Raw genomic sequence first — 72,089 nt, forward strand, 5'->3', positions numbered from 1 at the left:
TCTGCAATATGGCTCGGACGAAGGCCGAGTCGTTGGATCCTCTGTAGAAGTCCTCAATCACGGCCGCCTCTGTGACCTTGGGGATACGATTTCTCATGGTCTGGAACCTTTTGAGGTACGACTGGAGAGTTTCGTCCCCCTGGCGCTTGATGGATTTGAGGTCCCATGGTTGCGCTGGTTTGTCGGAGAGGGACTGAAAGTTGGCGGTGAAGCGTCGACTGAAGTCGCTCCAGTCGTCGATGCAGTGTCGGGGTAGATGTCGCAGCCATTGTAGCGCGTCTTGCCCGAGAACAATGGGTAGGTATGCGGTCATCACGTCCTCGGATGCCCCGGCAGCTCGAGCAGCGGTGGTGTAGACGGCCAGCCAGCCTCCTGGATCCTGCTTAGGTTCATATTTGTCGACATTGGATATCTTGAAGTTAGGGGGCCATTGAATGGCCCTAAGGCGTGTAGTAAGGACAGACACTCCACACGTGTCTTCTTGTCGTCGGGGATGATGTTTGTCCTGGGGAGGGGAGTGGTTGTTGTGGTTCTTCGACCGTCCCCGGGTAGTACCGCCAGTCGAGGCCGTTGCCGACTCAGTTCTGGTGGCCTGACTCCGAGCTGGGATGCCATGATCCCTGTCGTACTCCTCCCGGCGGCGGATCTCGTTCTCATGTCGTCGTTCACGCGAAGCATTGATGGAGCTTCGCGCGTCCCGGCGGCTGTTGATGGCGTGTCGTAGGTCGTTCGGCGGGTGAGCGAGAGGTAGAAGATGATTGGCTGCTTGGGTGAACAGTCGTCGATAGCCCTCGGCGTTGGGAGTCCGAGGGAGTCCATCAGCTATCTGAGCTAGTACCCCTCCGACTTCACTCGGCGTGTTCATGGCTCGGGCGAAGTCGGGGTTCAGGTTGCGCCCGAAGAGTGGATTTTCTCGACGTTGCCTTGCCTCCTGCTCGGCTTGTTCCTGAGCTCGTCGGCGATCACACCGTCGGGAGTTCCTTCGTTCTCTGAAGACGCGTTCCTCCAGAGTTTCTCCTATCTCTGAGACCTCGTCTCGCGAGACAGGCTGCTCCGGGTCCCGCTCTCCGGCCTCGTGATGTCGCCGGATATTTCGGCGCTGGTTCCTCCGTCGGCGGGATTCCCGCTGAGGTGGTTCTTCTCCGGGCGCGGTCGGCTCGTCGTCGGAGACGGGGGGCGACTCCACTCTCCCGATGAAGAGGACGTCGGGGTAGAATGGTGCGGCTGTCGTGGCGATCTTCTTTCCGTTCTCCTTTGAGGGCGGAGGCACGGAAAGAACAACTTGCTTCCTCCCGGTTTTATTTGTTTCTTTCTTCCTTGCGATCTGTGTCCATTCTTTCGTCGGGGAAGTAGACAGTGGAGTTTTCCGGGTCAGCGGGCCCTCGGCCCCTGGCTTGCTGAAGGCGATCTTTTTTCGGAGCACTGGAGGTTGCGCTTTTTCCTTCCTTACTCCGATATTTTCGGAGTTTGTTGGAGGAGACTTCTTCCTTGGCGGATCTGCGATGCGATGTAGAGTTCCTTCTTCATCTGCTATGGATGAGATAGTTCCAAAGCAGAACATAGATCCGGGGCGGAGGGTGATCTTGTGGTGGAAGGTGACGGCCATTGAGCTAGCTTAGATCGGCGACACACCCCCTACCTGGCGCGTCAGCTGTCGGTGTTTTGGGTCCGACCGCACACCCGGGGTTGCCCCTCAAGGTGTTTTTAGGAGTCGGACGGTATTGCCGACTGTAGCTAAATGGTTCGTGCCGGATGCACGAGAAACAATGGACAGTGTTTACAGGTTCGGGCCGCTTTGAGATGCGTAACACCCTACGTCCTGGTGAGAATACTTTATGTGGTGGATTACAAGGGAGCTCTCTAAAGCTAGAACGTAGAGAGTTGGGGTGGATGGCTGAGTAGTGAGATCGATCGTTCTGAAGGGGTGCCCCCTAGGCCTTATATATTCGACCGTGAGGCAATACATGCGGATATGATAACAATGTGCACCTAAGAGATAGTGACCTGATTGAGTATATCTTCCTATAGTTCCGCCGACTCATCCTCGCTTGGTTCCGTTGTACGGGGCTCCAGCGCGGGAAAGTCGGGTCTCTGCTGTGGTTACTTGCTCGTCGTTGTAGGGCCGTCTGGGCTCGCACCGACCTGGCCTTGTGTCGATCTGCTTCATTGGTCGTTCTTCTCCAGGCCCACGAAGGGATGACCTTACGAATTATTGGGTCCTCGGGCCTTTCGTGAGGTCTTTTATCCTTCCAGTGGACCTGGGGGATATCTATCCCCCACAGAAGCATCTCACCAATTCAATGAGATTGCAATTGAAGGTATGACATACACTAAGGCCTTCCTTGCAGCAGTAATGACAGAAGAGTGGAACCTACATATTTCTGAAATGGATCAATAACAGAATACAAAATGGATAGTAAATGGACCATTTTTAAAAAAGAGCATACATCCCATATGCACAATTTGGTCCTTTATTTATATCGTTGATCACCTGCATAAACAAAATAAATTATTTTTAAACCACATTTCAAATTACCTCCAAGACATTATTCCACGCTAATATCACAAAAAACATAGTGGTAATTTATCCACTATGCAGAATGCTTAAAAAGAATAAATATATATGCTTGAAAAACCCTCTGTCATATAGACTCAAGAAAAGGGGCATAATTTGACTTCTTCAGTTAAACCTTCTTCAAGTACAATCTTTCATCGCCACTAAGATCATCTAGTTTAGCCATAGGGCCTTGAGCTTTCGTAACCCCATACTTCTAAAACTTTTCGACCAACGCAGCCTCCTTTAATTTGGCCTGAAATAGAAATAGCTCATTTCAATTTATTTTCTCTGACCATAGAAAAAGGACAAAGGGGGGAACACATCATGTCCATTAAATAATACAGTTTCTTACTATGGTCAAATGAATCAACTGAACATTAATACAAATAACTTAAGAATAACAATGTACCAGTAGCAGAGAAAACAACTGATAAGGCAATGTTCTGTAAGACAATTGCTTTTTAGTAGTAAAACCAAAATGGTGTAGATGTTGCATTGTAAATAGGAAGCTCATTTACTATACCACTAAAGTTGACTACACACCAAGTAATATGTGAGAAGAAATGGTTCAACAATCAGCCAAACAAACCAAACAAAGCCATATAACTTGGTGCGCTACCTTCTCAATTTTATATTTGAGCCTAGCTTTGGCTTTGAGGAATTTTTGTTTTATCTTCTTTCCCTTACTGAAAGTCGCCTAGAGGGGGGGTGAATAGGGCGAATCTGAAATTTACAAACTTAATCACAACTACAAGTCGGGTTAGCGTTAGAAATATAATCGAGTCCGAGAGAGAGGGTGCAAAACAAATCGCAAGCGAATAAAGAGTGTGACACGCGGATTTGTTTTACCGAGGTTCGGTTCTTGCAAACCTACTCCCCGTTGAGGTGGTCACAAAGATCGGGTCTCTTTCAACCCTTTCCCTCTCTCAAACGGTCACTTAGACCGAGTGAGCTTCTCTTCTCAATTAACCAGAACACGAAGTTCCCGCAAGGACCACCACACAATTGGTGTCTCTTGCCTTGGTTACAATTGAGTTGATCGCAAGAAAGAATGAGAGAAAGAAGCAATCCAAGCGCAAGAGCTCAAAAGAACACAACAAATCTCTCTCACTAATCACTAAAGCTTTGTGTGGAGTTGGGAGAGGATTTGATCTCTTTGGTGTGTCTTGTATTGAATGCTAGCTCTTGTAATGTAGTTGGAAGGTGGAAAACTTGGATGACTTGAATGTGGGGGTGGTTGGGGTATTTATAGCCCCAACCACCAAACTAGTCGTTTGGTGAAGGCTGCTGTCGCATGGCGCACCGGACAGTCCGGTGCGCCACCGGACACTGTCCGGTGCGCCAGCCACGTCACCTGGCCGTTGGGTTCTGACCGTTGGAGCTCTGTCTTGTGGGCCCGCCTGGCTGTCCGGTGGCGCACCGGACAAATCCTGTAGACTGTCCGGTGTGCCACTCGCGCGTGCTCTGCTCCTCTGCGCGCGCAGGCGTGCATTTAATGTGTTGCAGTCGACCGTTGCGCGCGAAGTAGCCGTTGCTCCGCTGGCTCACCGGACAGTCCGGTGAATTTTAGCGGAGCGGATTCCCGAACCTGGCGAGTTCAGAGTTGCTTTCCCCTAGGGCACCGGACACTGTCCGGTGGTACACCGGACAGTCCGGTGAATTATAGCGAAGCGTCTCTGAGAATTCCCGAAGGTGAAGAGTTTGGCTTGGAGTCCCCTGGTGCACCGGACACTGTCCGGTGGCACACCGGATAGTCCGGTGCGCCAGACCAGGGCACACTTCGGTTGTCCCTTGCTCTCTTTGTTTGAACCCTTTTCTTGGTCTTTTTATTGGCTTATTGTGAACCTTTGGCACCTGTAGAACTTATAGACTAGAGCAAACTAGTTAGTCCAATTATTTGTGTTGGGCAATCCAACCACCAAAATCAATTAAGAAATAGGTGTAAGACTAATTCCCTTTCACTTACGCCTAATACTTTGCTGATCATTTTTATTTGCCTCTTTCCTCTCATTCTTTATACGCTTCCTTTGAAGCTTCAAGCGCTTCTTTGTCAAATATCTTCCCTTTTTGGAGGGCTCCACCACAACAAACTGAGATGTAGGTTTGCCATCATAAGACAAAACAAGATTCACTGATCCATATGTACCCCATCTAACAGCCCATGAAGGCCCAAACAAGTAAAGGGGGCTAAAGCATTTGCTAGGGAAAACAGTACTAGATCTGTACCAAGCACAAGGAAACTAAGTGGAATTAAACCAAACTTACATGGATTAAAACTTTCAACTGTCCACTGATGCAAATGTATATAACAACTTGTTACAAAAACAGAATCTTCATTATAAAAAGAAGCTATTTGAACATTGAGATCCTAACAGGAAAAAAACAAACATACGGTGTTAAATAGAGAGAAATGAATCATCATATCTAAGGAATAATTTCCGTGTACTACTTTCCTGAAGATAAACAGCAACCAAGCTACATGACTATTATTACGCTATATTCATATGAGAACATTCTTTATTTTATATGTTTAAGTAACTTGCATGGATTATCATGTGGTTTATGTTCTTCCAATGGGTTATGAGGCTCATGGCTAACCTTGGAATAATAATGTCCTGGTGGGGACTTCTTGTCATGACACCTCTTTCAGTGAACACATTTACGTTTTATTTCTATTTTCAGAACAGTTAGACAAACCATTATAGTATGGAGATAAATAACTCATGTAACAAACTGTTTAATCCTACAATTGATGTATCCTCTGTCAATGTATATCCCAGCAAAGACTTTCAGAACATTAAATCATTTGGCATAACAGTTTGTCTTCTAAAGAATAGCAGCAACAACAGAGCAACCATATAGAGGCAAGTTTGTGCAAAAACCTGTGAGTGTTGGGCACCAACTCCAGCAGCAGCAACAGAGCAACCATATAGAGGCAAGTTTGTGCAAAAACCTGTGAGTGTTGGGCACCAACTCCAGCAGCAGCACCATTTGGACCCCTCAAGACAATAGGAACAGATATCTGCCCAGCAGACATGTAGTTTGATTTGGCAGCTGAATTAATTATGTGATCAATTGCCTGAATATAGAAAAGGGTATAGTTAAGAAATTTGTTTGCCAGCATATGGATTCGGCAGTATTCATAATCTCAAAGATAGAGAATAACAAGCATTGTTGTTGCAGAAAATTGTAAATACAAATTCTCGTTCAAGTAAATTGTGATCACCAAATGTTAATCCGCAACACCAGATAATAACTCTGATTTATTAATCAAATCAGAATGGATCATAGTGTTCAGTGGATTTGATAGATTTTCACAGATATTCTATCATGTGATAATAAACTGGAGTGAGGGGGTTCATGTCACTTTTTTCAAGAGAAGAATGTCTACAAGCACGCTAATAAAATGAGGTGCTACTTAAAAAATGCATTACAATTGTCGAACGTTAGGAGCCATTTTAGTTTATGTAACAAATGCTTCTAAGGAATAGGAAGCGAAGAGAGAAGAGCAAAAACAGATATGCATTAAGATGCTGCAATAAACAAGATTTTTCAAGGATTGCAAAACATGTAGAGAAAATGAGTAGAGAAATCAAAAGAAATCAACAAGCAGATAATTTTTTCACTGTTTTCTCTAAAAACTATGGACATTCAAAAACTAAATATGTAGCATGTTCCTCAATAGGAAGTAGAACAATTAATAACAGTGATCAAAGTGATTAAAATCAATGGTATAATTTAAAAACAAAAGAGAAACATCATCAGAATTATATGACAAGAACACATAGAAGAAAAAATATCTACAATATGGAAAACCAAATCTATGCTTTACAAAAAGAAAATCTTAAATATCACTAATCAACAAAATATCTGAAATTGCAAAAGAATGTAAATGAGCTCAACAAATTCTAGCAGGTTAAATTTGTGCCCGTAATAGTGAACTCTCACCAGAACTTCATTTTCTGTGACCAAAAGAAATAGTATGTATATATATCAAACGATCACATTACCTGTCTACTCACAACAGTTTAACCCGTCCCTCCACTTCTGTAGCACTGAGTTGTTCCAGAGCAGCAGAATCAACAAGTCGTGTACTTGGCAGGCCGCTCGCCAAGACTCCACCGTCCGAACGCCCTAAGCTTCACAACGACGAATGTGAGGTCCACCCTATCGGTCCCTTACCCTGGGATATGAGCCTCTCGACAGCTATGTCGGGGTCCATTCTACAGTCGCAGAGCGTGGCGTAGATCTCCTTGAAGCTCTGTTGAAAGTCGCCTAGAGGGGGGTGGATATGCAAATCTGAAATTTATAAAGTTTAAGCACAACTACAAGCCGGGGTTAGCGTTAGAAATATAATCGAGTCCGAAAGAGAGGGCGAAAACAAATCACAAGCAAATAAGGCGGATGACACGGTGATTTGTTTTACCGAGGTTCGGTTCTTTGCAAACCTACTCCCCGTTGAGGAGGTCACAAAGACTGGGTCTCTTTCAACCCTTTCCCTCTCTCAAACGGCGACTTAGACCGAGTGAGCTTCTCTTCTCAATCAATCGGGACACTAAGTCCCCGCAAGGACCACCACACAATTGGTGTCTCTTGCTTTGGTTACAAAGAACTTGGAAGCAAGAATAGAGGAAGAAGAAAAGTGATCCAAGCAACAAGAACTCAAATGAACACAATTATCTCTCTCTCACTAGTCACTATTTGATTGGAGTGATTCCGAACTTGGGAGAGGATTTGATCTCTTGTTTGTGTCTTGGAGTGAAGTCTAGAGCTCTTGTATTGAATGCAATGGCTGAAAACTTGGATGTCTTGAAGAGTGGTGGTTGGGGGTATTTATAGCCCCAACCACCAATATGGCTGTTGGGGAAATCTGCTGTCGAAGGGCGCACCGGACAGTCCGATGCGCCACTGGACAGTCCGGTGCGCCAGCCACGTCACCCAGCTGTTAGGGTTCGACCGTTGGAGCTCTGACTTGTGGGGCCACCGGACCGTCCGGTGGTGCACCGGACAGGCACTGTTCACTGTCCGGTGCGCCATCTGCGCCTGCTCTAACTCTGCTCACGCAGTCCGCGCACTGTAGCGTTGTCAGCCGACCGTTGAACTCGACCGTTGCGCTGGCGACCGTTGCTCCGCTTGGCACACCGGACAGTCCGGTGCTACACCGGACAGTCTGGTGAATTATAGCGGAGTGGCTTCCCAAACTCCCGAAGGTGGCAAGTTTGGAGTTGAGCTCCCTGGTGCACCAGACACTGTCCGGTGGCACACCGGACAGTCCGGTGCGCCAGACCAGGGCTGCCTTTCGGTTGTCTTTTGCTCTTTTTATTTGAACCCTTTCTTGGACTTTTTATTGGTTTGTGTTGAACCTTTGGCACCTGTAGAACTTATAATCTAGAGCAAACTAGTTAGTCCAATTATTTGTGTTGGGCAATTCAACCACCAAAATCATTTAGAAAAGGTGTAAGCCTATTTCCCTTTCAATCTCCCCCTTTTTGGTGATTGATGCCAACACAAACCAAAGCAAATATATAAGTGCAGAATTGAACTAGTTTGCATAAGGTAAGTGCTAAGGTTACTTGGAATTAAATCAATATACATTTCATAAGATATGCATGGATGCTTTCTTTATTTTTAACATTTTGGACCACGCTTGCACCACTTGTTTTGTTTTTGCAAACTCTTTTGGAAATTATTTTCAAAATCTTTTTGCAAATGGTCAAAGGTAAATGAATAAGATTTTGAGAAGCATTTTCAAGATTTGAAATTTTCTCCCCCTGTTTCAAATGCTTTTCCTTTGACTAAAACAAAACTCCCCCTTAATAAAATCCTCCTCTTAGTGTTCAAGAAGGTTTTAGATATTAATTTTAAAGAGGTCAAACCAATTTGAAATTGTATTAAAAATAATATACCAATTTGAAACACTTCTTTTAAAAACAAATTGAAAGACTACATTTTTGAAATTGGTGGTGGTGCGGTCCTTTTGCTTTGGGCTAATACTTTCTCCCCCTTTGGCATGAATCGCCAAAAACAGATACTTTGTGAGTGAAATATAAGCCCTTTTTAACTTTCTCCCCCTTTGGTAAATAATGTATGAGTGAAGATTATACCAAATTGGAGAGTGGTGCGGAGTGACGGCGAAGGATGAATAATTCGATGGAGTGGAGTGGAAGCCTTGTCTTCGCCGAGGACTCCATTTCCCTTTCAATCTATGACTTAGCATGAAATACACTTGAAAACCACATTAGTCATAGCACATGAAAGAGAGATGATCAAAGGTATATAAATGAGCTATGTGTGCAAAATATCAATCAAAATTCCTAGAATCAAGAATATTGAGCTCATGCCTAAGTTTGGTAAAAGTTTTCTCATCTAATGGCTTGGTAAAGATATCGGCTAATTGTTCTTTGGTGCTAACATATGCAATCTCGATATCCCCCTTGTTGGTGATCCCTCAAAAAGTGATACCGAATGACTATGTGCTTAGTGCGGTTGTGCTCAACGGGATTATCCGCCATGCGGATTGCACTCTCATTATCACATAGAAGAGGAACTTTGGTTAATTTGTAACCATAGTCCCTAAGGGTTTTCCTCATCCAAAGCAATTGCGCGCAACAATGGCCTGTGGCAATATACTCGGCTTCGGCGGTAGAAAGAGCTACAGAATTTTGCTTCTTTAAAGCCCAAGACACCAGGGATCTTCCCAAGAACTGACAAGTCCCTGATGTGCTCTTTCTATCAATTTTACACCCTGCCCAATCAACATCTGAATAACCAATTAAATCAAATGTGGATCTGAAAGGGAAATGTGCCCTTGGGCCATTTCTAAGTATTTTGGTGATTGAGTGCCAACACAAGTGGTCATGTGTTAATCTATGCCAAATGATGGACAAAGTACAAATCAAGAGTAAAGGTATGTTTCTAAAACTTAGTACATTGTTTTGGAGACTAATGTATTGTGTCTAAGTGCTAGAAATAGGAAAAGACCAATTTGGAAAAGACTTGGCTGAGCAGCCAAGACTCTGCGCAGTCTGGGTGCACCGGACAGTGTCCGGTGGTGCACCGGACAGTGTCCGGTGCGCCAGGCTGGCTCTGGCGAACTGACTGCTCTCGGGTTTCGTCGGCGGCGTACGGCTATAAATCACCGGACTGTCCGGTGGTGCACTGGACTGTCCGATGAGCCAACAGTCGGTCGGGCCAATGGTCGGCCGCGTAATCCGCGCGCGACGCGTGGCAGAGCCAACGGTCAGAAGGGGGCACCGGACTGTCCGGTGTGCACCGGACAGTGTCCGGTGCGCCAATGGCTCTGAATCTCCAACGGTCGGCTTCTCCAAAGAAGGAAAGAAATCCGCACCGGACAGTGTCCGGTGGTGCACCGGACTGTCCGGTGCGCCAGGCGACAGAAGGCAAGAATTGTCTTCCTGGAATGCTCTCAACGGCTCCTAGCTGCCTTGGGGCTACAAAAGGGACCCCTAGGCGCATGGAGGAGTACACCAAGCATTCTCTAACCATTCCTAAGCACCAAGACTCCAATTCCGCGCATTCGATTCTTTGTGATAGCAACTAGAGCTCCATTTGAGTAGAGAACTCTTTGTGTTGTGTTGTGAGCTCGAGTTGTGACTTGTGTGCGTATTTGTGCTCTGATTTTGTGTCTTGTGTGCGTTGCTCATCCCAGCCTTACTTCCGTGCTTCTTTGTGAACATCAAATTGTAAGGGCGAGAGGCTCCAAGTTGTGGAGATTCCTCGCAAGCGGGATATAGTAACCAAAGCAAAACATCGTGGTATTCAAGTGGGTCTTTGGACCGCTTGAGAGGGGTTGATTGCAACCCTCGTCCATTGGGACGCCACAACGTGGAGTAGGCAAGTGTTGGACTTGGCCGAACCACGGGATAAACCACTGTGTCTAACTGTGTTGATCTTCTTGTGGTTATCGTGTCTTGCAAGAACTCCTCTCTAGCCACTTGGCTTTGTTGTGCTAACTCCTAATCAAGTTTTGTGGCATTAAGTTTCAAGTTTTTACAGGATCACCTATTCACCCCCCCCCCCTCTAGGTGCTCTCAATTGGTATCAGAGGCGTTCTCTTCACGTAAGGGACTAATCGCCCGAAGAGATGGATCCTAAGGGCAAGGGGATGGTGGTCAATGATAAGGAGAAGGAGTCCTTTGTAAATGATCCAAAAGATGACAAGCCTACTGACTCGGGCTCGAGCCACAAAAGAAAAGACGGGAAGAAGAAGAAAACAAGGCGCATCAAGGAGATCGTCTACTACGATGACAGCGACGAGTCCTCTTCTTCCCAAAAGGACGACGACAACTATGAGAAAAAGAAAACGATCAATTCAAACTTTCCTTTTGATTATTCTCGTATTCCGCAAAGTACAAATGCTCATTTACTCTCCATTCCACTTGGTAAACCTCCTCACTTTGATGGAGAGGACTACGGATTTTGGAGTCACAAAATGCGTAGTCACTTGTTCTATCTCCATCCAAGCATATGGGAGATAGTAGAGAGTGGAATGCAATTTGACAGTACTGATAGTCCCATATTTATCAATGAGCAAATTCACAAAAATGCACAAGCTACTACTGTTCTTCTAGCATCTTTGTGCAGGGATGAATACCATAAGGTGAGCGGCTTGGATAACGCCAAGCAGATCTGGGACACCCTCAAGATCTCGCATGAGGGGAATGATGTCACCATGCTCACCAAGATGGAGTTGGTGGAGGGCGAACTCGGGAGATTCGCAATGATCAGGGGTGAGGAGCCAACACAAACGTACAACCGGCTCAAGACCCTCGTCAACAAAATAAGGAGCTACGCAAGCACACGATGGACGGACCACGACGTCGTCCGCCTAATGCTAAGGTCTTTCACTATCCTTGATCCACATCTTGTAAACAATATTCGTGAGAATCCTAGGTACACCAAGATGACGCCCGAGGAAATACTTGGGAAGTTTGTAAGTGGGCGGATGATGATCAAGGAAGCAAGATATGTTGATGATGCGTTGAATAGCCCAATCCACGAGCCTCAAACCGTTGCTCTCAAAGCAACGAGGAGCAAGGAAGGGCTACCTAGCAAGGTGGCACAAGTTGAGGCGGCAGGGCTCAATGAGGAAGAGATGGCCCTCATCATCAAGCGTTTCAAGACGGCGCTAAGGGGTCGCAAGGAGCATCCCAACAAGAACAAGACGAAGGGGAAGCGCTCATGCTTCAAATGTGGTAAGATTGGTCATTTTATCGCTAATTGTCCCGATAATGATAGTGACCAGGAACAAGAGAAGAAGAGGGAAAAGAAGAAGGCCTACAAGAAGGCTAAGGGCGAGGCACACCTTGGCAAGGAGTGGGACTCGGATTGTTCGTCATCTGACTCCGACAACGAAGGACTCGCAGCCTCGGCCTTCAACAAGTCATCCCTCTTCCCCAACGAGCATCACACATGCCTAATGGCAAAGGAGAAGAAGGTAAACACTCGAAAGTCTACTTATGCTTCTAGTGATGATGAATCTAGCGATGAGGAAATAGACTACGCTAGTTTGTTCAAGGGCTTAGATAGAACTAAGATTGATAAGATCAATGAGTTGATTGATGCCTTGAATGATAAGCATAGATTATTAGAAAAGCAAGAGGATCTTTTGTATGAAGAACATGGCAAATTTGTAGAAGCACAAAATTCTCTTGTTGTAGAAGTTAAAAGAAATGAAATGCTTTTATGTGAATTGTCTACATGCCATGAATCTATCTCTAGCCTAAAAAGTGTGAATGATGATTTGAATGCTAAGTTAGAAATAGCTAGTAAATCAACCTCTCGTGAAGAACATGTTATGATTTGCAATAGGTGCAAAGATTTTAATGTTGATGCTTGTAGTGAACACCTAGTTTGCATCTCTAAACTAAATGATGAAGTGGCTAGTCTTAATGCTCAACTTAAGACTAGCAAAAATGATTTTGATAAACTAAAATTTGCAAGGGATGCCTACACGGTTGGTAGACACCCCTCAATAAAGGATGGGCTTGGTTTCAAGAGGTTAGCCAAGAACTTAACTAGTCATAAGGCTCCCATTCCCGCCAAGGAGAAAGGGAAGGCCCCTATGGCAAATAGTGTTCAAAAGAACCATGCCTTCATGTACCATGATAGGAGACATTCCAGGGATGCTCATTATAATAGAAGTTATAATGCTTTTGCTTCACATGCCATGATTGCTTCAAGTTCCTCTAATGTGTATGGTAGAAATATGCCTACGAAAAATATTGTTCATGCTCCTAGGAAAGTATGTAATGAATCTACCACTGTATTTCTTGCATGCAATACTAGATTTGTTCTCTCATGTAAAAATAAAAAGGTGATTGCTAAGAAGGTGGGGACCAAATGCAAGGGAGACAAGACTTGCATTTGGGTCCCTAAGGCTATTGTTACTAACCTTGTAGGACCCAACAAGAGTTGGGTACCTAAGACCCAAGCCTAATTTGCCTTGCAGGTTTATGCATCCGGGGGCTCAAGCTGGATTATCGACAGCGGATGCACAAACCACATGACGGGGGAGAAGAAGATGTTCTCTTCCTATGTCAAGAACAAGGATTCCCAAGATTCAATCATATTCGGTGATGGGAACCAAGGCAAAGTGAAAGGACTAGGAAAAATTGTTATTTCATCCGAGCACTCTATTTCTAATGTATTCTTAGTTGAGTCGCTTGGATATAACTTGTTGTCTGTGAGTCAACTTTGTAACATGGGATATAATTGCTTATTCACAAATGTAGATGTGTCTGGCTTTAGAAGAAGTGATGGTTCATTAGCTTTTAAGGGTGTACTAGACGGCAAACTTTATTTAGTTGATTTTGCAAAAGAGGAGGCCGGTCTAGATGCATGCTTAATTGCTAAGACTAGCATGGGTTGGCTGTGGCATCGCCGTTTAGCACATGTGGGGATGAAGAACCTTCACAAACTTCTAAAGGGAGAACATGTAATAGGTCTAACAAATGTTACTTTCGAAAAAGATAGACCTTGTGCAGCTTGTCAAGCAGGTAAACAGGTGGGAAGCTCTCATCATACCAAAAATGTGATGACCACATCAAGACCTTTGGAGTTGCTTCATATGGACCTCTTCGGACCCGTGGCCTATCTAAGCATAGGAGGAAGTAAGTATGGTCTTGTTATAGTGGATGATTTTTCCCGCTTCACTTGGGTATTCTTTTTGCAGGATAAATCTGAAACCCAAGGGACCCTCAAGCGCTTCCTAAGGAGAGCTCAAAATGAGTTTGAGCTCAAGGTGAAGAAGATAAGGAGCGACAACGGGTCCGAGTTCAAGAACCTTCAAGTGGAGGAGTACCTTGAGGAGGAAGGGATCAAGCACGAGCTCTCCGCTCCCTACACACCACAGCAAAACTGTGTGGTAGAGAGGAAGAACAGGACGCTCATAGACATGGCGAGGACAATGCTTGGAAAATTCAAGACACCCGAGCGGTTTTGGTCAGAAGCCGTGAACACGGCTTGCCACGCCATAAACCGGGTGTACCTTCATCGCCTCCTCAAGAAGACTTCTTATGAGCTTCTAACCGGTAACAAACCCAATGTGTCTTACTTTCGTGTATTTGAGAGCAAATGTTATATTCTAGTGAAGAAAGGTAGAAATTCTAAGTTTGCTCCCAAAGCTGTAGAAGGGTTTTTGTTAGGTTATGACTCAAATACAAAGGCGTATAGGGTCTTCAACAAATCATCGGGTTTGGTTGAAGTCTCTAGCGACATTGTATTTGATGAGACTAATGGCTCTCCAAGAGAGCAAGTTGTTGATCTTGATGATGTAGATGAAGAAGATGTTCCAACGGCCGCAATACGCACCATGGCGATTGGAGATGTGCGACCACAGGAACAAAAGGAGCAAGATCAACCTTCTTTCTCAACAATGGTGCATCCCCTAACTCAAGACGATGAACAAGTTCATCAAGAGGAGGCGTGTGATCAAGGGGGAGCACAAGATGATCATGTAATGGAGGAAGAAGCACAACCGGCATCTCCAACTCAAGTTCGAGCGACGATTCAAAGGAATCATCCCGTCGACCAAATTTTGGGTGATATTAGCAAGGGAGTAACTACTCGCTCTAGATTAGTTAATTTTTGTGAGCATTACTCTTTTGTCTCTTCTATTGAGCCTTTCAGGGTAGAAGAGGCCTTGCTAGATCCGGACTGGGTGTTGGCCATGCAGGAAGAGCTCAACAACTTCAAGAGAAATGAAGTTTGGACACTGGTGCCTCGTCCCAAGCAAAACGTAGTGGGAACCAAGTGGGTGTTCCGCAACAAACAAGACGAGCACGGGGTGGTGACAAGGAACAAGACACGACTTGTGGCAAAAGGTTATGCCCAAGTCGCAGGTTTGGACTTTGAGGAGACTTTTGCTCCTGTGGCTAGGCTAGAGTCGATTCGCATATTGTTAGCCTATGCTACTCACCATTCTTTTAGGTTGTTCCAAATGGATGTAAAGAGCGCTTTCCTCAATGGGCCAATCAAGGAGGAGGTGTACGTGGAGCAACCCCCTGGCTTCGAGGATGAACGGTACCCCGACCACGTATGTAAGCTCTCTAAGGCGCTCTATGGACTTAAGCAAGCCCCAAGAGCATGGTATGAATGCCTTAGAGACTTTTTAATTGCTAATGCTTTCAAGGTTGGGAAAGCCGATCCGACTTTATTCACTAAGACTTGTGATGGTGATTTATTTGTGTGCCAAATTTATGTCGATGACATAATATTTGGTTCTACTAACCAAAAGTCTTGTGAAGAATTTAGCAGGGTGATGACTCAGAAATTCGAGATGTCGATGATGGGCGAGTTGAACTACTTCCTTGGGTTCCAAGTGAAGCAACTCAAGGATGGCACCTTCATCTCACAAACGAAGTATACGCAAGACTTGCTAAAGCGGTTTGGGATGAAGGACGCCAAGCTCGCAAAGACTCCAATGGGAACCGACGGACATGTCGACCTCAACAAAGGAGGTAAGTTCGTTGATCAAAAGGCATACCGGTCTATGATAGGGTCTTTACTTTATTTATGTGCTAGTAGACCGGATATTATGCTTAGTGTATGCATGTGTGCTAGATTTCAATCTGATCCAAGGGAGTGTCACTTAGTGGCCGTGAAGCGAATTCTTAGATATTTAGTCGCTACGCCTTGCTTCGGGATCTGGTATCCAAAGGGGTCTACCTTTGACTTAATTGGATACTCAGACTCCGATTATGCTGGATGTAAGGTCGATAGGAAGAGTACATCGGGGACGTGCCAATTCTTAGGAAGGTCCCTGGTGTCGTGGAGTTCTAAGAAACAAACTTTCGTTGCCCTATCCACCGCTGATGCCGAGTATGTTGCCGCAGGACAGTGTTGCGCGCAACTACTTTGGATGAGGCAAACCCTCAGGGACTTTGGCTACAATCTGAGCAAAGTCCCACTCCTATGTGATAATGAGAGTGCTATCCGCATGGCGGACAATCCTGTTGAACACAGCCGCACAAAGCACATAGACATCTGGCATCACTTTTTGAGAGATCACCAGCAAAAGGGAGATATCGAAGTGTTTCATGTTAGCACCGAGAACCAGCTAGCCGATATCTTTACCAAGCCTCTAGATGAGAAGACCTTTTGCAGGCTGCATAGTGAGCTAAATGTCTTAGATTCGCGGAACTTGGATTGATTTATAGCATACATGTGTTTTATGCCTTGATCATATTCCTTTATGCATTTTGTTGTTTATGTATGGTGCTCAAGTTGTACAAGCACTCCCCGGACCTCACAAGTCCATTTGCAAGTAATGCACATATTTAGGGGGAGTTGTGCTACAACTTGACCCCTTGAGACTAACTGTGTACTTGAGTTTGCTTGATTTAGTCTCAAAGGTGGATTGAAAGGAAATGTTGGACTTGGACCATGAAAGACTTCCACTGCACTCCGATGAAAGTGTAACTAACTCCAAGTTCATCTTCATGCTCTTATTTCCTTTTTACTCTTAATTGAAGATTTTGGTGAGGCAATGGGGTTTTAAGGGCCAAGATTGATCCCGTTTTGGTGCTTGATGCCAAAGGGGGAGAAAATAAGGCCAAAGCAATAAATGGATCAGCTACCACTTGAGAATTTTGAAAATGTTAGAATATAGCTTTTGGTTTGTCAAAAATCTCTTATTGTCTCTTTTGTCAAAAGTTGGCCTCTTGTGGGGAGAATGGTTGATTATGGGAAAAGGGGGAGTTTTTGAAATCTTTGATCAATTTCTCTTGGAACAACTCTCTTTATGTCTCAACAAGTGTGTTTGACTTAGAGATAGGAAATTGAGGTTGATTTGCAAAAACAAAACCAAGTGGTAGCAAAGAATGATCCAAATATGCCAAATTTGATTCAAAACAAATTTGTGTTCTCATTTGCATTGATGTTGCACTTCTTTTAGTTGCTTTTTGTTGTGTTGGCATAAATCACCAAAAAGGGGGAGATTGAAAGGGAAATTTGCCCTTGGGCCATTTCTAAGTATTTTGGTGATTGAGTGCCAACACAAGTGGTCATGTGTTAATCTATGCCAAATGATGGACAAAGTACAAATCAAGAGTAAAGGTATGTTTCTAAGACTTAGTACATTGTTTTGGAGACTAATGTATTGTGTCTAAGTGCTAGAAACAGGAAAAGACCAATTTGGAAAAGACTTGGCTGAGCAGCCAAGACTCTGCGAAGTCTGGGTGCACCGGACTGTTCGGTGGTGCACCGGACAGTGTCCGGTGCGCCAGGCTGGCTCTGGCGAACTGACTGCTCTCGGGTTTCGTCGGTGGCGTACGACTATAAATCACCGGACTGTCCGGTGGTGCACCGGACTGTCCGGTGAGCCAACAGTCGGTCGGGCCAACTGTCGGCCGCGTAATCCGCGCGCGACGCGTGGCAGAGCCAACGGTCAGAAGGGGGCACCGGACTGGCCGGTGTGCACCGGACAGTATACGGTGCGCCAACGGCTCTGAATCTCCAACGGTCGGCTTCTCCAAAGAAGGAAAGAAATCCGCACCGGACAGTGTCCGGTGGTGCACCGGACTGTCCGGTGCGCCAGGCGACAGAAGGCAAGAATTGCCTTCCTGGAATGCTCTCAACGGCTCCTAGCTGCCTTAGGGCTATAAAAGGGACCCCTAGGCGCATGGAGGAGGACACCGAGCATTCTCTAAGCATTCCTAAGCACCAAGACACCAATTTCGCGCATTCGATTCTTTGTGATAGCAACTAGAGCTCCATTTGAGTAGAGAACTCTTTGTGTTGTGTTGTGAGCTCGAGTTGTGACTTGTGTGCGTATTTGTGCGTTGCTCATCCCAGCCTTACTTCCGTGCTTCTTTGTGAACATCAAATTGTAAGGGCGAGAGGCTCCAAGTTGTGGAGATTCCTCGCAAGCGGGATATAGTAACCAAAGCAAAACATCGTGGTATTCAAGTGGGTCTTTGGACCGCTTGAGAGGGGTTGATTGCAACCCTCGTCCATTGGAACGCCACAACGTGGAGTAGGCAAGTGTTGGACTTGGCCGAACCACGGGATAAACCACTGTGTCTAACTGTGTTGATCTTCTTGTGGTTATCGTGTCTTGCAAGAACTCCTCTCTAGCCACTTGGCTTTGTTGTGCTAACTCCTAATCAAGTTTTGTGGCATTAAGTTTCAAGTTTTTACAGGATCACCTATTCACCCCCCTCTAGGTGCTCTCAGGATCCCTTAGGGTACCAAAGGCCAAACTTAGGAGTATGAACTAAATATCTCAAGATTCGTTTTACGGCCCTAAGGTGATCTTCCTTAGGATCGGCTTGGAATCTTGCACACATGCATACGGAAAGCATAATATCCGGTCGAGATGCACATAAATAGAGTAGAGATCCTATCATCGACCGATATACCTTTTGATCTACGGATTTACCTCCCGTGTCGAGGTCGAGATGCCCATTGGTTCCCATGGGTGTCTTGATGGGCTTGGCATCCTTCATTCCAAACTTGGTGAGTATGTCTTGAATGTACTTCGTTTGGCTAATGAAGGTGCCCTCTTGGAGTTGCTTCACTTAAAATCCTAAGAAATACTTCAACTCCCCCATCATAGACATCTCGAATTTTTGAATCATAATCCTACTAAACTCTTCACAAGTAGATTTGTTAGTAGACTCAAATATGATATCATCAACATAAATTTGGCATACAAACAAATCATTTGCAATTGTTTTAGTAAAGATAGTAGGATCGACTTTTCCGACTTTGAAGCCATTAGCGATAAGAAAATCTCTTAGGCATTCATACCATGCTCTTGGGGCTTGCTTGAGCCCATAAAGCGCCTTAGAGAGTTTATAGACATGGTTAGGGTACTCACTATCTTCAAAGCCGGGAGGTTGCTCAACATAGACCTCTTCCTTGATTGGTCCATTGAGGAAGGCACTTTTCACGTCCATTTGGTAAAGCTTAAAGCCATGGTAAGTAGCATAGGCAAGTAATATACGAATTGACTCAAGCCTAGCTACGGGTGCATAGGTTTCACCGAAATCCAAACCTTCGAATTGTGAATATCCCTTGGCCACAAGTCGGGCTTTGTTCCTTGTCACCACACCATGCTCATCTTGCTTGTTGCGGAAGACCCACTTGGTTCCTACAACATTTTGATTAGGACGTTGAACTAAATATCATACCTCATTCATCTTGAAGTTGTTGAGTTCCTCTTGCATTGCCAACATCCAATCTGAATCCCTTAATGCGTCTTCCACCCTGTATGGCTCAATAGAAGACACAAAGGAGTAATGTTCACAAAAATGAGCGACACGAGATCGAATGGTTACCCCCTTATGAATATCGCCGAGGATGGAGTTCAAGGGTGATCTCTTTGTATCGCTTGGTGGACTCTTGGGTGTGGCGGTCTTGGGTCTTGTTCATCTTCCTTGTCTTGATCATTAACATCTCCCCCTTGATCATTGTTCTCCTCTTGAGGTGACTCATCCTCTTTATCTTCATTTTCACCATCTTGAGCTTGATCCTCATCTTGGGTTGGTGGAGATGCTTGCATGGAGGAAGATGGTTGATCTTGTGCTTGTGGAGGCTCTTCGGATTCTTTAGGACACACATCCCCAATGGACATGTTTCTTAGCACGACACACGGAGCCTCTTCATCATCTAGTTCATCAAGATCAACTTGCTCTACTTGAGAGCTGTTAGTCTCATCAAACACAATGTCACAAGAAACTTCAACTAGTCCAGTGGACTTGTTAAAGACTCTATATGTCCTTGTGTTTGAATCATATCCTAGTAAAAAGCCTTTTACAGCCTTAGGAGCAAATTTGGATTTTCTACCTCTTTTAACAAGAATAAAACATTTGCTACCAAAGACTCTAAAATATGAAACATTGGGATTTTTACAGGTGAGGAGTTCATAGGATGTCTTCTTGAGGATTCGATGAAGATATAATCGGTTGATGGCGTAGCAAGCGGTGTTGACCGCCTCGGCCCAAAACCGATCCGAAGTCTTGTACTCATCAAGCATGGTCCTTGTCATGTCCAATAGAGTTCTATTGTTCCTCTTCACTACACCATTTTGTTGTGGCGTGTAGGGAGAAGAGAACTCATGCTTGATGCCCTCATCCTCAAGAAAGCCTTCTATTTGTGAGTTCTTGAACTCTGTCCCATTGTCGCTTCTAATCTTTTTGATCCTTAGGCCGAACTCATTTTGAGCCCGTCTCAAGAATCCCTTTAATGTCTCTTGGGTTTGTGATTTTTCCTGCAAAAAGAACACCCAAGTGAAGCGAGAATAATCATCCAAAATTACAAGACAATACTTACTCCCGCCGATGCTTATGTAAGCTATCGGGCCGAATAGGTCCATGTGGAGTAGCTCAAGCGGCCTGTCAGTCGTCATGATGTTCTTGTGTGGATGATGAACACCAACTTGCTTTCCTGCTTGGCATGCGCTACAAACCCTGTCTTTCTCAAAATGAACATTTGTTAGTCCTAAAATGTGATCTCCCTTTAGAAGCTTGTGAAGATTCTTCATCCCAACATGGGCTAGTCGGCGATGCCAGAGCCAACCCATGTTAGTCTTAGCAATTAAGCAAGTGTCAAGTTCAGCTCTATTAAAATCAACTAAGTATAGCTGACCCTCTAACACTCACTTAAATGCTACTGAATCATCACTTCTTCTAAAGACAGTAACACCTAAATCCGTAAAAAGACAGTTGTAACCCATTTTGCATAATTGAGAAACAGAAAGCAAATTGTAATCTAAAGAATCTACAAGAAAAACATTGGAAATAGAATGGTCAGGTGATATAGCAATTTTACCAAGTCCTTTGACCAAACCTTGATTTTCATCCCCGAATGTGATATCTCTTTGGGGATCTTGGTTTTTCTCATAAGAGGAGAACATCCTTTTCTCCCCTGTCATGTGGTTTATGCACCCGCTATCAATGATCCAACTTGAGCCCCCGGATGCATAAACCTACAAAACAATTTTAGGCCTTGTTCTTAGGTACCCAAACGGTCTTGGGTCCTTTGACATTAGAAACAAGCACCTTAGGTACCCAAACACAAGTCTTTGACCCCTTGTGTTTGCCCCCAACATATTTGGCAACTAATTTGCCTGATTTGTTAGTTAGCACATATGATGCATCAAAAGTCTTAAATGAAATGTTAGGTTCATTTGATGCAATAGGAGTTTTCTTCTTAGTCAATTTGACATGAGTGGATTGCCTAGAACTAGATGCCTCACTTTTATACATAAAAGCATGATGAGAGCCAGAGTGAGACTTCCTAGAGTGAATTCTCCTAATTTTGTGCTCGAGATAACAGACAGGGTATAAAATGTAACCCTCGTTATCCTGAGCCATGGGAGCTTTGCCCTTAACAAAGTTGGACAATTTCTTGGGGGCATTGAGCTTGACATTGTCTCCCTTTTGGAAGCCAATGCCATCCTTAATGCCTGGGCGTCTCCCACTATAAAGCATACTACGAGCAAATTTAAAATTTTCATTCTCTAATTCATGCTCGGCAATTTTAGCATCTAATTTTGCTATATGATCATTTTGTTGTTTAATCATAGCAATGTGATCATGGATAACATCAATATTAACATCTCTACATCTAGTGCAAATAGAGACATGACTAACGATAGATGTAGAGGGTTTGCAAACATTTAATTCATCAATCTTAGCATGTAACATGACATTTTAATTTCTAAGATTGGAAACAATATCATTGCAAACATTTAAATTTTTAGCCTTAATAATCAATTTTTCATTTTCTATCTTAAGGCTACCAATTGATTCATTCAACTTGTCAATCTTAGCAATTAAATTAGCATTATCATTTTTAAGTTTGACAAGAGAATAATCACAATCATCTAATTTCTCAACCTTAGCAATCAATTTAGCATTCTCATTTCTAAGGTTGGAAATGATGTCATGGCAAGTGCTTAGCTCACTAGTTAATTTTTCACACTTCTCTACTTCCTGAGCATAATCATTTTTAACTTTAACATGCTTCTTGTTTTCCTTAATAAGGAAGTCCTCTTGGGTGTCCAAAAGTTCATCCTTCTCATGAATAATACTAATTAATTCATTTAACTTTTTCTTTTGTTGCATGTTAAGGTTGGCAAAAAGGGCAAGTAAATTATCCTCATTATCACTAGAGTTCTCCTCATCACTAGATGTTGCATATTTAGTGGAGGCTCTAGATTTTACCTTATTTTTGCCGTCCCTTGCCACGAGGCACTTGTGGCCGACGTTGGGGAAGAGAAGGCATTTGGTGACGGCGATGTTTGCGGCGTCCTCGTCGGAGGAGGAGTCGGTGGAGCTCTCATCGGAGTCCCACTCCCAGCAAATATGGGCATCGCCGCCCTTCTTTTTGTAGTATCTCTTCTTTTCTCTTCTCTTTCCCTTCTTGTCGTCGCCCCTGTCACTATCACTAGATAAAGGACATTTAGCGATAAAATGACCGGGCTTACCACATTTGTAGCAAACCTTCTTGGAGCGGGATTTGTAATCCCTCTCCCTCCTTTGCTTGAGGATTTGGCGGAAGCTCTTGATGATGAGCGCCATCTCCTCGTTGTCGAGCTTGGAGGCGTCGATGGGGACCCTACTTGGTGTAGAGTCCTTCTTTTCTTCCTCAGTCGCCTTGAATGCGACGGGTTGCACCTTGGGTGTTGAGGTGGCGCCTTGCTCGATGATTTTCTTGGAGCCTTTGATCATCAATTCAAAGCTCACAAATTTTCCTATAACCTCCTCGGGAGACATTAGCTTATATCTAGGATCACCACGAATTAATTTACTTGAGTGGGATTAAGAAAAACGAGTGATCTAAGAATAACCTTGACCATCTCATGGTCATCCCATTTTGTGCTCCCGAGGTTGCGCACTTGGTTCACCAAGGTCTTTAGCCGGTTGTACATTGCTTGTGGCTCCTCTCCTTGGTTGAGCATAAAACGACCGAGCTCTCCCTCGATCTTCTCCATCTTGGTGATCTTGGTCACCTCGTCTCCTTCGTGCGTGGTCTTTAGTACATCCCAAATTTCTTTAGCACTTTTAACCCTTGCACCTTATTATACTCCTCTCGACTTAGAGAGGTGAGGAGTATAGTAGTTGCTTGGGAATTAAAGTGAATAATTTGGGCGACTTCGTCCGCATCATAATCTTCATCCCCTACGGAAGGTACCTGTACCCCAAACTCAACAATGTCCCATAAGCTTTTGTGGAGTGAGGTTAGGTGATATCTCATCATATCACTCCACCTAGAATAATCTTCACCGTCAAACATCGGTGGTTTGCCTAAGGGGACGGAAATAAATGGAGTATGTTTGGAAATGCGAGGGTAATGTAAGGGGATCTTACTAAACTTCTTGCGCTCATGGCGCTTAGAAGTAACGGACGGCGCGTCGGAGCCGGAGGTGGATGGCGATAAAGAGTTGGTCTCGTAGTAGACCACCTTCTTCATCTTCTTTTTCTTTTCGCCGCTCCGATGCGACTTGTTATGTGAAGGGGATCCCTTCACCTTGTTGCCGGACTCTCTCGATGGAGCCTTCCCGTGGCTTGTGGCGGGCTTCTCGCCGGTCACCATCTCCTTCTTAGCGTGATCTACCGACATCACTTCAAGCGGTTAGGCTCTAATGAAGTACTAGGCTCTGATACCAATTGAAAGTCGCCTATAGGGGGGGGGGTTAATATGCAAATCTGAAATTTATAAAGTTTAAGCACAACTACAAGCCGGGGTTTGCGTTAGAAATATAATCGAGTCTGAAAGAGAGGGCGAAAACAAATCACAAGCAAATAAGGCGGATGACACAGTGATTTGTTTTACCGAGGTTCGGTTCTTTGCAAACCTACTCCCCGTTGAGGTGATCACAAAGACCGGGTCTCTTTCAACCCTTTCCCTCTCTCAAACGGTCACTTAGACCGAGTGAGCTTCTCTTCTCAATCAATCGGGACACTAAGTCCCCGCAAGGACCACCACACAATTGGTGTCTCTTGCTTTGGTTACAAAGAACTTGGAAGAAAGAATAGAGGAAGAAGAAAAGCGATCCAAGCAACAAGAACTCAAATGAACACAATTATCTCTCTCTCTCACTAGTCACTATTTGATTGGAGTGATTCCGGACTTGGGAGATGATTTGATCTCTTGTTTGTGTCTTGGAGTGAAGTCTAGAGCTCTTGTATTGAATGCAATGGCTGAAAACATGGATGCCTTGAAGAGTGGTGGTTGGGGGGTATTTATAGCCCCAACCACCAATATGGCCGTTGGGGAAATCTGCTGTCGAAGGGCGCACCGGATAGTCCGGTGCGCCACCGAACACTGTCTGGTGCGCCAGCCACGTCACCCAACCGTTAGGGTTCGACCATTGGAGCTCTGACTTATGGGGCCACCGGACCATCCGGTGGTGCACCGGACATGCACTGTTCACTGTCCGGTGCGCCATCTGCGCCTGCTCTGACTCTGCGCGCGTAGTCCACGCACTGTAGCGTTGTCAGCCGACCGTTGAACTCGACCGTTGCACTGGCGGTCGTTGCTCTGCTTGGCACACCGGACAGTCCGGTGCTACACCGGACAATACGAAGAATTATAGCGGAGTGACTTCCCAAATTCCCGAAGGTGGCAAGTTTGGAGTTGAGCTCCCTGGTACACCAGACACTGTCCGGTGGCACACCGGACAGTCCGGTGCGCCAGACCAGGGCTGCCTTTCGGTTGTCTTTTGCTCTTTTTATTTGAACCCTTTCTTGGACTTTTTATTGGTTTGTGTTGAACCTTTGGCACCTGTAGAACTTATAATCTAAAGCAAACTAGCTAGTCCAATTATTTGTGTTGGGCAATTCAACCACCAAAATCATTTAGGAAAAGGTGTAAGCCTATTTCCCTTTCATCTGCACCATCTTCCTGAAGGCGACCGGGATCGCCACCGCATCCGCCCCATCCGGCGCCGCGTAGGAAGGCTGCCTCTCGCCGCCGCCACGACCACCGCCCCTCATGGCGCTCCCGCCCCCGCAGCCACCACAGGGGCCTCCGCCGGCTCCTCCCCCTCCTCGATCCGGGGCGGCGACCAGCTGCGGTCACGTCGCCGCTGCACGCGGTGTACGGAGCAGCAAAACCCTCGTCAGAACGGCGACGACGAGATTTGCGGGGGCGGGGGAAGCGAGATTCGCGGAGACAGGGGCAGGGGAGGCATCGCGACTGATGAGGAAGTGGCACAATCTCCCAATCTACCATGTAACGTCTGTGCTCAATCCCCGCGGGCGGGATGCGGGGTGCGGAGCGGATGCGGGCGGGGTGGGCGCGGCAGAACGTGCACCATGGGTGTGTGCACGCCTACATTAGTGACATAATTAGTAGTATATATATATTATACATATGAACATATATATACATATATATGGAGTTGGGAGGGGCCTCAATATTAACTTTGGCCCAGGGCCACAAAAATGCTAGGACCGACTATGATGACAACCGATAGGCAAGAGGTCAATTATTAAGATGGACACATGTCGTTACGTCCACATGGAATATCTAGAGTCTTGGCAAGTGTCTCACCTAGCTATGATAAAACTGTCTCCCATAGATAAAGATAGATAACATAAAACTGTAAATGATATTGTTTGATATTGTTTATAAAGTGGAATTTAAAATATAAATGAGATAGGGAATCTGCTGATAACATAAGAGAGTGAACACGAGCACTGTCAAATCCGGCGAGTCCTCAACAAAAGACAATGTATTTGTTTGTTTCAACTTTTTCCTAACCAGTTTTCTAATAATCTAGCTGTGAAATGAATCTGATTGGAAAAAAATATGAGTATCGTGGAGATTACGTATGGAGAAGGATGAAGTAGTCCAAAATGGTTCAAAGGGTTTAAAATCTAGAAAGTAACAGATTATTACTATCGTGACGACTCAACCGATTATATGTTAATGTTTACTTTGGACGGTTTTACCAAAGAGATTTTTATAGAAACAAAATAAAAAGTTGATGCGTTTGACATTCTACATCAGCTTTTGGTGTTCAGAAGTTTAAAAAGCCCAAAGAAATAGGACCAATGACGTGCCCGGGTCCACGGTCCTACAGCGCCGGGCCACACACATCGTGGCGCGAATTATCCCAGTGGCGTGTTTCATCGGCCGCTCACGCAAACGCAATAGCGACTTGTCGAGCACTTGCTTCGTACTTTGGCGACTGGGCGAGCACTTGGGACATCGGGGTCGATGCAAAACCCGGAAAGGTTTGCATCGGCTCTTTCTTCTGGAACGCCATGTAAGCAGAGTGTGATTGGGAACTGTTGAAAGTGAAAAGCTTGCACTCCCATGGCAGTCCGTGGCTCTCTTTCGATTCGCCCCATTGCCAGTGCAACCCTGTACTAGTCCCCTACTTTGGACCTTTGTTTTTAGACCCGGACGTTGACTCATGCAACTAGAGGTGGTTCAAATTAGAAGTTTGCATGGTTGCATAAAAGAGTTGGTTTGCACCAGATATGTTCCCTTCTTGCTTTCACTTTTACATTTTTGTTTGAAAACAAATTCGGGATTTTTATTTGAAAACGAATTCGAGATTGAAATTGTCGAAACGAGGTCAGATGCGGGGTATACGAGATGACCGTAACGAACTAAACATAAATTGCATCGGTAATGGTCAAAAATCGAAACCTAAAACTGGCTGAACATAGCAACATTCACTTGTTTATGTTGTCCGCTGTAAGTGATCAGTCACTTACATGTAGGGATGGCAATGGAGAATTCTCTGTTAGAGAATAGCTCCTCAACCCCATACACGCGACGATTTTTCCCCCGATGATCTGCACTAACGCGTGTGGGACATCTCTTCCCTATTCTTGTTCCCCTGACAAATTCCCTGCCCCACTTAAATTATAATTAAACCATACGTACTTTGTTATTAATGGAAAATATTGTCACTTATACACATAGTCAGATGTAACAAATCATCATGTGTACATTAAAATGAACATATTTGTATAATGAGTGATCTATTGGCAATGTAATAATCTATTTTTATCAGTAACTAGTACACAAACACATCGTCACATGCGAGTTTAACGGATCTCTACGGGGAATGGGGATGAGGAAAGCTTTCATGTCCCCCGTTTGCATCCTCGTGGGGAAGAAACTTCTCCATCCACATTCTCTGATATAGGATTTTTCCACAAGAAATAATAGGGATCTGAGTCCTATTGCCATTTGTACTTACATGTAAAAAGAAGTCAAGAAGACCCAGGGATCCTTGTTCAGTTTGGTGACTCTGTCCTTGCTGCATATAAAGCATGCAAAGTAAACGGAAAAAACAAAGAAAACTAGTTTTTAGGTCATATTTGGAAGCTCCTTTACAAGAAATTGATTCCTATCCCACTTTCTAGACACTGTTTTTTAAACAAAGTGTGTTTGGAACCTAATTTTTTAAAACCATTTTATCTTTTTATACACAAATACAAGTATATTCTTACCCTATTTTGAAAGTAATCCATCAAATTATTCACTTCATTTTTCTTTGCTGCCAATTTTGAATATAGCTTGAACTCCTATATTTGAATTCAAACTTCTCAAATAACAATTAAACATTAAAATCAGCAGAGTGAGCATCGAGGGGATCACATGCATAGGTCTAAGGATTGTGGCAATCACTGTAATTTCTACCAAACCAACTTGACGCGCAAAAACTTGTTTTACCTTCGAGTTTCTAGAAACTATCTGGCATGTTAGAAGCACCTCCGACTTTATAAACCAGTTTATTTTAAAAAACCCCGTGCTTCAAAACAAACATTTATGACTTATTTGGTAGAGATTTACTTTGAAAAACTTCAGCTTTGGTTTTCTAGCTTTACCATAAAACAGTTCCAACAAACTGTTAAGGTGGGTTCCAGGAGCGTTTAGCTTGCATATGGACTCCATTTTCTATAGTACAATTGATTTATGTGGGTTTTCTTGATTACCCTTGATAATTAGTAGGCTGTCGAGAGAGAACAGAAGTTTTGCATGGTGGATAATTTTCGTTAAGTTTCATGAGGAGATATAAAAACAATGTTTTTGAAGCACTCTCTAAGGAACTTCATAAATTTCATACAGCTGACCTCTAGTTTTGATTTTTTTTAAAAGCTAGAGCTCGTGGAGCTGGACTTGTTTGGGTGGAAGATGTTGGAATGAAGTTAAAAAATTTGAAATGAAGATCTCGAAACCAGGGCCTTAGAAACAAACAAAAGAAATGGGTGTGCCGACCAAAAAAATTAAAAAAAGGAGTGTGTATTTGTTGCATGGGCCAGCAGACTGAACGCAGAGAAGCAGAAACGGGTGGAGATGGGCCGTCGAGCCGAGAAAGTAAAAGAATCAACGCAGGTGGGCCTCTGCTTCGGTCGCATACGGCTAGGGCTCTAATTTTTAGAGCTATAAGATTTAAAGATCAGATTAAGGGGGTGTTTGGTTGCTCCTGCTAAAGTTTAGCACGGGTCACATCAAGCGTTTGACTTTTAAATATGAGTATGAAATATAGACCCAACCAACAGGACTAGATTCGTCTCGTCTTTTAATCTTCGACTGACAAATTAATTTTATAATCCGACTACATTTAATATCCGGAACGGAGGTTCAAACATTCGATAGGACATGGGCTAAATTTTAGCGGGGTGTAACCAAACACCCCCTAAATTAGAACCGAGTTCTATTTTTATTCGTTTTTAACTACAAATAGGGTTTTATCATTTTGGGAAGGAGCAGATCAGGATCCATTAACACCCCTACGTACGCCTTTCCTCTGGAAACCCTTCTCTCGCCTGCCTCTCCCCCGCCGCGCCGCCACTTCCCCTCTCCCGTCAACTCCGGCTTCCGCGCGAGGTCGAGCTAGCGTTTGGAGTTCTCGAGACCTGCTGTGATGGCGACAGAGCAAGCGGCGGAGAACTACACGGTGGAGGACCTCGTGGCCCTGAACCCCTACAACCCCGACATCCTCAACGACCTCGAGAAGTTCGTCAATGAGCAGGTAAACCCTGACCACCGGGATGCTCTTTTTCCTGCTGGTTTTGCTTGTGGGTCACTGGGTTGGGTTGGGGGTGGGGGTGGGGGTAGGGGTAGGGGTGTGGTTAGATTACGTTTTTAGCTGTGTTTGTAAATAGTGTTCTCATGGTTGCGTTCGAACGTTGGTGAAATCGTGGGGTAGTCAGATGTTAGATTAACCGCAGCTTAGTGCCACTCATTGTATTTCGATGATACTGGAAAATTACGGATACTCTACACCTTTTCAGGATCCTTGAAGTGTATAATGTTTGTTGGGGACTGCTGAAGTTATTTGCCTTTTTATTCTATTCAGAATGGTGCTCGAGCGTGTTTGTCGTAAGTGTTCGGCAGGAGTTCCTAGAAAATAGATTAACCTTGTACATGTACTATCTAGGGCTTCTGTAGGGTGAGTGGACAAGATTACTATTCTGATGACCAGAATAGGTAGGTTTGGATGCCATTGCTGCCTGTTATAAGATGTTTCGGTTTCTATGATATGAGGCAAATGGTATTACTGCTGCGAAATGAAATATTTAGTAGATGGTATGCCCGCAAAATGAACCTCTTCAACCAATTTGTTGACTGGCAATTTCCTTTTAGGTTATAAGAGGACACCTGCATTGTATTTTTGGACTTTTTGCAACATTTAGTTCTGCCTAATGTTTCGATCCTTTTCTTTTTTCTTGTTTAGGTCTCATCTCAGACATATAACTTGGATGCAAATCTCAGCCTTCTTCGCTTGTACCAGGTTACAGCGGATCTCTAGCGACATCATTTTTACAAGTATTGTGGCTCCATTCATATGTTTTCTTAGTTACTGGTTTCCTTTTGCAGTTTGAGCCAGAAAGGATGAGCATACAGATTGTGGCCCACATACTGATTAAGGTTAGAACATTTAATGGGTACATCGATTTCATTGATCGGTAGCATATCTGAGATCACTTCTGACTATTTTTGCCTTGCTTATGATGTTTTGTTTGCAGGCTCTCATGGCAATGCCAGCCCCTGACTTCAGTTTGTGCTTATTCTTAATCCCTGAACATGTGGTACTAAAAATTACATCCTGCCCTTTTAGTTGAGTTGTATCAGATTTGCTGTGTAGACCTGGAATACACAGTATTTAATTATGGCTCATGCTCGGTGAACGTGCACAATATCCAATAATTATAGATATTTGGTAAACAAGCCCCCACACCCATGTTTCAATGTGATTTGAAATTTTGCACGAAACAGACTAGCCTTGCAAATGCCACAGATTCAGAGATTCCATAAAAGAGCTGTCCCGTTATCTTTACATTTTTTGGCTACATTATTTTGTTGGTATGTTCAGTTTGCTTGTCTGTCTCTTTGTTTCAGCAAATGGAGGAGCAATTCAAGGTATTGATAGTTCTTTCTCACTACCTAGAGGTACATACTTGGTCTAACTTATGTTCACCAGTAGAAATTAGAAAGGAATCTATAGCTAACGTAAGAATTTTGCTTAAAGACTGCTAGGTTCAGTCAATTTTGGGATGAAGCAGCAAAGAACCGCCACATATCGGAAGCAGTGCCAGGTAAATATATTTGTTGAGCCATCGAGTTTGAGATATGCATAGTCTGTTACATTTTATAATGTGAGCTTGTCGCACCAATCTTAGTCTTAATAGCAAAAACAATTCTTATGAGTGTTAAAGTTCTAATGTTCACGCTGGATTTCTAGTAGAAATTTGAAATGATGTTCCACGTTCTAGTCGTCAGGCCTTAGTTGAGTGCAAGTGCTTTTTGTCATCAGCGTTGACTGAAGTGTTACATTGTGTATTCAGGCCGAAGTAAATTATTTTGTGTGCCTGCCTTGTTCTGTCACTTGGTGTTTGGTATCTTTTATTCTCCTATAATAGCATGAAGTTTTCTTTTGTTAACCTCATTTACCTGGGTTCTTTCAATGAGATGGGAAGAACGCCTGAGCGCTAGAATTTTATGTGGATTTATTCAGACATAATCAGCAGCTGGATGATATTTTAGGCCTGATGATGTGCATTATGACCTATGTCTTTATTTGCTCTGACTCTGCACATTGTGCAGGTTTCGAACAAGCAATCCAATCCTATGCGATTCATGTACTTTCCTTGACATACCAGAAAGTTCCAAGGCCTATTCTTGTAGAGGTAAGACGCAATCCCTGTTTAATTATAAATGTTCGGTATTCTCTGTTTAATTATAAATTTCAGTATTCCCTGTTTAATTGGTGTTCAAGTTCTTCAGTAAGTGCTGCTGTCACATGTGCTTGTTTTTGTATATTCATATGTATGGTAATGTAAGAATCATACTAGACGATAGCTGGGAGTATGCTTTATATCAATTGCTCCATAATCACTAGTTCGTGGTCAACCAGGTTTGTGTTAGGTTTCCATGGGGTATGCTAAATGGATAGTTTCTTCTTGATATTAACACACCACTTTTCTTTACAGGCAATCAACATCGAAGGTCTCGCGTTGGACAAGTTTCTTGAGTACCATGCCGCGAACTCAGGTTGGGTGATTGAGAAGGGTGGGCAGTCTCAAGTGATTGTTCTTCCGCGTAATGAGTTCAATCACCCAGAGCTCAAGAAGAACACAGCCGATATCCTTCCGTTTGAACACGTAACACGCATATTCCCTGTCCTTGGCTGATTCAGGCGTGCTGAGAGATCTATACAAAACTCAGCGAGTGAAGCTTCTCTTAGTCATTGCATCTTCAGTTTGTAGTGTACCCTATTGAGATTATCTCGGTATACCAGTCCTTTTTATGCCGGAGTTGGTTTCTGCAACCTATGGTTATTGTTATTACTATAACGAAATGCTCAGATATGAGATTGGTCTTGTCCTTCGAAGGAGGCTGTCAGGTCCATTGTTTGAGAACGTGTGTTGTGAATGGTGTGTGCTGGGAATGAGTCTCATTAGCTATCGCCTAGTCCGTATCTGCCATCGTGAGTCTATATCCACCATCATAACTCTCATTAGTTTCACATCAGCTTTTGTCACTAAATTTTATTTGAAATGAAATACAATGTTTCATCGAAGTTTAAATACATACATTTGCGTAATTAACTACATGACTCAAGCATAATAATAAAAATACATAACTTAAACATAAGAATAGAAATACATAAATAAAATCTATTTTGTAGATAGTATTTTATGATTATTTATTTATTTATTAGGCTTGAAATGGTTACAAAAAATAGCTAGCTGCCTAGTTGACGTGGTACCATGTAGATCAATCAGAACATGCTACATCATTAGGTCTTGTTCGTTTGTCCAGGAATAGACCAGGAATTATTCAAATTGATAAAAAATTATACAAATTAGAGAAACAAACCAATTAGAAATTGTTCCATGTCTCTGATCCGGAAAAAAACGAACGGCCCCTTAATGTGAGGCGTTACGGATCGGTTCTAGTCGGTATAACTGATCGACCGGTTCGGCTGGCCGGTTCACCGACCGGTAATGGAAAGGTGGGCAATACCGCTCCCATTGGATCCAACCTGATAACGACAATGGGACACCGTTAGTGCTTGGTGCGCATGCACTCATTATTGGCAATATTAAGGTTCTTTTATTGGGGTTTCTAGGTGGATTCTGTTCTAGCTTTATTAATATTTATATGAAGCCGTAGCAGACGACATATTTTGAAATAGCTTCACATAAAAAGCACTTATCTCATTTGGTGAAGCCAATAAAAACAGGCTTCGGTAGCTAAGACTCACGTACATTTTACAAGAAACCTTCCCACTATCTTTACATTTTATAAAGAGATTTTTCCACTACCGTTTGATTTTTTTCTTGGTCCACGCAATTGCAACAACTCAGTCGACATTGACTATATTACTAATCTAACTAGACATTGTTTATTTAAAAAACAAAGAAGTTGTTTTACCGAATGATATTTTTTATATTGTTGGCTTCTCTAGAAAAACACCTTTAATAGATAAGTTAAAACCAAAACCATTTTTGAGGAAGAGGAAGCCCCATTAAAGAAGACCTTAGATTGGGATCATATCAGCTGCAAAACAAAATAAGAATGAAGGTGACAGCTAACCTTTCGATGCAAATCGTGCAAACCAATATTACAATGAAATTAGAAAGACCTTTTTTAAAAAGAAAATATATCAGGCTAAAAAACCAACCCATTGTGCAAAACCATTGATCTAAGGGTTTTGATCAAATATGTCGCTCAATTTTACAATATTAGATTAGATAGTTCATTTGGATGCAAATCATGTAAACCAATATAACAATGTAGGAAGACCTTTTTTAAAAAGGAAACGTGGCAGGTTCAAAAACCAACCCATTGACCAAAGGAGATAAATGGTGAACATCTAGCTTGTTTGGAATTTGTTGTTTTCTAACTTCTTAATTATTTATTTTTTTTTACATTTTCATAAAAAAACAAGTAGCCTACATTTTTTAAAACTTTTACCTCCGTTTGGTCAGGTGAAAGGTACACTGGTCGGTGGTGCGTATAAACGGATAGTTTCATACTCGAGACTCGAGAATGAAGGTCCACTGAGAAAGTTGCAGGACATCTCTCATTCTCAACCACTAAATCAAACATGGACAAATAATATTAATATCCATATATCAAAATCAACTGAATGTATTATCATATAGAACTACGACATCGAACGGTTCGAACCAAACCATGGAATGCGGTCGACAGAAAACAAAGGGGCTAGTACTTATACTTCATAGGCTCTTTCATAGCATCAATTTTAAAAACAGAACAGGGGCACCGGTTCAACTAGAAAGCCCTAAAAACATAAGTGCACAAAGCATAGCAAATTAGCTACAAAATATGTCGTCTGACTTCGGGCATTCATACTTTGGAATAATCCCGCACAAGACGTCTCAAAGTGATGCCTCAACGCCTATTCCCAGCCTTGGGCAGTGGGCTGGGCTGCTGATTCCCAACCAGTAGGAGCGACCACTGGAGGAACAGTGCCATCCACAGGAACAGGGGCCACAGTTTGATCCCAGCCATCACCGGTAGGAACCGGAGCTGCAGCATAGAATGAGAATCCTCATGTTATTACCACAATGAAATTGCATAAGAGTGACTGAAATGTCTGAGTTATACTTCTAGCATAAGTACAATATTGTTGTCTAAACAAGTCTCATACCAAAGATTAGAAAATTATGTAAGCAGTTTACCTGGTGCAGCACCCCAATCAGCACCAGTAGGAGCAACAGGTGGTGCAGCCACATCAGAGGTCCACTGGTCACCGCCCCACTGATCAGCTCCTTGGTAATCAGTGACTGCAGCAAACTCAGGGGCCGCAGCAGCTTCCTCCTCCTGCTCCTTTGCTTCCTCTGGGTCTCTGTAGAAGAACAGATCAACCTGCAAACGACATTATTATCAAATAAGAATGGAAATGTTACCAATAAAACATGGAATCACCACATCTCCAATGTCATTTTGGACAGCATCATAAGCTAGCATACCATGACTTCCCACTTGTGCCCAGGGAGGATAGTGCCCCTCATCTGCAGAACCATCCTGGCCAAAAGCCAGAACAGGCATCCAATGCTGTTCCTCCCCTTGTTGTTGGCTGGGATGCCGATATCGACATACCGCATGGGAGAGTCAGTGTCGCAGAAGGCAATGGTCGGGATGTTCCCCAGAGCAGACTCCTTGATTGGCTGCAAACAGTTACGCACTACAATTAGTCCATCACACTGCAGCATTCATAAATATTTCGTAAGAACTTTGGAACAGAAATTCCCTTCACCTGATGGTCAGTCCTTGGGTCAGTAAGGATGAGCAGGCGAGGCTCGCTGAAAGAGGTCTGGAGCTGATTGGTGAAGGTACCAGGGGTGTGCCTCCCAGCGATGGCATGGGCGCCAGTGTACTGCGCGAACTTGAGGACAGCACGCTGGCCGTAGGGGCGGGCCGACTGGACGATGATGTCTTGTGGGTTCTCAATGGCAACAATAACCCTCGCCGCGAGCTGGAGCTTATCCCATGTCTTGCCCAGGTTGATGATGTAGATGCCTGATAAAAAAAGTAACAGGAATAGAATATCACACCTAACAATTCATATTGACTGTGAAGAACATACATGCTATTAAGCTGCTACACTGCACCGCAGTTAGTCTACAACAAATTACTAGGAATCTAAGGCCGCATTTAGTTTGCTAGGGATAATGGGAATCTGGTTGCAACACGAAAATCCAATAAAATGCGGTGGAGGCTTGATAACGTGAGATTCTTCCTTGCTGCACCAAAACCAAGACATAAAATCAGCTACATTTGGTTCTCTAGTAGATTTTAAGACGACAGCTTTTTAAGTAACCAGTCCAACGAAACACGGCCTCAGTTAAGTCAAAATTAAAATGGGCTCTCTGCATTTTTTTTCTGCTTTTCATTGCACATATCCGAGAGTTTTATAATTATATTAATGACCATCATTATTTTTTAAAATAGTAAAAAATATTCGGATAAAAAGTGTGTTTGCATATACATAATCAGTTGGATTAATGCGTATCCATATAACAAAAACATCGTTTTTTATATCCATATCCATACGTCGTATCAGCGTATTTGTATCTGGACTACAAAAGTTCAGCTCCCACTAAGATTTTGTCCTCTGTCATAGCATACACTACAAATACGAAGACACAAGTCCACAGACCGTCTACCCAGGATATTCACGCCCGGAACTGTAACACTGGAGCGCCAGCGGCCTCCTTCCTGTCAACATCTACATGGATTCGCATGCGGAGAGGCAAAAAGGAAGGGATGCGGGAGGAAAGAACATACCGTCGGTGCGACGCTTAAAGACATACCGCTCCATCTGGAAATCGCAGTTCTTGGTGCCGAGGTGGACGTCGGCCGCGAGCATCATCTGTATGTCCTGCTCCTTCTGGGACAGCGCGCGCACCGCGCCTCCGCCTGCTGACGCCGCCATGGTTGACAGGGATGCGAGAGATTGGGGCTGGCAGCGCAAAGAAAGGGGTGCAGAGGGATCGCCGGACCGGGGTCGGGCAGCCGGTCTCGATGTCAGGGAGTGGCGGCGCTCAGAGGGAATGCAGTGAGGGGATCTCTTATCTGCGACGCCTAAAAAACCCTAGGAAGCTTCTGCAGAGACGTAGTGATGCGTTCTGGCCTATTGGGCCGTTGCAAAATATGGCCTATCTATGAGTTTTCCATCTACTCCGTACTATATTCGGTCCATTAGTGATGCAAAAGATGCATATAACACCAATTGATGACTTCGAAAAACAGGCTTCACAACTAACCCCTTAAGAGCATCATTAATGCTTTGTTAAAACTTAATCCTTATTTTTTTGGTGCAATGAAAAAAACACCCAAACAACTGTGTTGTTGCATAACAACGTCAAGTTACATAAGGTACCAAAGAGAGTTAGGAGGTATAAATTTAACTTAATATTATTAATGTTTGTTCATGATCATATAATGAAAATATTGATAACCTAATGGTTTAATACAATTACTCATGTTCTTTCTATGTCTTATATATTCCCGCTTTTATTATTTCAAATTGAGATGACGAATGTATGTCCTTCATGACCTTCGCCTGGAGATCATTATATCCTAAGGGAGATAATGCTTCGATGGACGAAGTCCTTAATCATTAACATTTGTGTTGCCTTGTTCTTAATTCCGAAGCATTTGAGAACAAATGACCAACATGTATAAACGGATGTATAGACGGATAGTTTCATACTCGAGACTCGAGAATGAAGGTCTATTGAGCAAGTTGCAGGAAATCTCTCATTCTCAACCACTAAATCAAACATGGACAAATAATATTAATATCCATATATCAAAATCAACTGAATGTATCATCATATAGAACTACGACATCGAACGGTTCGAACCAAACCATGGAATGTGGTCGACAGAAAACAAAGGGGCTAGTACTTATACTTCACAGGCTCTTTCATAGCAGCAATTTTAAAAACAGAACAGGGGCACCAGTTCAACTAGAAAGCCCTAAAAACATAAGTGCACAAAGCATAGCAAATTAGCTACAAAATATGTCGTCTGAATTCGGGCATTCATACTTTGGAATAATCCCGCACAAGACGTCTCAGAGTGATGCCTCAACGCCTACTCCCAACCTTGGGTAGTGGGCAGTGGGCTAGGCTGCTGATTCCCAACCAGTAGGAGCGACCACTGGAGGAACAGTGCCATCCACAGGAACAGGGCCACAGTTTGATCCCAGCCATCACCGGTAGGAACCGGAGCTGCAGCAGAGAATGAGAATCCTCATGTTATTACCACAATGAAATTGCATAAGAGTGATTGAGTTCAAAGTAAAATGTCTAAGTTATGCTTCTAGCATAAGTACAATATTGTTGTCTAAATAAGACTCATACCAAAGATGAGAAAATTCTGTAAGCAGTTTACCTAGTGCAGCACCGCAATCAGCACCAGTAGGAGCAACAGGTGGTGCAGTGTCACACCCGGTTTTGGAAGGTAAACCATATGCGAACCATGTACGTGCTAGGATCAGAACTCACGTACATAGCGATTACATAAGTGACTCATCATAGCACAATGCTTCGGATAACAATAAAGAATAAATAATCATATTAAAGACTAGAGTCATTTACATAATATAAATCAAAGTACACATAATAGAAACGTAGCCAACGTAAATCAACCCACCACAGGCAGCTGACTAGGGGAGGTTGCTAGCTTAATCCTCGAACTCGTCGAAGTCATGGAACTCCTGGAGATCCACCTCGACTTCTTCTCCTTTACCTGAGCATAGATTGCACCAAAGGCAACCCGGTGTTTTGTGAAAGCAAGGGTGAGTACACATCAACGTACTCAGCAAATGTCCCGTTTGGCTGAAGTGGACTAGCTTTATGTGGGGTTAAGATCAAAGCAGTTGCTTTTAGTTGGTCAAGTATTTATTATTAGTGGGAGCCAAGTTTTAGCAATAACCAACCCGTGAATCATTTCCTCATCGAGGAACATCATTACCATCATCGAACCAAAATAATAAGTAGAACCATTGTATCTCAGATCACCTACATCTTAGATCATCTGTATCTCTAATCAAAGAGGATCCCAAGGCTGCTCATAACCGTGAGCACGGCTGATATATCAGTTTCTAACCCTCTACAGAGGTCGCACACTTTACCCACAAGCCGTGATTCCAATTCTGCCCGGAGATCATGACTCTCCATTGATCACTATTGGGGCGAAGGCGAAGACGCCACCCTTCACTCCAGCCTTCGTCAATCTCGCTGCACCAACGGAGGCAAAATGACCGGCGGGGTCCACCCTTCGTCCTCTACACTACGAGACGAAGGCCTACGACGATGTCGACCCGCCCGCGTCCTCACCCGACCTGGAGGCCCACATGGGATTCAGCCTATTGTAACAGGCCCCGCGTGGAGAAGTGTGTTACAGGCTCGATTTGTAATGGCTTTTCTGTAATGACAGTCTATAACCCTCCTTTATGGGAATATTCCGGGGATAGCCCAGGTGCATGAGGGTACATGCGTCCTTACATCGAGACGTTGGGCACTCAGGCACCTATAAATACCCCCGTAAAGTGCCCTTGAGAGGCTGGATGAATAGGGCAATCGCCATCTCGAGTTAAAACCTTGTTTGCATTACTTTCATTCACCCGTTGGATCATCTTGCCCAGGAGAGCAAGTTCCAACATTTGGCGCCCACCGTTCGTGCTACGAACAAAACACCCGCAATGGCACCCAAGAGAGCTAGCTCGAAGGCAGCCCCATCCGTTGACGAAGCAGCGAAGGCGGCACTGCTGTGGCGGAACCGCCCGAATTATTCCAGCTTAAGTTCCCAAGTCACACCCTTAAGGGCAGCAACACACTTAAACAGGAATAACCCGTCAGTCCCTCGGATCTAGTCCGATAAAGCCACTTATCCAGGATCGAATACCACTAGCTCACACGAAGGTGAGACACAGAGAAATACAATAAAGCATAATACCACAAATTTAAGAAGTACCATTAGTGATTACATTATCAGAGTTTCAGAAATAATAACCATAAATTTTAATGCAGCGGAAAATAACTAACGGAGAAGAACCGAGTAACATGGCGAAGCCTGGCCACGCTACTCCTCCTGGTCCTCTCCTGCGGAAGCAGTAACCCACTCGGCCGTCTATCCCGATGGCAGAGATGGAGGCAAAGTCACACCAACAACCAATCATCCTAAGGAGTACCTGCAAAAATTGTGCCACAAGCAAGGCTGAGTATACTAATACTCAGCTAGACTTACCCGGTGTGAGGAGTCTACTCCTCTAGCTCTAGACATGCAGCTGTTTGGCTGAGGGGTTTGGTTGCCAAAAGCACTAGCTGAGTTTCTAAGTCAAGTTTTACTTTGTCAATTTAAGTGTGACTCTCTTAAGGCTAAAAGTGTACTATCTACTCATACATAGTAACAAACATTATTAGCAATCAACATCTTATATCAACTCATCATGTTTCCACTTGTTACTCAATGTAGCAGCATGGATCAAGCGTCTCATTAGCTGCGAGAAGCAGACGATTCGAATCGAGTTTTTATCCTCGCAAGGTAAACCTAAACACACGACATGTAGGGGCACTCCGTCCCCACACATATCAACCGTCCCCATCGATTCCCTGGCAGCAGATCAGGGCTCACCGCCTTGGCGTACAATGCCTCACTGACCCCGACTGCCATCGTGCAGTGACCGCACTTGTACCCACCATAGCCGGAATGGGAGACCACGTCTCAGGTCGCGTGAGGGGATATGTCCGCTTGCAGGTTCACTCAGGTACTAGGCTTACCGATTTACCATATTTCTCGGCATGTGTTTAGTACGTTCAAACGCTTGACTCACAGTACCACACCTTAATCCTTATTCCAATTTTTATCCCGTGGACAACCAATCCCCATGGATTGTTGTCCACCAACCAACATCATTATGATATCAAAGTGGGTACAACCAATTCCTGACCTCGCGCGAGTGCTAGAAAAATCACTCGACTTCTACCGAGATCCTAATTAATAAAGCAGCTACTCGACCTAGCATACTAGTATTCATCTCAACAGGATTCCTGAGATCATGCAACTAGGGTTTCAAACAACTCCTACACCTAAGTGCACAATCAATCCTACAGTCATTAAGTATAGTAAAATAGCATAAATAACAGGTTATGCGTAAACCAGGGCTTGCCTTTAATTTAACACTTAGACAGTGTTTGCTGGGTGGCAGTCGCTTGGCGAGCATCCACTGGTCAAGTCCATTCTTCAGGTCGTCCACCAACTGCATCTTGTGGTTGGCACCACACCACTTGCATGAGCGTCATCTCTCGGTCCTAAATGAGATGCAAGATGCATATGTATGAATATAATGAACAATATCACAAGATATACAAATACACGGTAGCGACCAAGCACTAAATTGTAAGACACCGTAAACAACCATATGCTAGCATTAGCTATCTACACTTCATCAAGTGCACCACATCAACACCACTGGAAGGACGGCGATTACTACCTTTAATTAACCAACACAACAGGACATCACAAGTGCGCGCATTTACCAGGTTCACTTTAATTGTCCATTAGTTACCTAACCTTATATTAGTTAAGTCTATAAGTTCGCTACGGCTTTTCCTTAGTTCTTCTAGTGATCATACAAAAACATCCCAAACACAAGTTTAACAGAGGACACATCAAGCAAGCACATGAATCATGGAACACATGTTAACTTAAGTTTAGACATTACAAGTCTAGGTCCGTTAAGTGTTAACTAAGCATTTTTAGTCAAAGGGTGAACTAAACAATTCACTGCGCACTTGCAGATTTTTGGACAGCAACATAGCGGCTACTTGTTTTAATCATAACTTTTCAAAGATTAATCCAAAAATAGCAAACTAGGACTTTCTAGAAAGCTTAAAAAGTGAACTACAACTTTGGTATTGTCATCACAGCATGATTAAACACTTAGCAAGGTCAAAAGGTGTTAACACAACAGCGTTGTCCAGATTTGGACAGATTCCGACTTATGACTTTAAAAATTCATAACTGAAGATTCAGTCATCCAAACAAGGTGATCCTAGACTTTCTGGAAAGGTAATAAAATTGTCTACATATCATTTATAAACATCTTAATGTGATTCAACATTTAACTAAGGATAAAATACACTAGAAGGCTTTGCTGTCCAGAATTGGGCAGATTCAGTCTTCAGAGTTTAAACATCCATAACTTAATCTTAAGATCACCAAAAATAGTGATCCAAGACTTTTTGGAAAGATTAGAAAAAGCCCTACATAACTTTTATAATCACCAAGAAGTGATTCCAGTTTTAATCAAATCAAACATTACAGTTTTCGAAATCTGTTCTGACAGAGGATATAACACAGCAATCAGTTTGTAAATTTCATAACTCTTAAACCGTCAGGCCTTTAGTTATGAAATTTTAACACAAGCAAGATCATAAAAGCATCTACAACTTTCTTATAACGACCATGAACAGATTGCCACATTAATTTGAGCAAACAATGCAGTTTCTGAAATCTGTACAGAATTTAGACAGATTCAGTTACTGAATTTGTAAAAAGCATAACTCCTAAACTGTCAGACCTATGGCTGTCAAATTTTAACACCAGCAAGATAATAAAGTTGTCCACAACTTTCATGTGACCACCAATCACTGATTTCAACATTAACTTAAGCAACCATTGCAATTTCTGAAATCTGTTCAGAAATTCGACAGATTCAGGTGCTGGGCTTGTGAAAAGCACAACTCCTAAACGATCAGGTTTATGGCTGTCAAATTTTAGTACAAGCAAGATAATCATGTTATCTACAACTTTTCTATAGCACATATCTAGAGAAAATACAGCACACCGAAAACAGTACGTGCAGCCCAAAACAGCAATCAATAAATTTCAGCTTCTATAATTCAAGAATTGTCGCGTTCTAGATACTTGAATTATTCTAACACCTTACCATTTGTTAGAGTCAAATAATCAACTAAGGACTAACAAGTAGACTCACTAATTTTTATCCATGTCATTATGAGCACTAGAAGTACCATATTTAATTAGCAACGCATTCTCCCCGATAATCGATATCGAAGTGTTGTTCACACAATAATTTGCATTTTAACTTAGACATCATATGAACACTACTACTTTTTACCCGCGACCGTAACCATACATATTTAGACCACAACAAGCAATCCACCGTGATTACGAGCTTAACCAAGTCATCTAACAATTTGGCTAACTAGAGAAACAATATAGGCCGCTATACATCACACGCGTCGGCTAGTCTATTATTATCGAAATCCGAGACACAACATGTATATGACAATCACTTAACGAAATCAACTCCTACTTAACATGAGTTGGTTAATCGCAGTATTGGACTTAGCGAACCATTTTAGACATCACACTAAAAAACATGGGTTGGAGCAGATTAATCAGCTTTTCCTAATCATTGCTCAACTTGAATTAGTTAACACACAAGTCACCTAAATAGCACATTTTTGGGGTCTATCGTGGATGCATTTACACATGGCGTAAAACTCCATAAGACTACATTTGCTACTGGCATCAACAATACTTACCGACCTATTATTAACCATACGAACGCAGTTACACGCCGCCTACTAGTTTTTAACATAATCCTTATATAGCTCGGAATTCCAACTACTCACTAACAATAAATCACGCACGACCACTACCACATCGACCGGTTAATTTATTTGGACACCGCCTAGCGTACCACTAGTACCCCGCATTTTGACTCGACATATAAACATAGAGGAAGCGATGACTACTTTGGCATGTCACCACCTCTCTATTTAAGCAAAGACAATTTCCACCTACAACAACTGAACATCCCCATCGAGCACACCTTATTTTACTATGTCTCGCATACAACCATATTGTGGCGTGCACTCGAGACACTACCGATTAACTTAACGCAATTACCACTACAATGCACTTCGATATACACGTTCGACATCACGGTGCTTCGACAAACCCACACTTCTAATCTACTTATCACATCCAACCAACACCACATGCCCACTGCACTCTTATGACCAATTTTTAGCGCAAATATTTATAACAATTATCGACTAGACGAGTGAACCACCAAACTGATTATTTGCACATCTCATCTTCAAACAATAACATGTCGCATAATTTATATTTTCAATCTACTCTAACCTACACCAACGATGAATACATAAAATACAATTATCTTAGACGAACTCATTAGCCGATTGCGGAACCCACCAAGTATGCTTTACGCTTCATTAACTTTGCCGCACAAACACATTATTTTACGACGAAGCATTTTAACAATCAAGTAATATATCGGCGAACTACCCTCGCGACACGTAAACGAACTATCGTAGTCACGCATATTCAATCACCAATATACATCATATCTATATACATGCCATTAACCGAATCACCTCAATAGTAAATTATAAATCCATCAACCTGTCATCTCGGATTCGAGTCGCGCATGCGTCCATGGTTTAGGTGCTTCACCGAATCATGCATCGCGCGAGACGCTGCGACAGCATCTAGCTGCGATTAACATCACTCAATGGTTCAAACATTTTTATCAAGCACTTGAGATCCAAAAACAATGGGATACTAGCGAGGGGCTCACCAAAGATTTTTGACGACGGCTCTCAAGCGCTGCGCAGATCGACGGCGAGTGGCCCGACCCGACGGGCGCAGCGCAGCGGAGGGTGTCGCTGCTGCTGCAATACGTCGAGCATGTCCCTGCGCTCTCTACTGCAGAGAGGAAGCCGAGAGGAGATGCCGCAGGGAGAAACACAGCAAGGGCGCGCGCCGGCCATGGGGAAAAGCAGAGATGGCATGAGGAGCAGTGAAGTGGCGAGCTTGGATCAGAGCTATGGCGCAGCACCTCCAAAGGAAAGAGCAGAGGGAGGCAGATGCAGTGGAGAAAAGGCGCAGGGAGTCCTGGACGCCATGGCCAGCCGATGGTGTGGCCGAGCAGGAGGGGGTGCTGGCCATGGAAAGGCTGCTGGTGGCCATGGAAGGGCTGCTGGCGGCCATGGATCAAGGAGCAAAGGAGGTCGCGGATCCAGGCGTCCAGGAGAGGTCGCCGGACCTGGGACCTAGCGCCGAGCAGGAAGACCAAGGAATGGAGCTCGGGCGCCATGGAGAAGATCGCGTGGCCTAAAGGTTAAAGACGAACCGAGCAGGGGAAAGGAGGCTAGGGGATGAAGAGCTACTGCTCCCCTGTGCCATGGGCAGTTGAGGGAGTCGAGCTCCATGCTGCTGTCGTGGAAGGAGCAGGGGGCGTCGGCTGCCCTGCGCGCGACGGAGAAGAAACCAGCAGAGAGCACTGCGGCGAGCAGCAGCTAGGGGAAATGGAGGTCCGAGTGGGGGGGGGATTGCTGGCAAGCTCCAGCAGGGAGGTGAGCTCGGCCAGGGAATGGCGCTCACGCCATGGTTGGAGCTGCAGCTGTCGTGGGAAAAAACAGAGAGGAGGACTGCGTAAGGGAGAAGAAGGTGGCTAGTGGCGGCTGGGAAAAGAATAGGGGTGGGAGTGCAAAACAGCCAAGGGCAAGGGAGAGGGATCCGTATTTATAGAGAAACCCTAGGGTTAGGGTTTCCTTAGTGGGCCTATTGGGCTGGGTTGGGCTGGCCCAAAACGCTAATTCGGGCTGCGCTAATTTATTTTCCGGAATAAAAATGCTCGTGCGGAATTTGTTTGCAAAACAGCGTGTACTAGAGTTCGGACGAACGGACGGTTGCGTGATTAACTCGGCCGAGAGTTTGTTTTGAATTAGCTCGGAAATAATTCCCTATGCGTGATTCGAAAATAAATCGTCCTGAGATTTGATCGGTTTTGGATTTTTTTGTCGAGGAAGGCGAATCGTGATATTTTAAAATCGCTGTCGTTGTTGATTTTGAAATCGGATTGGATATAGAGACATTAAGCCGAATCGGATAGAAATTAATTAGAGGACGACATACTGAGGATTCCGTTGGCGGGTACGGATCCGAATAAAATAGTCGGACATCGATCGAGGTTCGAGGAATTAGATTCGGGCTCAGATCAGATAATAGTCGTCGAGAGTTTGATTTAATGAGCTTCAGATGAGATTTATAATTCGAGAATGATTTTTGAGTTTGCATTTGTTCCGAGAAATAAAAGTTTTAACACGCTCCAAAATTGGTTGTTTTTCTCGCGATCGATTAACTCTGAATTCGGTGAACTTCCAAGAGAAAGCCTGATAAACAGAGATAGGCACGATCGAGAAATAGAAATTTTTACTGAGCATCCGAGGTTAGGATAAATCTCCCGACATAACGCAAATTAGACACCTGGGGTGTCACAACTGCCAGCCGAGAAAAAGGGCAAGGCCCTTGCAGACACTACCCATCAAGAAGCTTGCGAAGACGACGCTGTCAGCAAGAGACAGCGCAACGACCAACCAACTCCCGAGGGCAGCCTCCGCACCTGCAGCTTCGGAGGAAAGCCACAGCAACCACCCCCAGGCTTCGCTCCGCTAGAGGGCGAGGATGCCACAGAAGACGGAGAGGTCATTGGCGTTTCAGCAGAAGAACAACTACAGCTGCGGGCCCTCCGCATCAAGAACCGCAACCTCCAGAAGCAGAAAGAAATCCTCAAGGCCAAGCACCAACGTGTTTCCGCGTAGACCAAAGTGCGCCAGATGATACGAGACGAGGAGCAGAGGGCTCAAGAACTCGAGCAAGAGATTGCGCTCATGCAGCGTGAAGGCCAACATGATCTGCAGCACGGCCCGTCACTCCAACAGCGCGCGCCAATCGGAGACCTATTCATTCCTCAGCGCGGACCCGTCGTCCCGCACACCGTAGCATTCCAAGGCGTCAACTACCTTGATGAGCGGAGTCCCCTGGCGCCGCAACTGCAAGTGTCACCATGGCCCGCCAACTTCAGGGCAGGGACCTACCCTAAGTACAACGGCAGCACCGACCCAACACAGTACATCATGAGCTATCAAGTCGCTGTCGCATCATCCGGAGGGGACGACGCCACGATGGCCAAGTCCTTCATCATCGCCCTCGAGGGTCCGGCCCTAACCTGGTACACCAGGTTGCCCCCGTTGTCCATCGACTCCTGGAGAAGTCTCCGGGACAAATTTCTGCTAAACTTCCAGGGGTACCGCCCAAACACCGGCGCCTTGGCCGAACTGTCATGCTACAAGCAGCTGGAGAAAGAAACCCTGCGGGAGTACTACCGCAAGTTCCTGACTCTCAAGTCACAACTGCCTTCGGTCGATGACCAAATTGCCATTCACTACGTCATCAGTGGCCTTCGGGCTGGCGTCCTTTACAGTCACTGCATCAGGGACCCACCCAAGAACCTCCAAGAGCTCTATCAGCTGTTTGAAAAATATGCCAGATCCAAAGAGCTCCACCAGCGCAAGGTCGAGTCCTAGAGGAAACCCAAGGACCCTCCGCAGTCCAGCCGCACATGGACAAGACCTTCGCAGTCAGACTCCGGTCAGGACAACCGCAGTCAACAGCAGGTGCATAACATTGCCAACCAGCACTCTTTTCCTCCCGGGGGGTGAGGTTTTTAATGAGGCGGAGCCATGTAATATACTCGCAAAAATCCCCCGCAAAAACTAAGACACATGTCGAAAAAGACTGCATCGACGGTCTTCGGCATTCGACCACACCGAAGTCACCGCGAGGGGCAGCGCTGGCCACCCTCGCGTGCGACACTCCGCGCAAAAGTCGCCTAAGGGTGCAGCCGGACTAGCACAATAAGTGTGCAAAATCAAAGTCTTTTCCAAAAGACTCTCCATGCAAAAGTCGCCTAAGGGTGCAGCCAAACTAGCACAATAAGTGCGCAAAATCAAAGTCTTTTCCAAAAGACTCTCCGTGCAAAAGTCGCCTAAGGGTGCAGCCGGACTAGCACAATAAGTGCGCAAAATCGAAGTCTTTTCCAAAAGACTCTCCGTGCAAAAGTCGCTTAAGGGTGCAGCCGGACTAGCACAATAAGTGCGCAAAATCGAAGTCTTTTCCAAAAGACCCTCCGTGCAAAAGTTGCCTAAGGGTGCAGCCGGAATAATAGGTGCGCAAAATCGAAGTCTTTTCCAAAAGACTCGCCGTGCAGAAGTCGGCTACGAGCGCGGCCGGATCAACGAAGGCGCGCAGCCTTATCATACAAATTATGGTTACATATACACAGCGAGGGCATCACATATTACATTGGCTCAACCTTCGGGATGATACCCATCTCCCTGTAGTTGAACAACATTATCCTCAGTTCCTCACCCTCAAAAAGATTTCGCAGCTCCCCCTCACCCACACTCACCCCAATCGGCGAGGACAACAATTCTCGCTTACCAGTCACGTTCACATGAAGACGCCCACTCTCCATCTCACCACGTTGACGCCCACCACTTCGCGACAATCCACTCACCCTCCGTTTCGCCACCGCCCTTCGCCGCCTATACCCAGTACTCGCGCCCGGGGGCTCCTCGGAACCCTCCGCGCGCGGCGAGGGCTCCGCTGCAGCCACATCCAACGCCGCAAAATAATCCAAGTCCTCATCCGAAGAGTCCTCTATCCACGCAATCGAACTCCCAGAATCATCAGACTCAAAACACTTAGACACAGAGCCAAACGAATCATCATCAGCAGCCACAGTCGAAGCCGCCACAAAAATAGCATTGTCAGTAGCGGTTGCGTGCATAGGCCCAAACCCCAAAACCTGCGCAGCAACCGAGGTTCAGTATCACACAGACAAAATTTACAAACTCCTCAACACCTATTCAGCCACCTGCGAAGGCCCGACTGTGGCTGTGGGGTCCTCGGCTGCTGGCTCGGCCACCACCTTAGGGGCGTCTTCGCCAGTAGGCGCAGGGGCTGGTGCAGGGTCTTCGCCGGCCACAGCGGACGCAGGGGTCGCCGAGGGGCCTTCGCCGGCATCCGAGGGCGGCACCGGATCGACCTCCGCGGCCTCAGGCAGCGCGCCGTCCAGACCAACAAGGTCCTCGACGTCTTCGGCATGAGCCATCTGCAGCAACATCACACTCATTCAGCAAAGCCACACATACACACACATATAACCACACAAAAACAGCCTTTACCTGCTCTATTGCCCGGTCGGACCGCTCCCTGACCGCCTCTCGGCCGTGCGAACCCCACATCCTATCAAAGAGTGCCCCCGCCGACTGCTTCACCACGGGGTCTTCGACCTTGAAGATTTCACGTTCAAAGTTTTCGTCCGCTTGGTCGAAGACCTCGTAATGCCTGCACCCCTCGCGGGACAAAGCATTCATGGCCCCCTCGCAGGTGACGAGGGAGGCGAAGGACATAAAACCTGTCACAATGGTCGGGAGTACCACCAGCTCCTCCTGCAACCATTCAAGGAAGCGAAGGCCCGCTTCTTGGCCGAGCACTTCGAAGTTAGCAGTCCGTGCACCTAGCTCGCGGTACGCGTCCACGAACTGCGCGTGCGTCCGCTCGACCTCCGCACACGTCGAGGTCTCGGCCTTGTCCACGCGGCTGCGCAGGGCGTTGAACCTCGCCTCCAGCTCCTCGGCGCGTTGGCGGGCGAGACTGCCCTTCGCCCGTGCCACTTTGGCTTCGGCCTATGCAGCCTGCGCATCAGTGATGGCCTTGTTCGCCTCCCTCCTCTCCTCCGCCAGCTGGCGCTGGCGATCCGTCTTCTCGGCCTCCATGGCGGCCACCTTCTCCGACAGCCTGCGATTTTTGCTTTCCGTAGCCGACTTCTCCCGCATAGCATCTGCATGCTGTGCCCGGAGACGCTCGACCTCGGCGGCAACGTCCGCAGTCAAGGCACCCGACGCAACGAGGTCAGCGAAGTCGGCCACCTAACACATAAACCCATGAGACCCGAATCCTCATAAAAACAACAAGCATCGAAGTTCAACACAACTTACCTGCTTCAGCTGCTGCGACGCTTCCCTCAGTCGCTGAGACATGGAGCCCGCCACGTCCTTAGCGGCAGCGGCCGACAGAATCTCGCCGCTCGCGCAGAAAGTGGCCCACGGGTCCCATGTGTCACCCTTCGCCCCCACCACCGCTGTTGGCGAAGTGGTCGTCACCGGAGGCGGGACAATAGCCAGTTGCCCCTCACCTGAACCTGCACCATGATACTGGTTAAAGACCTCGTCGAGCAAAAAAAAGGAGTTTTAACTTACCAACAAGATAATCCTCGACACTGATGTCCGTGCCGAAGTCGACAACACGTCGCGCCGGCAAAGGCGGCCTTCGTCCTTTCACGAGCCCGCCCAGGGGTGACTTGCTCCCGCTAGAGGCGGCAGCCTTCGCACTGACCGACGCCTTGCTGTGCACGGGGGCGGCCGGTTTCGCAGCCGGCGCTGGCTTGCTCCCGCCAGAGGCAGCAGCCGGCGCGCTCCCCCGCGCCCTTTTCGCCTCGCGCATAGGATCCGCGATCCTGACGACCGCCCGGCGTTTCTGCGCAGCGTCTTGACGGTCCCTCTCCATCACTGTCGATACAACAACAGCAATATTCCACCCGTAAGGAAAAACCTTCAATTCGCGAGCCATGCGAGATGTAAAGAAGTCTTCGCCAGCCGCGCGGGGGATCGGAACATTCTTGGGCCATCGACCCCCGGTAACCTCCAGCATTCGCGCCAAAGACTCCCGGAGCTCGGGCGAAGACATCCTTCCCCCGAGGGCTGCGCACGTCCCCATCAAATCCACAGCAAAACTATTAGGGACCCCCACTCCCCCAACTGCAGTACCTAATTTTCTCTTCTTAGTGGCCGGGGCAGCCTCCTGTGAAGGCCCTTCCTCGGTCACGTCCACCGGTTTCTTCACGCGGCGGTCGGCAGCGTCTTCCCTGGGATAGCCACCGTATGGCAAGCAGTTTAATTCGAAGACCCGATTCAATCTAGCGTTGGACCCACGAATATCCCAGCTTCGCAGACCCTCTGTTCTCGGCACATAGCGCCCCACAATCCTCGCTGCACCGCCTTCCGCTTCACGCATGAATGCGGCGGGATCCCGGCCATGCAGATCCAACGCGAAGGCAGGACTTCGCACCCGCTGCCCGCCCAGGGAGGGCATCTCGCGAGGGCATACTTCGCCCAACGCCCAGCCATGTGCCAAGGGCCATACCCCATACCCGATGAATTCCTCAACTAAATCGCGCCCGCTACTCATGCGGGCAGCGCACCGAAGGGCTCCTTCGTCTTCATCATCCTCTGCCACCTCAAATTGCGGGTACGCCACATAATAATGGGAGCACATCACGGCCACGGGGAGCCCTGGGTGGTCTTCGCCTTCGCCTTCGGAAACATAAAACCAGAAATCCCACCAGTTGCCCCACTTATTGCGGGCACAGGGAACTAACTCCACGACTTCCATCGAAGTCTTTCCGGTCCTCGGCGTAAACGTGCACGATCCAAACTGTGCAATCTTGTGTCCAATTTTCCTTTTCTGCCAATGCAGACAGTAATGTTTGGTAAATACCTCCACAGACGGCTAACCACCATACGAAGTCGTCGCCCAGACATACTTCGCCAGGGCCACCACGACATTCGGCGTCAGCTGGTGGACCTGGACCTCAAACCTCTGCAGGACCTCCGCCACAAAGCGATGTGCAGGCAGACGAAGGCCAGCGGTGAAAAGGCCTCAAACACGACCAACTCGCCCTCGGGCTCGGGAACCTTTTCTGCCCCCGGGACACACCCCACTCCGTTGCCAAAATAACCAAGCTGCTGCATATCTTGAACGCGGACCGAGGAAATCCGCGAAACACCGAACTCCACCGTATCACCCGGTCGCAGCTCCTCCGCCACCACATTGCTCAAGGTATCATCGGACGATGTGCTGACTGGCGGCGAGTTTGCAGTAGACGAGGAAGAAGACGACATGGCTACGTACCGTCGGTGGCGGCAAGCGATCTGCTTGACGCGGGCCAGATCTCCGACGAGCAGGAGCAAGGAGGGCAGGCGAGCGGGTGAACGGTTTCAAAAGGAGGCTAGGGTTTTGCGGCACACAGAAAGAGAACCTGAACCGCGCCGCCCCACCCCTTTTTATACACAGGACACGACGCTTCGGGAAAACCGCAATCCAACAGTACCGCGTCCGTCAACGGTCACATCAAAAACCCCGGCGGAACCACTTCGAGCAAGGGCAGCGTCTCCACCATCTAGCGACGTCTTCGGCACAAGATGACTTAGTCGAACTGGTCCCTCGGAGGGCAAATGTTGGGGCGAAGGCGAAGACGCCACCCTTTGCTTCAGCCTTCGTCAATCTTGCTGCACCAATGGAGGCAAAACGACCGGCGGGGTCCACCCTTCGTCCTCTACACTACGAGACGAAGGCCTACGACGACGTCGACCCGTCCCGCGTCCTCACCTGACCTAGAGGCCCACGTGGGATTCGACCCATTGTAACAGGCCCCGCGCGGAGAAGTGTGTTACAGGCTCGATTTGTAATGACTTTTCTATAATGACAGTCTGTAACCCTCCTTTATGGGAATATTCTGGGGATAGCCCAGGTGCCTGAGGGTACATGCGTCCTTACATCGAGACGTTGGGCACTCAGGCACCTATAAATACCCCCGTACAGTGCCCTTGAGAGGCTGGATGAACAGGGCAATCGCCATCTCGAGTTAAAACCTTGTTTGCATTACTTTCATTCACCCGTTGGATCATCTTGCCCAGGAGAGCAAGTTCCAACAATCACTACCAAGGTGACCTAGCAGGGTCTCACTACGTAGCCTTTACTAAGACTCCCCTGGTGCATAACTGCTCGTTAGGTTTCGCCGGTCGTACAAACGCAGTACACCTCCCTAAGGTGGGTGACTAACAAAACCAAATCGAATGAACCTCTGCACCCCAACCTTGGCAGAGCGAGCACTACGCCCCGGCCCCCATTGACGGCCCTCCGGCAAAGCCAACTACACCCCCAGGTTCATCTAATTAGTCAGCTAAGGGCATCCCATTCCACCCTCATGGTTGCATTGTTATCCCGGGTGGTCACGAACAGGTCCTTACGGAGAGGTACTCAGGAAAAAGGTCTGAGCCCCCTAGAATATCACAATATCATCAACATAATCAGGATAACAGTATCGTATCATAAATGTTCACATCATGTTCATTGATTAAAATTAAGACAATAGCGAAATGCTAACCATGATAACCCAAAAGGTAAACAAGGATAAGGTACATGCAAAGCTAGTCAATCCTTAGGTTTCATCTAAGTAATGCGGGACACTGAATTATAAGTAGATAGGACATAATGGGTCAGAGGACACTTGCCTTCACCAAACAGATGCTCAGGGTCTTCAATCTCGTAGAACTCAAAGAGCTATATCACTTGGTCGCCAACGCTTGATCTTCGATCCCTTGAAGCTTGGAGATGGATCGCAATCTATCCGCGACGCACAACGAATACAAACAGGCACAAACAAACAAACACATATATATGCATAAGAACATTACACCATACAAATATAAACATAATAAAACATGCAAAACGAAATAGAGCGCGTTACTACGGTCACGCGAGGAAAAAAAAATGTCGAACTCGAAGCGTCACTCTGGAAGATATCAGGTTTACGCTAAATAAATAATAAGCAAAACATTTAATTCAACATTATCAAATATAAATAATATATATCATTTAGTTCGATTAATATGCTATACTAACACTTGTCAGTTAATTAAATAATTTAATTAAAACGAGAGATTCTAAGCGAGATAAATTTATTACGCGTGAAACAGCACGACAACGTGCAAACGACGCGCGGACACACGCGACACAGCACGCTGACGACACACGAAACAGCGCGCGACAAGCGCGAACGACGCGCCAACCAGCACGCCACCACGTGCGAAACAGCACGTAGACATACGAGGAAAAACTAAATAAGTGACACGTTTATACTAAACAAAGGTTAAATAAATAGAAAGTAGTTAAGTTAATATTTACCATGTTAATATTTATGGTACACTACACATTTAATCTAGTTAGAATATTAATCAAATAAATATTAGTCGAGCAAGCCTTAAGTTAATTATCTAAAATATGCGACCCGACGAGTTAACGTTACTAACATGAGTTATAGACGAAACTAATTTATTATCACACGCCGACGTCGCGCGACACACGAACCAGACGCGTGGCACGAACGCGCGAAGGAAATATCGACGACACGCAAACAGCGCGTGAATGCACGCGAACATGCACGCGATATCGTGCAGGCAGCGATAGCGCGCAAACGATGCGTGACGACGCGCCGACACACGCGACGTACGCACATGACATGCGACAACGCGTGCGAACGGCACACGACAACGCGAGAATAACGCATGAACTATACACACGAACAACACGGCGATGGCGAGCGTCACACGTGCGAACAACGCGTAGACAGTGCGACGACGCGCACGACTCACAAGAGTCGCTAACAGACATCGTGTTTATACTAAACACTAAATACATATTAAATACCACATCTAAATTGTTAAAATCACATTACCACCTATTTACAGTCGCCTGACTAAAATCATGATTTTAATCCGATTGAGTATTCAGTTTACTGACCGACAATTAAATAGAAAATTAATTAGCGCAGGGGGATAGACGAGGTAGACCAGGGGGTAGCCGAGAGTCGTCTAGGGGGTAGACAGATGTCGTAGGGACCCCGACGACACGCTGCACGTACGCGGAACAATGCGCACAACGAGAACTACTACATAGATGATGCCTCTATACTAGACAAGTATTAAATTTAAGACATTAGTGTAGTCATTAATCACATGATCATATATTTATAAAGCGTAAGTTAAAATGATAAATTAGTTATTTTAATAACTAACAGGTAAATAATTAATTCATTAATTAAATAAACATGTGTCGCGACCAAACAATGTTTCTAATATGAAATTGACTCCGCTAGAGTTGACGTGACCGAACGAGTTACGCCGCATGAGACTTAATACCTTTAAACATATAATGAACTTATAAACAACGCGATACACGGGTACTGCTAAATTATGTTGTATTCATACTAACTACGCGTTAAACACGACATTCAAGTTGGCGTACACACACTAACAGGTATCTACAAACGCATAATTAAAATCATTAATTAGATTCGATTGAATTATTATTTTACTAGTACACAACTAAACAAGTAATCAATTATTTAACGTAAACGGTATAGCGAAATGATTTTACTAAAGCGCGTAAATAGTGATTTACGCGAACGACGACGCGAGCGAACAACATGTTGATATTCGTTTATAAAAGCGCAAGTTAAAAACCATAGAGTAGTTGTAACTAAATTGTTATCTTAGTAACTGATAGATCGACAAATAACTAATTAATAAATTAACTAAAACCTTTGAAATGCGAGAACAATATTTTAACGGGTAGACCACATTACTACGAATCTAACACATTTGCGCGGAGTAAAACAGATTTATAGCGCAAAAGATATGCACATTTAGTAACCCAGGGATCTATTCCTAATTAACCATATACTTCAGCGGCTAGCATATAACTTTCTCAAGTAAAAAAATAGCATACCATGCACAGAAAAAGATAGGGGCTTTTTCGGAAATAGGCTCTCTTCCTCCTTGGATCGTCACCACCGGGCAGGGCACGAACTCGCGTGGGGGTGGGGGGTTTGGCCAATCGGCCGACCAGCGCGCCACCGCACCTAGCCGTGCCCCCAGGGTACGCGCCAGGGAGGGGCGGACGAGCGCCGCGCTAGGGCCATGCCGTCGGGCTGGACCGGCTCCTGGGCGACAGTGCGCCATGGCCAGCTTGCCAGGCTCGGCCGTGGCTAGCCGCCGCGCGCCGCGCAGGCTGGCTGTCGAGCCTTTTCCTTTTCTCTCCTATTTTCTTTATCTCCTCTTCTTTTCTATTCTCTCTACCAATTCAAATCGAATTCATTAATAAATGCATGCTCCACAGGATCATTCATCAAACAAAAAATGCAATATGCTTCGACATGATGGAACAATCAAACCACCTCCACTGTTTTATTTTACTAGGTTTAAACGTATATAAAACAAAATAACTCTACACTATTTAGGAAAAAGAAAAGAAAAGCAAGGAAAAGAAAGGGTAACACTTGAATTTGATGGATATCAGAGAAAAAATTTATACCCCCAAATTCAGGGTGTTACAAATCTAACCCCCTTAACAGAATCGCGCCCTCGAGATTCTAGGAGAGGCCAGCAAGAAAACAAGATTGGTTCATCGATTGTTTACAGCTTCTTCGGCTCAACTTTGACTCTGGCAACTTTAACTTGTGGACTGGTTGCTTTGACCTTTAGATGCTTGAGACCGATCAATGCAATTCTTAAGGATCTCTTGGACCTGTGGGTTAGGATCCACACACGCTTTCGCTGCGCCGCTTCTACCTTGTTGGTTGATGTTGGTCACATTGTCTTCTTCGGGGTTAGCGGCTAACCCCCTTAACAGGAGCATTGATATGCACTTGATAAAGACGTTGTTGACTCTGATCTTGACTGATTAAGAGAGGTTGTAGGATGCCAACCGGACAGGTGCAAGAGAAAAGGGTATAGATAGAAAAGGTAAGCATAGATGGACTAAAGAGAGAAAAGGGAGACCACCCAGCTACTTAACTCTACAACACTCAGCTAGTAAACGGATGCCATTGTGGACCCAGGGGCCACAACACACCAACACTCATCACAAAGAAGCAAATCAATCATAACACAAAGACAAACAACACCTGCATACAACAACAAACATCTCGTTGCTATTCGTAACTTTTAATTAAATGGTGGTCTTTTCTTATTAAGGGGAAACTATTCTAAGGCCATCGAAAGGCAAGGGGAGTAATAAGACATACAGAATAGGGGCATGAGCACTATAAAGGATGGAGCTAAAGGAAGGATTGTAACTGACAGGGGAGAGAATGCAACCAAGGTCAAGATAGGTAAAACACCATTCTCAAATCGAGATGGGAAAGATGATATTTCAAAAGGTAGGCATAGGATAAGCATCATGGAAAGATTTAGATATTAGAAGGGTAAGGGTGATATCGAGCAAAAGCTAAGACTTGCAACGCGATAGAGGAAAAAGGAACGAACAAGAGCGAGATGGGCAAGACATCACTCTTGGAATGAAATGGGAGAGGCGGCTTTAAAATGCAGGTACATGATAAGCATCAAGGTAAAGATCGAGGGACGCCAAGGGTGATGGTGGTAACGGGCAAACACACAACAAAGGATGTATTTTGGGTAGAATCTTGCAAGGTGTCAAAGAAGGGGGAGCCATCAATGGGGAAGTGGCTGGGTGAGGCATTACCATCGATCATGGATGGAAAAGAGGAGGCTTTAAAGGGTAGGTTCAAAGGAAGCATGAAGGTAAGGGAGTAGATATTACAAGGGTTTTAAAGGTAATAACAGACAAGGATGTAGGAGAGGAGGTAAATAGGCATAGGAACGAAGGATATAAGTACCACAAAGGATGGAGTTAGGATAGGACCTGCTAATGAAAAAGGAGAGGGTGTGTCCAAGGGCCAAATAGGCAAATTGCCACTCTCAAATTGAGGTGAAAGAGAGGGGATTTTTAAAGAGTAGGAATTAAAGATGAGTATCAAGGCAATATTGATGGACGGCAAGGTTAGGGTGATAGCAAATAAAAACACAGCAAGGGATGGAAATAACACAAGACTTGTAAGGCGACAAGGAGTAAAAAGAAATCAAGGGAGAGATAGGTAATTCACAACTCTCAAAACTGGGTTGGAAGAAAGGGAAGGCTTTTAAAGGATAAGTTCAAGGTAAGCATTTAGGTAAAGATACAGATATTACAAGGGTAAAAGGCGATAACGGACAAGGGTGTAAGGGAAGAGGTGAAAGTGCAGGGGAACCAAAGGTATGAGTACAATAATGAATGAAGCTAAGGGAACCAAGGGTACGAGTACAATAAAGAATGAAGTTAAGGGAACCAAGGATATGAGTATAATAAAGAATGAAGCTAAGGCCAGGCTGGCGTGTGGCAAATATGAGGTTACAACCAAAAGGTGGGATAAGTAGAATACCACTCCCGAAATGAGATGGAAGGTTGGAGATTTCAGATAACAGACATAATGTAATCACAAGGTAGGATAGAGTGATGAGAAGGGTAAAGGAGACAACAAACAAAACACAACGAAGGATAGAATTAAAACTCACAGGTGACAAAGAAGAGGATACGACCAAGGGAAAAGTAGGTAAAGTACAATGCTCAGATTGAGATGAAAAGAGGAGATTTTAAATACCGGTATAAGATAAACATCAAGGTAAGATATAGAGGTGATAAGGATAAAGGTGATAATGGTGAAACAACATAATCCATGGACAGGGTTAAGGCAAGACTGACGAAGTGGAGAAAACAAGAAAGGGTAAGATAGGTAAGGTTCCAACAAAATGGTTGAAGTTACAGAAATTATTACCGAGGGAAGTTATAAGGAAACGATGAGATCATCAAGGATGTGTGAAATAAAATGGTCGCTCATGGATCATTAAGAAATAAGGGTGGTCAAAAGCATGTTAACCAAAATGTCTTAAACAAACATGGGGATATAATGGTAAGTGTATATAAAAATAAGTGTGTGCAAGATTCCAAGGATATGAGCGTACCAAGACAAGGGAACAGAAAAAGGCAGAGGGTAACGACTTAACAACGGAATAGGGAGGGATCTTAGAAAACCAGAAGTTCATGGATATATAAACTAGAGTGTTTAAGTAGGCAGGAGAAATTCAGATGTAAGTATTCGAAACAGGAGTATTGAAGAATCTAGGAGTATCAGCATGTCAATACTATGGGAATAAAGGTAGTCAAAGGGTAGCAATTTAATGACAGAGGTGGGAAGAGTCCCAACAGACAAAAGGTTATTGGTCAGGGGGTGTTGAGGACTTGTTCTCAAATACTATGAATTAAGAACAAGGCAACACAGAAAAGATGTTAACGGTTGATGCCCTTCGTCCTCTGAAGCATTATTTCCCCCAAGGATATAATGATCTTCGGACGAAGGTCATGAAGGACATACCTTCGTCTTCACAGTATATAAAAATAACAGACGAAGCATGTAGAACATGAAAGATAATATGAACATTGATATGATACAATCATATACATATTTCTTATTATAAAATTTTGGATAAATAAGAACAATATTGAATTAAATTTGATACCTTCGGCTTGACAAACGGCAAAGGTACAAGTGTGACGCCAAAAGCAAATGCCAAGTCAGCGTGAACAGTACAGGAGCACTGTTCATCTATTTATAGGCACGAGACGCAGCCCATGTAAAATTACACTCATGCCCTTTACATTTGCTAATGACTCTATAGTAACCCATCGAGGTCTGAATAGCCTTTTCCCTTTTAAGTCGGTTCCCCTTTCTGCTATCATGCTGAAGCTCCCCTGCGCATAGCTTCGGCTCTATGCCAACCTTCGCATTCTTTATACTTCTTCACACTGTGGTTCTGATCCGAGTCCGAAGGTACCTGTTCATGTATTATACTCCAGAAACATTGTTAAATCATGTTTTTGAGGACCTTCGGAAGACGAAGGCCCCCAACAGTAGCCCCTCGCAAGGTTAATTTGTTAGAATAACGAATTCAGATTGCGATATGGACGAAGGCCCTAAGCCGAAGGTCCGAAAAAACACCTTCCCTTTGCTAGAATAACAACAGTCAATGACAAACGGGGCCCTCCAACTTGGAGCGCGCTGGCCATATAAATAAGAACTCACCCCGAGCACATTTGCTACGCTACTTGCCACCTGTTTTGTTTGCTCAGTTTTTTTAGCTCTTGCCTACCAACGCTTGCTTGGTTTTTTAGATTTTCTAAGCTTCGGCTTTAAGAACAAATTTTCACCATTTCCGAAGAGAAGATGTCTCAAGATAAACAAGCTGTTGCTGAGACGAAGCTAAGCGAGGAGGAGAAGCTCCTTGAGGAGAAGACTGCTGGCTTTATTGAATCGATAGCAAAGACAAATACAGAAAAGATTACTAAGGAGATTCTAGAAGGCTTATCTGAAGATACCGATGATAGCGACAGTTATGATGCGGAAAGTGGGGGCAAGGACTCCGAAGATCGGCCCTAGCGACCAAGTCATGCAGTTTTTGGGAAATCGACTATCAGGCAGAGTCATCTTGGTAATATGAGAGGAAGGTATTTTCGAGATATGTCTATTGTGAGGGCTGACAACGGAGACAGGACTGTTCCTGTTCCTAAAGAAAATGAAGTCGTGATCTACCGAAGCTTCTTCAAGGCTGGGCTTCGGTTCCCCTTAAGTAGATTTATGGTTGAAGTTTTAAAGATATATGAGATTTTCCTCCACCAGATTACCCCTGAAGCAATTATCAGAATGGGGATCTTCGTCTGGGCCGTGAGGAGTCAAGGTTTGGAGCCAAGTGCAAAATGTTTCTGCAGCATGCACGAACTTTCATATGAGACAAAGCCCTGTGGTAAGGAACAGTATCATAACAATTTTGGTTGCTATAGCTTCGTTGCTCGCTCAGGCTCAAGCTGCCCAGTGCCAATTTTTCGATAGAGATGGCCCGGAGTCTGGATGAAAGAATGGTTCTATGTGAAGAATGATTTAAAGGCGAGGGAAGACATTACAGAGATCATCATGCGCCCCATTTGGTCCCGCTTCGGCCTTCAAAAACCGAAGGTAGAAATTGATGATGCAGCCGAAGGATGCCAAAGGGCCTTCGGTATAGTTTGCTCTTTCATCGGGACAAGGGATTTAGTCCAAGAACATGTGGCCTACAGGATATGGCCATTGGTAGACAACTGGGAGATGCCAAAAAAGACCATTAGCAACCCTAGCGAAGGTGGTTTGGTTCGATTGAAATATACCTTCAGGTTTAGAGACCAATTTATCGAACCAGACGATGACTGGCTGAAATGTGTTGAAAATACTAGTGATGAACTACTTGGAGCATACTCCAAGTCTGAAGATAATGCATTATTTGCGGCCTTCGGGAGCCGAAAAAAGAAAAGACTGAATAGGGTTTTTGACGCTATTGGATTCGTGTACCCTGACTATCGGTACCCGCCGTGGGGGCAGAAAAGAAAGGGTACAACTTCTGGGAAGGATGTTGCTTTAGCTGCTCCAAGCGAGTCCGCGTCGAAGAGGAAAAAGGTGAAGGTTCTTACTTACCGACCGCGCTACATTGAACCGGCTATAGTGCCTAAATTTGGCGGTGAGACCTCTTCGGCTACTGAAGCCAAAGGACCTGCCCTTACGTAGAGGATTGAAGAGCCGGCTGCAATGCCGAAGGCTGACAAAATTGAAGGACCGAGAACCAAAGAGACAAAAACATCAGAAATTCTAAGCCCTTCGGTAGGAGTGGAGGCGCCGAAGATACAAAAAGATCTGGCAGCAACCCCAAGAGAAAAAGGATGGCTAGTGTGTTAGATGTGCTGGAGACGATAAAAACTTCAAGCTCTATTCCAGGAAAAATTGCCAAGGCTTCGAAAACACAGGTTGAAACCGAGACAAAGCTGACCGAAGCCGAAGCTACAATGAGCCAGGCCGATGCTGAAACTGGGCCTTCAGAGCCCACCAAAGAGAAATCCTCAGAAATTGGAGAAAAGGCAGCACAGGAAGAAGCTATAGAACAAATTTTTCCTGAAAAATCTACCGCTCCTACTCCCGAAGCTTTGAAAGAGAATACTGAATATATTATCCGTCATGCTTCGGGAAAAAATCTCTCTAAAGAGGAAAAACCAGAAGCTCAACACTATTCCGAGAAGCTGAAATATCCAAAGGGGGCATTGGTATTCAACGGCAGCGGAGAAGAGGATTTCTTGTATTGTCTCCCAGACAACAAGGAGATTTCTGTCTGTCGGGAGTGAGCAGAAGCTTTGGATTCCCGACACTAGAAGACGGGCTTTCGGTGCTGTCGAAAGATGAATTGGCCAATAGTTTAGCTTATAATAGTATAAAGGTGTGAGAATGAATTTTTTATACTTAATTTTTTTATTTGTTTATACTCAATACCACACTTCTTTTGCAGGGCCTGATTCTTAGCAATGCCCTCAGGGCGCAGAAAAATGCCGAAGACGAAGGATGCACTATAGCTCTGAACAACCTTCGTTCCGAAATAATTGAACTAAGGAACAAAGGTATTGAAAAAGATAAAATATTAAATTCATTGGTGAGCAAAATAAAAGAAGACGAAGCTACTTCCAAAGCCCAAGCTGAAGCCCAGAAATGTGAAATTGAAGACCTTCGGAAACAGCTGGCTGAAGCCAAATTAAAATGCGCTGTTGCCGAAGCTGAACGAGATGCCAGTGATTACTGGAAAAATTACTGGGAAAAACAGTTGCAGAACTCCGCGCATCAAAAGAAAAATGTTTTGAAAAAATCTATAGAATGTGTGAAAAAGATAAAAACTAGCTTCACCATTGTTGGCGCGTATTCAAGTGAAGATAACTTCGTACGGGGCGATCCCGAAGGCCCAATTGAGTGGATCAGCAACGAAGTCGAAGCTTTTGAAGAAATTTTGAGTGACCGCGGGGACGTCTGTGCCTTCTCTGGTGCAAGAAGACTTGCAGCTATTTTGGAGAAAGCAGGGTGGGATCATGTGAAAATTCTGGCCCAAGCCGAAGCTGCTTTCTCTGTTGACGATACGAAAGACCCCTCGGCCGAAGCAAGCTTAATTGGTGGAAAATTCTTCACTGACATCTGGGAAAATGGCGGCCGAGGGATGGCCCACGAAATAATAAAGAAGAGCAAAAAAGATACTCATGATGCTAAGGAAGCAACGAAAGCAGCTGAAAAAGCTGCGGAACTCGAAAGGCGGATAGGTATTGCTTAATAGCTTTTAACTCTATTGTTTATTTTTATGACTTCGAACTGATTTACGTTTTCTATCGCAGCTGAACTATCTCCTCCCCCAGAGCCCTTCGAGTCACTGGCCGACCCAGAGGCAAAGGAATCAACAGAAATTATTAGCATGGCCGAAACCATTATGGACGAAGTCGTTACCCAACTGCTGACCGAAGCTGCAGATAGAGTCTTGAAAGAAGAAGAATAGTGTCAGGGGACCATAATTAGGGGTACCCTCAAGACTCCTAATTCTCAGCTGGTAACCCCCATCAGCATGAAGCTGCTAAGGCCTGATGGGTGCGATTAAGTCAAGGATCAGTCCATTCGAGCGACTCGATCACGCCTCGCCCGAGCCTAGCCTCGGACAAGGGCAGCCGACCCCGGAGGATTTCCGTCTCGCCCGAGGCCCCCCTTTTCAACGGCGGACACCTCTCCGGCTCGCCCAAGGCCCTGCCTTCGCTAAGAAGCAACCCTGACTTAATCGCCGCACCGACCGACCGAATCGCAGGAGCATTTAATGCAAAGGTGGCCTGACACCTTATCCTGACGCACGCCCTCCGGCAGAGCCGAAGTGACCGTCGTCACTTCGCCGCTCCACTGACCGGTCTGACAGAAGGACAGCGCCGCCTGCGCCACTCCGACTACAGCGCCACTTGACAGAGTGAGACTGACAGGCAGTCAGGTCCTGCCAAGGACGCCATAGGAAGCTCCGCCCGACCCAGGGCTCGGACTCGGGCTAAGTCTCGGAAGACGGCGAACTCCGCTCCGCCCGACCCAGGGCTCGGACTCGGGCTAAGTCCCGGAAGACGGCGAACTCCGCTCCGCCCGACCCAGGGCTCGGACTCGGGCTAAGTCCCGGAAGACGGCGAACTCCGCTCCGCCCGACCCAGGGCTCGGACTCGGGCTCGGCCCCAGAAGACGACGAACTCCGCTTCGCCCGACCCCAGGGCTTGGACTCCACCCTGGCCTCCGCCGAACGACCTCCGCCTCGCCCGACCCAGGGGCTCGGCCTCGGCCACGGAAGACAGACTCGACCTCGGCTTCGGAGGAGCCTCCACGTCGCCCAACCTAGGGCGCAGGCCAGCCACGTCAACAGGAAGCACCATCATCACCCTACCTCGAGCCGCCTCGGGCCGTAGGGAACAAGACCGGTGTCCCATCTGGCTAGCTCCGCCAGATAGGCAATGATGGCGCCCCCGCACGCTCTGTGACGACGGCGGCTCCCAGCTCTCTTACGAAAGCAGGCGGACGTCAGCAAGGACTCGACCGCTCCAACAGTTGTCCCTCCGCCAAGCACCGTCGCTCCTCCGACGGCCACGACATCACACCAGCAGGGTGCCAAGATCTCTCCGGCTGCCACATTGGCATGTACTTAGGGCGTCAGCTCTCCCCCGCTAGACACGTAGCACCTCGCTACACCCCCATTGTACACCTGGATCCTCTCCTTACGCCTATAAAAGGAAGGACCAGGGCCCTCTTAGAGAGGGTTGGCCGCGCGAGGACGAGGACGAGACAGGCGCTCTCTTGGGGCCGCTCGCTTCCCTCACCCGCGTGGACGCTTGTAACCCCCTACTGCAAGCGCACCCGACCTGGGCGCGGGACGAACACGAAGGCCGCGGGATTCCCACCACTCTCACGCCGGACTCCGGCCGCCTCGCTCCTCTCCCCCCTTTGTGCTCGCCCACGCGCTCGACCCATCTGGGCTGGGGCATGTGGCACTCACTCGTCGGCCTGAGGGACCCCCGGTCTCGAAACGCCGACAGTTGGCGCGCCAGGTAGGGGCCTGCTGCGTGTTGACGAACAGCTTCCCGTCAAGCTCCAGATGGGCAGTCTCCAGCAACCTCTCCGACCCGGGACGATGCTCCGTTTCGGGAGTCTTGAGTTCATGTCCCTCGACAGCAGCTACGACATGATACTCCTTCCACCGCCGCGCGACAACGACAAAGGCGGTCGACAACCCGCCCGCCGGCGGCGGAATCGACGACGTCTTCCCCGCGTGGTGGAAGAACAACGTTCAAGCTCGCTCCGTCCTCTCCCCCGCCAACGGAGGAGGAGGCGGGGCAACCAGGGCCAAGCAGGAGGCCGCGCCTCGTCGGCTGTCGAGCGAGTTGATGTCCCCAGCGTCCCAACGAGGGGTGCACCGGGCATCGACCTCGCGTCTGAGACGAAGACGAGCGCCATCTCCCCGCGACACGCCAAACCCGAGCAAATGGACGACGCCAGCGCGCTTGCGGAAAGCTTGCTGGGCATCGCCCTCGTGCCTGAGGCGACGGTGCAGTCAGTCCCCGACGTGACTTCATCGCCGCTCGACGACCAAGAGGTACCGACCGATTCCCATCTTACGTCTTTTGGATTCAGCCTCAACCCGCCTAGCAATCTTGCTTTGGCGGGCATTCTCGTAGAGGCGAGCCCAAACCCTCTAGGGTCTCGCATGCGGTCGCCTTGGGACCGGTTGACGGATGTCTCGACCTACGGGCCCTCTGGGTCCGAGGAAGACGACGACCCCAGCATCTGTTGGGATTTCTCTGGACTTGGCAACCCCAGTGGCATGCGGGACTTCATGACCGCATGTGACTTCTGCCTCTCCGACTGTTCCGATGGTAGCCGCAGCCTTGACGACGAGGACTGCGGCCCAAGCCGCGAATGTTTCCACGTCGATCTAGGGGGTCACTCCGAAGGCAATCGTCTCGGCATGCCGGAGGATGGTGATCTCCCTAGGCCGGTGCCTCGCGCCGACATCCCGCGGGAGCTAGCTGTGGTCCCCGTTCCGGCGGGGGGTTACGACCCACAGCTCGAGCAAGTCCGCGGGGCGCAGGCCAGGATCGACGAGGGAGCAGGAGCGCTTGAGCCGATCCGCCGGGACGCCGGGCAGGCATGGGTGGGCCAACCCCCGGCCGGAGAAATACGTCACCTGCCTCAGGGTCTCGAGCACCGCATCGCCGATGACGTCAGGGTCAGGCCACCACCTGCATCCAGTGGGGTCGGTCAGAACCTGGCGGCGGCAGCGATGCTTCTCCGCGCGATGCCGGAGCCATCAACCACCGAGGGTCGGCGAATCCAGGGAGAACTCAAGAATCTCCTGGAAGGCGCTGCGGTCCGACGGGCCGAGAGCTCTGCCTCCCGAAGGCAGGGATACCTCTCGGAACCTCATGCCGCGACTTCCCGATTCATGCGGGAAGCCTCGGTCTACGCCGGGCGCACGCGCAACACCGCGCCTACGGCCCCGGGCCGCCTCGGCAACGAGCACCATCATCGCGACCGTCGAGCCCACCTCGACGAGAGGGTGCGTCGAGGCTATCACCCCAGGCGTGGGGGACGCTACGACAGCGGGGAGGATCAGAGTCCCTCGCCTGAACCACCCGGTCCGCAAGCCTTTAGCTGGGCCATCCGACGGGCACCGTTCCCGACCCGGTTCTGACCCCCGACTACTATCACAAAGTACTCGGGGGAAACGAGACCGGAACTGTGGCTCGCGGACTACCGCCTGGCCTGCCAACTGGGTGGAACGGACGATGACAACCTCATCATACGCAACCTCCCCCTGTTCCTCTCCGACACCGCTCGCGCCTGGTTGGAGCACCTGCCTCCGGGGCAGATCTCCAACTGGGATGACCTGGTCCAAGCCTTCGCCGGAAACTTCCAGGGCACATACGTGCGCCCTGGAAATTCCTGGGACCTCCGAAGCTGCCGGCAGCAGCCGGGAGATTCTCTCTGGGACTACATCCGGCGATTCTCGAAGCAGCGCACCAAGCTGCCCAACATCACTGACTCGGATGTCATCGACGCATTCCTTGCCGGCACCACCTGTCGCGACCTGGTGAGCAAGTTGGGTCGCAAGACCCCCACCAGGGCGAGCGAGCTGATGGACATCGCCACCAAGTTCGCCTCTGGCCAGGAGGCGGTCGAGGCTATCTTCCGAAAGGACAAGCAGCCCCAGGGCCGCCCATCGGAAGAGGCTCCCGAGGCGTCTACTCAGCGCGGCGCCAAGAAGAAAGGCAAGAAGAAGTCGCAAGCGAAACGCGACGCCGCCGACGCGGACCTTGTCGCCGCCGCCGAGTACAAGGACCCTCGGAAGCCCCCCGGAGGTGCCAACCTCTTCGACAAGATGCTCAAGGAGCCGTGCCCCTATCATCAGGGGCCCGTCAAGCACACCCTTGAGGAGTGCGTCATGCTTCGGCGTCACTTCCACAGGGCCGGGCCACCCGCGGAGGGTGGCAGGGCCCGCGACGACGACAAGAAGGAAGATCACCAAGCAGGAGAGTTCCCCAAGGTCCGCGACTCCTTCATGATCTACGGTGGGCATGCGGAGAATGCCTCGGCTCGGCATCGCAAGCAAGAGCGCCGGGAGGTATGCTCGGTGAAGGTGGCGGCGCCAGTCTACCTGGACTGGTCCGACAAGCCCATCACCTTCGACCAAGCTGACCACCCCGACCACGTGCCGAGCCCGGGGAAATACCCGCTCGTCGTCGACCCCGTCATCGACGACGTCAGGCTCACCAAGGTCCTTATGGACGGGGGCAGCAGCCTCAACATCATCTACGCCGAGACCCTCAGGCTCCTGCACGTCGATCCATCCTCCGTCCGGGCAGGCGCTGCGCCCTTCCACGGGATCATTCCCGGGAAGCGCGTCCAGCCCCTCGGACGACTCGACCTTCCCGTCTGCTTCGGAACGCCCTCCAACTTCCGAAGAGAGACTCTGACGTTCGAGGTGGTCGGGTTCCGAGGAACCTACCACACGGTACTGGGGAGGCCATGCTACGCGAAGTTCATGGCCGTCCCCAACTACACCTACCTGAAGCTCAAGATGCCGGGCCCCAACGGGGTCATCACCGTCGGCCCCACGTACAAACACGCGTTCGAATGCGACGTGGAGTGCGTGGAGTACGTCGAGGCCCTCGCCGAGTCCGAGGCCCTCATCGCCGACCTGGAGAACCTCTCCAAAGAGGTGCCAGACGTGAAGCGTCACGCCGGCAACTTCGAGCCAGCGGAGACGGTTAAGGCCGTCCCCCTCGACCCCAGTGGCGACGTCTCCAAGCAGATCCGGATCGGTTCCGGGCTCGACCCCAAATAGGAAGCAGTGCTCGTCGACTTTCTCCGCGCGAACGCCGACGTCTTTGCGTGGAGTCCCTCGGACATGCCCGACATACCGAGGGATGTCGCCGAGCACTCGCTGGATATTCGGGCCGGAGCCCGACCCGTCAAGCAGCCTCTGCGCTGATTCGACGAGGAGAAGCGCAGAGCGATAGGCGAGGAGATCCACAAGCTAATGGCGGCAGGGTTCATCAAAGAGGTATTCCATCCCGAATGGCTTGCCAACCCTGTGCTTGTGAGAAAGAAAGGGGGGAAATGGCGGATGTGTGTAGACTACACTGGTCTCAACAAAGCATGTCCGAAGGTTCCCTACCCTCTGCCTCGCATCGATCAAATCGTGGATTCCACTGCTGGGTGCGAAACCCTGTCTTTCCTCGATGCCTACTCAGGGTATCATCAGATCAAGATGAAAGAGTCCGACCAGCTCGCGACTTCTTTCATCACGCCCTTCGGCATGTACTGCTATGTCACCATGCCGTTCGGTTTGAGGAATGCGGGCGCGACGTACCAGCGGTGCATGAACCATGTGTTCGGCGAACACATCGGTCGCACGGTCGAGGCCTACGTCGATGACATCGTAGTCAAGAGGAGGAAAACCTCAGACCTCCTCTCCGACCTTGAAGTGACATTCCGATGTCTCAAGGCAAAAGGCGTCAAGCTCAATCCTGAGAAGTGTGTCTTCGGGGTGCCCCGAGGCATGCTCTTGGGGTTCATCGTCTCCGAGCGGGGCATCGAAGCCAACCCGGAGAAAATCGCAGCCATCACCAGCATGGGGCCCATCAAGGACTTAAAAGGCGTACAGAGGGTCATGGGATGTCTTGCGGCTCTGAGCCGCTTCATCTCACGCCTCGGCGAAAGAGGTCTGCCTCTGTACCGCCTCTTAAGGAAGGCCGAGTGCTTCACTTGGACCCCTGAGGCCGAGGAAGCTCTCGGGAACCTGAAGGCGCTCCTCACAAAGGCGCCTATCCTGGTGCCTCCAGCCGACGGAGAAGCCCTCTTGGTCTACGTCGCCGCGACCACTCAGGTGGTTAGCGCCGCGATTGTGGTCGAGAGGCAAGAAGAGGGGCATGCATTACCCGTTCAGAGGCCAGTCTACTTCGTCAGCGAGGTACTGTCCGAAACCAAGATCCGCTACCCACAAATTCAGAAGCTGCTGTACACAGTGATCCTGACGAGGCAGAAGTTGCGACACTACTTCGAGTCTCATCCGGGAACTGTGGTGTCATCCTTCCCCCTGGGGGAGATCATCCAGTGCCGAGAGGCCTCGGGCAGGATTGCAAAGTGGGCGGTGGAAATCATGGGCGAGACAATCTCGTTCGCCCCTCGGAAGGCCATCAAGTCCCAGCTCTTGGCGGACTTCGTAGCCGAATGGGTCGACACTCAGCTACCGACGGCTCCGATCCAACCGGAGCTCTGGACCATGTTTTTCGACGGGTCGCTGATGAAGACAGGAGCCGGCGCGGGCCTGCTCTTCATCTCGCCCCTCGGGAAGCACCTACGCTACGTGCTACGCCTCCATTTCCCGGCGTCCAACAATGTGGCTGAGTACGAGGCTCTGGTCAATGGGTTGCAGATCGCCATCGAGCTAGGGGTCCGACGCCTCGACGCTCGCGGTGACTCGCAGCTCGTCATCGACCAAGTCATGAAGAACTCCCACTGCCGCGACCCGAAGATGGAGGCCTACTGCGATGAGGTTCAGCGCCTGGAAGACAAGTTCTACGGGCTCGAGCTCAACCACATCGCTCGGCGCTACAACGAGACTGCGGACGAGCTGGCTAAAATAGCCTCGGGGCGAACAACGGTTCCCCCGGACGTCTTCTCCCGGGATCTGCATCAACCCTCCGTCAAGATCGATGACTCGACCGAACCAGAGGCGACCTCGGTCCAGCCCGAGGTACCCTCCGCACAACCCGAGGCACCCTCGGCTCGGCCCGAGGCACCCTCGGATCAGCCCGAGGTACCCTCGGCCACCGAGGGCGAGGCATTGCGCATCGAGGGGGAGCAGAGCGGGGTCACGCCTGATCGAAATTGGCAGACCCCGTACCTGCAATATCTCCGCCAAGGAGAGCTACCCCTCGACCGAGCCGAGGCTCGGCGGGTAGCGCGACGCGCCAAGTCGTTCGTCTTGCCGGGCGATGAGAAGGAGCTCTACCACCGCAGCCCCTTGGACATCCTCCAGCGATGCATCTCCGTCGCCGAAGGTCAGGAACTCCTACAAGAGATACACTCGGGGGCTTGCGGCCATCACGCAGCACCTCGAGCCCTCGTCGGGAATGCTTTCCGACAAGGCTTCTACTGGCCAACGGCGGTGGCTGACGCCACTAGAATTGTCCGCACCTGCGAAGGGTGTCAATTCTATGCGAAGCAGACCCACCTGCCCGCTCAGGCTCTGCAGACGATACCCATCACCTGGCCCTTTGCTGTGTGGGGTCTGGACCTCGTCGGCCCCTTACAGAAGGCGCCCGGGGGCTACACGCACCTGCTGGTCGCCATCGACAAATTCTCCAAGTGGGTCGAGGTCCGACCTCTGAACAGCATCAGGTCCGAGCAGGCGGTGGCGTTCTTCACCAACATCATCCATCGCTTCGGGGTCCCGAACTCCATCATCACCGACAACGGCACCCAGTTCACCGGCAGAAAATTCTTGGACTTCTGCGAGGACCACCACATCCGGGTGGACTGGGCCGCCGTGGCTCATCCCATGTCGAATGGGCAAGTAGAGCGTGCCAACGGCATGATTCTACAAGGGCTCAAGCCTCGGATTTACAACGACCTCAACAAGTTCGGCAAGCGATGGATGAAGGAACTCCCCTCGGTGGTCTGGAGCCTGAGGACAACACCGAGCCGAGCCACGGGTTTCACGCCGTTCTTCCTGGTCTACGGGGCCGAGGCTGTCTTGCCCACTGACCTGGAATACGGCTCCCCGAGGACGAGGGCCTACAGCGATCAAAGCAACCAAGCTAGCCGAGAAGACTCGCTGGACCAGCTGGAAGAGGCTCGGGACAAGGCCTTACTACACTCGGCGAGGTACCAGCAGTCCCTGCGACGCTACCACGCCCGAGGGGTCCGGCCCCGAGACCTCCAGGTGGGCGACCTGGTGCTTCGGCTGCGGCAAGACGCCCGAGGGAGGCACAAGCTCACGCCCCCCTGGGAGGGGCCATTCGTCATCGCCAAAGTTCTGAAGCCCGGAACGTACAAGCTGGCCAACAGCCAAGGCGAGGTCTACGGCAACGCTTGGAACATCCAACAGCTACGTCGCTTCTACCCTTAAGATGTTTTCAAGTCGTTTATATACCTCGCACCCACGCAAAGTTTAGTCATCAAGGAAGGGTCGGCCTCGCCTCGGCAAAGCCCGACCCTCCCTCGGGGGCTAAAAGGGGGAGCACCCCCTCTGCGTTGAAATTTTCCTCGAAAAAAGATTTCTTCTGTCAGAATATCTTTCGTGCTTTCTGACTACTTCGAAAGGTGGATCCTGAAAACGACGGAGTACACGTAAGCAGCCAAGGCTGACCGAGCCGAGGGACTCCTACGCCTCCGGGATACGGATACCTCACTCATCACCTTCTGCGATAAGTAACTCGCGTTCGGATAAAGTGACTCCGCGGATCGAACAAGTCTTTACGTTCGGAAGCTCTTCTGCCAAAGCGATCCTTTGGGCCTTCTAGACTGAGTCGGTGACAGGGCCTCATGGACGGGTGAAAGTACGCGTAAGCGGGAAGGCCGACCGAGCCGAGGGACTCCCACGGCTCTGGGATACGGATACCTCACTCATCACCTTCCGCGAGAAGCAACTCTCGCTCGCACAAACATCCCTGTTACCGACAAAAAAGTCCAGATACCCGAAACAAGAGGAAATGAGACGCAGCTTTACAACACAGCGAGGGTGTGTTTTCTAGCCTCGGCGGTCGCAGAAGACACACACTACAAGACATTCTGATCCTACAGGCTCGGGTCTTGACGCTGGAAAGGGGGCAGCAGCACCCTCGGCATCGACGACACCTTCGGCGAGGTTCGACCTAGCCTCGGACGGCGACGCGGTCCGAAGGCCTCCGCTCCGAAGGACGACGTCATCACCACGCCCGGGCCATCGCCGCCAGGGTCTTCTCCGGGAATCCGGCCCAAGCAGGCGGCTCAGCCGGATACCCCTGGGGCCTCGGCCGACCATCCTCCAAGGGCGCCAGCCCGACCCGAGGCCTCGGCTGATCGACTCCGGCGTTGGTCCCGCCAATGGACAACCCGGCTCGGCTCCGGCCAACCAGGTTTCATTTTCGAGCCAACTCCGCCTCTGTTCATGCTGATATCGCTACCCCTGGCCTCGGATCGTCGAAGAGCAGCCAAGGGGTTCTTTAACTAAGCTAGAGGAGCCTCAGACAACAAGGCCGACCGAGCCGAGGGACTCCTACGCCTCCGGGATACGGATACCTCACTCGTCACCTTGACACGGGGCGACTCATGCTTGGTGAAGCGGTTCAGATAATCAACAGGCGAGTCTTAGTGCTCGAAAATGAGGAAAAAACACGGCTCCGAGCCTAAAATTACATACATGTTCAGGCCCCGAAAGCCGCAATGAACAAAAACACTGGCATTCGAAGTGCCATTACAAACGGAACTCCGGTTCCCCCTCCGCAGGTACGAACAACCCCACTCGATAGGGGTTGGCCTGCGGAGCAACCAAGGGCGGACGAGTGGCTCGCCACTGCCCGCTCTGACCACGACGACAACGACACCCGCCGGGTGTAGCACCACGCGCGGCGGTTACAAGAGACCCTCCACTTTTGCCCAGACCAACGGGCGAAAGAGGCGGGCAGCCATGCAGGCGGCATGCAACCGCGCCAAGTGGACGCGCTTCTCCGACTCCCTACACGCCAGCATGGAGGCCCAGGCCCACGCGTCACGCAACCGGCGCGCCGGATGCTGCATGCAAGCAACTGCACCGCCACTTGCGCCACCACCACGCCTCCTCGATTGCGGAACCGATACCGCGACTCGAGGCGACCCAGCACGCGACCCAGCAGCGCCAGCCTGACGCGGCGGTCAACGCGACCGAAAGTGGGCCGGCAGTAACGACGGTGGCAGGCGCGCGGGAGCAGCGGTCACATCGTCAGCCAAGCTCACATCCCATCCAGGGGCAGCAAGAGAGCC

At 47.4% G+C, this 72,089-nt stretch overlaps 2 protein-coding genes across 3 annotated transcripts; one reads left to right on the top strand and one right to left on the bottom strand.

The window, feature by feature from the left end:
• The first annotated feature begins 28,698 nt into the window (after window positions 1-28,698).
• Window positions 28,699-31,900, top strand: LOC100273909 (uncharacterized). 2 transcript variants are annotated; one of them, NM_001148301.1, is made up of 8 exons: window positions 28,750-29,027; window positions 29,733-29,789; window positions 29,876-29,926; window positions 30,025-30,087; window positions 30,398-30,448; window positions 30,528-30,594; window positions 31,103-31,185; window positions 31,489-31,808. In NM_001148301.1, the coding sequence occupies exons 1-8, from the start codon at window positions 28,920-28,922 to the stop codon at window positions 31,687-31,689; spliced, it is 681 nt and encodes a 226-aa protein (NP_001141773.1). In that variant the 5' UTR covers window positions 28,750-28,919; the 3' UTR covers window positions 31,690-31,808. The 2 variants fall into 2 exon arrangements, with proteins under 2 accessions (XP_008658292.1, NP_001141773.1); XM_008660070.4 differs by lacking the exon at window positions 30,025-30,087 and having other exon boundaries at window positions 28,699-29,027; window positions 31,489-31,900.
• Window positions 31,901-33,713: 1,813 nt separating this feature from the next.
• Window positions 33,714-36,042, bottom strand: LOC103639501 (40S ribosomal protein SA-like). Its single transcript, NM_001374463.1, has 5 exons — window positions 35,819-36,042; window positions 34,788-35,050; window positions 34,501-34,698; window positions 34,210-34,396; window positions 33,714-34,057 (listed from the first exon to the last, which is right to left on the bottom strand). The coding sequence occupies exons 1-5, from the start codon at window positions 35,964-35,966 to the stop codon at window positions 33,927-33,929; spliced, it is 927 nt and encodes a 308-aa protein (NP_001361392.1). The 5' UTR covers window positions 35,967-36,042; the 3' UTR covers window positions 33,714-33,926.
• Between the last annotated feature and the right edge of the window lie 36,047 nt (window positions 36,043-72,089).

Source organism: Zea mays, chromosome 9, assembly GCF_902167145.1.
Source record: "Zea mays cultivar B73 chromosome 9, Zm-B73-REFERENCE-NAM-5.0, whole genome shotgun sequence".
NCBI classification, from domain to species: Eukaryota; Viridiplantae; Streptophyta; class Magnoliopsida; order Poales; family Poaceae; genus Zea; species Zea mays.

What these genes read in the sequence shown, in the direction of transcription:
- LOC100273909 (NM_001148301.1), top strand. Translation starts at nt 28,920, where the DNA reads ATGGCGACAGAGCAAGCGGCGGAGAACTACACGGTGGAGGACCTCGTG. An exon ending in AGAAGTTCGTCAATGAGCAG is followed by an intron (nt 29,028 to 29,732) that starts GTAAACCCTGAC and finishes TTTCTTGTTTAG; the next exon opens with GTCTCATCTCAGACATATAA. An exon ending in TTCTTTCTCACTACCTAGAG is followed by an intron (nt 30,449 to 30,527) that starts GTACATACTTGG and finishes TTTTGCTTAAAG; the next exon opens with ACTGCTAGGTTCAGTCAATT.
- LOC103639501 (NM_001374463.1), bottom strand. Translation starts at nt 35,966, where the DNA reads ATGGCGGCGTCAGCAGGCGGAGGCGCGGTGCGCGCGCTGTCCCAGAAG. An exon ending in CTTTAAGCGTCGCACCGACG is followed by an intron (nt 35,051 to 35,818) that starts GTATGTTCTTTC and finishes TTTTTTTATCAG; the next exon opens with GCATCTACATCATCAACCTG. An exon ending in GGCACAAGTGGGAAGTCATG is followed by an intron (nt 34,397 to 34,500) that starts GTATGCTAGCTT and finishes TGTCGTTTGCAG; the next exon opens with GTTGATCTGTTCTTCTACAG.